Genomic DNA, 72089 nt, shown 5'->3' with positions numbered 1-72089 from the left:
CAAGGGACTCACTGTCGCTAAATGTTATTTTGTCCATTTAATGCCTATGGCGGGATTCACACGACCGGGTCCCGCCCGAGCCCGAGTGCCGGCCGGTAAAATCGGCCATTTTGCCCGGCCGGATTGCATAAAGTTTTGCATCCTTGCCGGGCCGGGCAGATTTGGACAGTGACATCAGCGGCAACTCCTGAAGGGGAATCCCCATGTGTTCAGGGATTCCGCTTCAGGAGTTTCCCCTGATGTCACTGCCCAGATATGGACAGAGACATCAAGCGCTCTGTCCAGGAGCGGAATCCCCGAAAACACGGGGATTCCGCTCCTTCAAGGAGCTAAAGTGCGGCTAGCACATAGCAGAGCGGGGAGATACCTCCCCGCTCTGCTATAGTGGCGTCGCTACAGTAGTAGCAGCAGCAGCTGCTAGCGGCGCCATGGAAAGTGTCGCCGGGCCAGGGCGCTTTTAAAACAAGCAGGGGAAGGGAGCCAGCGCAGCGCTCCCTGCCACACAGTGTACAGCGATGCCATTCGTCCGAATGGCATCAATTCCTCCTCCTCACATGCACTCTGCGCTGTGAGGAGGAGGAGATAGAGCGCAAGCGCCGGAAAACATCCCGGTGATGGCCGTGTATTACCCGGCCCCATAGACTTCTATGGGAGCCGGGCGGCCGGGTACCTGGCCGAAAATAGAGCATGTCCTATTTTTTGACGGCCGGTTTTCCCGGCCGTCAAAAAATCGGTCGTGTGAATAGCCCCATTAGGGGTCTATTATTCCTAATGCAGCCGGGTGCCGGCCGATTTATGAACGGCCGGCACCCGGCCGGGAAACCCTTCCGTGTGAATGAGGCCTATCTATGCATCTAACAAGGTTCTCTTGCAACCAAATGTTTTTACTCAGCTTTTTCATAAGATACCCATGTTTCTTGTATAAATATAATGGCTGCCACAATTATCTACCTAGCCCTATGAAAATGCGGGCTGTTTGTACCGTATTAGTTTAAGTGTCAATTATAGAACGACATAAAATTGGTTAGTGTCCAAGGATGATTATAGGGCGTGTTATCACCTGCAGCTCATGAGGCACTTAGCCTACTGATACCTTCCTCATTCCCTCCCTCTTAATGGTTTGATATACTAGGCAGCTGATTGCGACATGGTATAGGGGGAGTCTCATATGTCTCTTCTAGCCCGTATCTCTTGTATTTTTAATATGTGGTATCTGCCAGGTATACACCTGTTCCATGCAAATTTTTCAAATCCTCATAACCGCTACGAGGTTGGATTTATGTATGATATGCGGCTGTAGCAGCCCTTAATTCTTATCCGGTAGGGTGCTGCATCTCTATAGTTTGTTCATAGGCGGTCATGGCTATTGGCACAGGATTTCTATTAACCTGCCTTGGGCTATTAGAAAATGAGAGATGCACGTCGGTTCTATCAGTGTTTGTGCCTCCATCGCCCCCCTCTAGGTAGGCGATGGAAGAAATGGTTTACTGTTTGATGATTATGTTTGCGGTCCGGGGCTCCCTCCCCCCGTAGTTTTCCAGGTCCCCACAAATCTAACAACCTTCCTTTACAGGTTTTTGTACCTTCTTGTACCTTTGGGCCTCTTTCTTGTGTACCGTCTCAATCTCTTTCTTTCTTATTCTTACCTGTCCTCTTCTCGTCCCTTCCTTCTCTTTCCCCTTCCCCTCCCCCTCTATCGCACCCTAGGGCAGATATGACGCAACACATGCAAACGGACCTGATTATAGGCTCACTAAATGTCAAGGGGTTACACAGCCCTGGAAAGCGATCCATACTTTTCAATTTGCTGAAAGGCAAACATATACAGGTGGCGTTCCTTCAAGAGACTCACCTATGCCAGCAAAAACCTTTCAAACTATCTAACGCATGGTTCCCCAATGCATACCATAGTTTTTCTCCTGACACGAAATCCAGAGGGACAAGTATTTTGATCTCCAGATCTCTCCCTTGGGAATTTAAGGGGTCTCGCAGTGATGAATTGGGACGGATGCTCTTGATCAAAGGAGCTATTGACACTCAAGTATACACCTTTTGCTTCATTTTATCTACCCAACTCAGGTCAAGGCACAGCCCTTGTTGGCTTTCTGAACGCTCTGGAGGAGTTTGGGGAGGGTACCATTGTTCTGGGAGGGGACTTCAATGTAGCGTTGGATCCCACTCTAGACACTTCCGTTGGGTCTTCATCATTTTCGAGGGCACATCTGCGCCGCATTATGAAATCCTTTCATGAGCACCAATTAGTGGATACATGGAGACTCCTACATCCAACAGATAGGGACTTTTCTTTTTATTCCGCAGTACACGACAAATACTCCAGAATTTACCTTTTTTTCGTCAAACATCACTCGCTACACTCTATACGCTCTGCTGACATTGACTCGATTTCCTTTTCAGATCACGCTCTAGTCACCTTGACCCTCTCGTTACATTCCCCTCTCTACCGCCAATCTCAGTGGAAACTGAACCCAACGCTTCTTTCGGATTCAGTTGTTATTGCAGATATTAAGCGAAATTTAGCCGACTATTTCGCAACTAATGTCACTGAGACCACCAAATCTCGCATTATCTGGGAGGCTCATAAATACGTGATCAGGGGGATATTTATCAAACATGGAGCCCGCCTGAAGAGGGAAAGGGCGGTGGCCACGGTCCGCTTGCTGTCCGAGATTGAGATCTAACATAAACGTTCTCGTGACCCGGAATGTAGAATTGCCCTCCTCCGCAAAAGAGAGGAACTTCGTACCTTACTGATGGCCCGAGCCAAGGCTACGTTTTCTAAATGTAAACGTCACTACTATGAATATGGCAACAAAAGTAGTAAATCTCTGGCTAGAGACTTACGTATTCAACAAACCCAAATTATATACCCTCTATAGTATCCCCCTTACAAACACGACTTTGTTTGCCGTTGGATATAGCTTCTGCATTCCGGGACTTCTACACTGCTCTGTATAATACGGACTCTACTAATCCGTCCGTGGCATCCCGTGAATTCAGGTCTAATATCTCTACTTACATTGCAGATTCTGGTCTGCCCGCCCTATCGGAAGATAATATCACTAGCCTGGAAGAACCACTTACTACGCAAGAACTCTCATACGCTTTAAAACATTCCCGGATAGGCAAGGCACCTGGCCCAGATGGATTTACAATCCAATATTATAAAAAGTTTCTGACGGCTCTAGGACCGCATTTCTTGGCCTCCTTCAATTCCTACTCTGCCTCCTCCCCCATCCTTCCCGATGCCCTTAGGGCTCATATTGCGGTGATCCCCAAGCCTGGGAAAGACCCTACACAATGTGCTAGCTACAGACCAATATCCCTCCTCAATACGGATATCAAACTGTTTGCCAAGATTCTAGCGGTTCGTCTTGCGCCACTGATTGGAGGAGTTGTGCATACAGACCAGGCAGGGTTTATGGCAGGTAGAGAGGCACGTGACAATACAACTAGAGCCATCAATCTTATCCACAAGGCCAAAATCTCCAATGTACCCCTTATGCTTTTATCTACAGACGCGGAAAAAGCGTTTGATATAGTCAATTGGACCTTTATGGAAGAAACCCTCTCACGTCTTGGCCTTGGATACGATATGATGGGCTGGATAATGTCCCTGTACTCATGCCCATCCGCCCGAGTTCGAGTAAATGGACTGCTCTCAGAGGAATTTTCTATACATAATGGCACCAGACAGGGCTGCCCCCTATCACCCTTGATCTTTGTACTGACGCTAGAGCCCTTTCTACGCCATATACAGGCGAACCCGGATGTGACGGGACTAGAAACGAATACCTCAGCTAACAAGGTGGCTGCGTACGCGGACGATCTGCTTTTTTTTCTGACCAATCCAACCGTCTCCCTTCCTAATCTTATGCGGGAATTCCAACGCTTTTCAAGTTTATCCAATTTTAAAATTAATTTTTCTAAATCAGAAGCCCTGAATGTTTCTCTCCCACCCCATCTTACCGCGGTTCTGAAACACTCTTTCAGTTTTAAATGGACTCCCGACAGCTATGAAATATCTTGGGGTTCACTTATCAGCAGATCTGAGAGATCTCTTTCAATTGAACTTTCCTCCACTCCTTGCTGAACTTAAGGCAGACTGCGCCAGATGGTCCAAAGGCACCTTTACATGGATGGGTCGCTGTACCATCTTCAAAATCAATGCACTTCCCAGGCTATTATATCTATTCCAGACCCTTCCCATAGCTATCCCAACACAGTTCTTTAAAACGGTCAACTCTCTTCAGATCGCGTTTGTCTGGAATGGTAAAACCCCGCGACTCTTCCGCACACTATTGTGTCGATCCAGGGCATCGGGAGGGCTAGCACTCCCTGACGTCCGCACCTAGTACATTGCATCTCATCTCGCTCGGGTAGTTGATTGGTGCAGACATGCGGCCTTTAATTCTTTTGTGATTCTGGAGCAGAGCTTCCATTCTACTCCATTATCGGTTCTCCCTTGGCTACACCGTAGCCAACTCAGACATCTCCACCATCACCCTACTATAGGCCCAACACTAGTGTGCTGCTCTCTCCCTTCGGTAAGGACATCTTGCTTGCCACTCCATTCCTCAATGTATCCGATCCTGGGCAACCCATCCTTTCCCGCTAGCATGACGGACCCAATTTTCCGTATATGGCAGACCTCGGGATGGTTTCGTGCAGATCGGTTCTTGACGGACGATGAATGGCTCTCTGTTGCGGATCTGGCCCAGGTTCCTGATCTTCCTCCGTTGGGACACTGGCGGTCTTTGCAACTACGACACTTTTTAGCCTCTATCTCAGCTCCCACGTCCTACCAAGTGGTCAAGACCCCACTAGAGATCCTTTGTACAGGTTCTGAATTGGCTAGACATACATTGTCCGCAATCTACAAAATCCTTATGGATCCCCCCGATATGCCCACCCCTGCATACATTTCAAAATGGGAAGAGGATCTGGAGATATCCCTCTCTCCCACACAAGGCCAGCGTATACTCCTTATGGCCCAAAAAACCTCCATCTGCTCAAGATACCAAGAAGCAAGCTTCAAACTTCTCTCTCGCTGGTATAGGACTCCAGCCCGCCTACATAGCATCTTCCCCACAGCGTCCCCTATGTGCTGGAGATGCGGGCAAGACATTGGTACCCTCCTTCACACCTTCTGGTCATGTCCCCTTCTTACCCCATTCTGGGAAGGCATAAAACGGGTGATAATTGAAGTCACAGATACAGGTATAACATTGGATGCGGCCCTCTTCCTTCTTCATCACTGCGACATTCCAGCGAACAAATATAAGCGTTCTCTGCTCCACTTTCTAGTGATGGCAGCACGTCATTGCATCCCATTACGTTGGAAGGATCCATCTCCCCCCACGCTATCCCTCTGGGTTTCACAGGTAAATTACATCATGCATATGGAGGACTTGACATCCGTTATTCACGACTCAAGCTCCAGGTTTTGGCAAACTTAGTCTCAATGGATAGTTTTTCAGGATTCGGACTCCTATAAAGACATCATACGAGAGCCACATTCCTTTAGTCAGCCTGAATAGCACCTCTGCCTCTGGGATGCTGTGGAGGGTCCCCGCCTTCTCCTTTTCGAGTCACTTTCCTCCTTTATTCTTTAGCTTGGGAACTCCGCTCCAGCCTCACTTTGGGGATTTGAGATCCCCATTCATTATCTTCTCTTTTTCACTCAGAACAATGATGTATAACAATGTATTTATGCTTTTTGTACATTTACTGTTGGATTATGTACTTCATATGTGCAATGCTTTGTTTTTTGTACCCTTTATGTTATAAAATGGACCTCTTGGGTCAACAAAATAAAGAATTTCAAAAAAGAAACGACACACACGAGCCATTCATCAAGTGGGGCATAGTGAAAATGGCAATTTTTCAATGAATATGCCATTTCAGTTCCCAATCTATTGTGCCCAGCTTGTACCACTGTAAAAACACAGCTTTTTTTTTATTATTATACAGTGTTTCTTGGTTTTATAAACATGTGGCCTTATCTTTTGCGTGGACATACAACAAGGCTTAGTACTGAAAGAGTACCATGCGCATTTGGGACCTAGTTTGGCACTTTACATCGTATTGGTTCACAATTGCAGAGGCTCTGAGGTCAAGTAATACTAGAAACCCCTGAGATGTGACCCAATTTAAAAAAAAATACACTCCTAAAGGTATTTATCAAGGGGTGTAGTGAGCATTTAGGTCCCACAGGTGTTTTTCAGAAATTAATATGCAGCGGATGATGCAAAGTGAAAACTGCAATTTTTTTCCCACTGATATTCCATTTCAGTGCAGAGTATGTTGTGCCGAGTTTGTGCCACTGGATACTCTTAACGCAGGAATTGTTAAGCAAGCTCTCCTGGGTATGGCGATGCGATACATATGGATGTAAACTGCTTTTTAGGCGCACTGTAGGGCTTAGAAGGGAGGGAGTGCCATTTGGCTTTTGGAGCATGGATTTTTCTTGTTAGTAGTTTTGGAGTTTTACTGGTATTTCAGTTTATAATGTGGGAACATCTGTAATCTGTGCGGAGTACATCAGGGCATAATAAGAGGGTATAATAATTCTGTAAATAATAAAATTATCGATAGATAATGCGCGTGTGGTACGCTTTGTCAAAGATATTTTAATATTATATGTGTGAACCTAAATTACTTACAGAAATGCTGTAAAACAGCCTACAGAGGAGGATGGGTATTCTATTCTAAGACTTATGACATATGACCCAATGACCTTGTATTCAGCTGTTACAATGACTGGCATGACAAAACTTGATGACGTTTGTATTTCCTTTTGGTCAAAGATATATACGAGCATGGACGAGTCTGTATTTTACTATATATGGAATATATGTGTGCAAGTAAGAGGGTAACGCCAACTCTTATTTCCTTATAAATAAAGATGCATCTGCCCCCCAGGGCCGAGGTTGTTTTTGAACACCAATGCTGTATGACAAAGTCTCTCTCCGGCCGGCTTCTCTCAGACATACAATGGGAGTGATAAATAATTTGGAACTCTTAGACAAATGCAGATAGTCCTGTTTTTAATGCACAAGGAACATTTTGCAGTGACATTTCCTGGGGGCTCTTGTCCGAGATCCCAACACAAATCTAAGGAGACAATCGAAGCGTGCCCAAGGTAAAGGGCTGGCCAGCCGAGATGAAGGGGCACACCACCCAAGGTTTAGGGTGGGAGAAAAACAGCAGCAGATATTGTTAGACGGGGAAAGTTTCCGTAAAGAACCTGGAAAAAATAACTGTACGATCTAGCGGTATGTGGACCCACTAGGCTGCTCTGCAGTAGCGGAGAGGCAGCTGGCCAAGTCACAGTCTATGCAAAGTCTATATAAAAAGTTTGTAGCACAAGGGTACCTGGTTTAGTCAAGACAGTGGCAGAGGCTCTGGCACGGATGCGGCTAGATGTGGCAGATTGCGCCAGACGTGGCGGATGATACCTGGAGTGGCAGATGACACCAGATGTGGCGTATAACAGCAGGCGTGGCACGACATGACTCCAAGACTAGACAGGCTCAGTAACAAAACAGCACGGGATAGAGATAGCAGGGCATGGGAATACTGGGAGCAGGATAAGACTAAGGGACCATTTGCAATACGAACATGGGAAATCTACAACAACGCTCAGGCAAGGAGGGGGAAGGGCAGAGCCCTTTTTATCGACCAGGGTCATCTGGGGATAGGTTAGGGAAACTTTAGTGTGCACGTGGAGACGAGCGCGCGCACCTTACAGCACAGTCCAGGACGGCCGTGGCCGGAGGCGCTGGCAGACGGCCAGGAGGCTGCGGTCACTGCTGTTCGCCGAAGGTGAGCAGCGGCTGTCCGTGGCCACAGCTGTAACACTAAGAGTGGGAGTGCCCAAGCAGGGAGTCCTCCGTTATACTAGATGGGAGGATTTCTTGAGAGATGATGGGCCCTGGATTAATAGACAGAGTTGCAGAGAACAGATAGAAGTGATTGAATGTACCAGAAATAAATAATTAAAAAAAAAACACAAGGAAACACAGTTGTCATTTGTAAGTAAGAATTCACAACCATCTAGTTCTATAGAAAGAATGTGCTAAAGTATAATTCTATCTAAAGCTTTATAAACCAAAGGTTTACAGAAACAAGAGGTTTCCAGATGTGATATGCCCTCAATTATTAGCAATAAATTGAGAGAAAGGCGTCATCTGAATTCATAAAAGAAACAATTTACTCTTCATTTCCTAAAAAGGAAACATTGGGTAAAATGTTTAGAAATTATTGATAGAGAGACAGTAAGGCCTCATGCACACTTCCTTCACCATTTTATCGGCCGTTTTTGACGGATCCGTGTGCCCGTCTTGTTATCCGTGTGCACTCCGTGTTTCCGAGCGCCGAGCATGGTACTGTCCAGGGTGCTGAAAGAGTTAATGGGTTGCACTGATCTTTCAGCACCCTGGATAATGACTTGTGCTGAAAGAATGACCATGGTCGGTGCTCGCAAAATACAATTCTAATTAAATAAAAAATCAGTTCATACTTACCCAGAACTCCCTGCTTTTTCCTCCTTTCCGGCCTCCTGGGATGACATTTCATCCCATGTCACTGCTGCAGTCAATCACAGGCTGTAGTGGCGGTCACATGGGATAAAAGTCATAACAGAAGGCCAGACTGGATGAGGTCAGAAGGCCGGCCTCCTGGAATGACTCTTCATCCCATGTGACCGCCTCTGCAGCCAATCACAGGCTGCAGCGACCACATGGACTGCCGCGTCATACAGGAAGGTCGGACTGGAGGAAGAAGAGGGACTCGTCCCCAAGACAACGACCGGGGTACGTATAAACTGCTTTTTATTTTTATCAGCAGCCTCTTCTCTCTATCAGTGCTGGATAGAGAGAAGTGGCTGCCGATTAGTGTAATATCTCTAATGTACGTCTGCCCGCTCAGCCGTTGCTAGGCAACAGCTCATTTAGACACGGACGGCACACGGTTGTCTTCCGTGTGCCTTCAGTTTTTTTGACGGCCCTATTGACTTGCATGGGCCTCACGGTCACGGAATCTCGGACCAAAGTAGGACATGCTCTACTTCTGTCGGAACGGAGAAACGGGACCGTCAAAAAAACTGAAGTGTGCATGGCCCCACTGAAATGAATGGGTCAGGGTGCTAGCCGTCAGAAAAACGGCTAGCACCCTGAAGGAAAAGACTGAAGTGGGCATGAAGCCTAAGACGTGGATTAGGAATTGGCTAGAAACAGAATTAAAGCCAATATGATAATTTTAAGTGTAATGACCAAGTCTTGTAAAAAGATTCTTATATATTTCTATCCAGATATAGTTGTTGGAATATATATCATCTGTTCTAAATTTGATCACTAATGAAATTTCCTCGTTATAGAAGTTCTTCGAAGACATTTTAGACATTACTGTAAATCTTTCTCCTTTTTGGTTTATTTAACAGTCATTTTAATAATTGCATGGAATGTCTAACAAGATATATTGTTAACCTATAGTAACCATGTTAGACTAAGGCCCCATGCACACGACCGTGTTTTTGCGTCCGCGATTCCCCCGCAAATCCACGGGAGAATTGTGGACCCATTCATTTCTATGGGCCCATACACACTATCCGTGTTTTCACGGGTCTCCGCATGTCCGCACATCCGTGCCGCAGAAACTCCGGACATGTCCTATTATGGGCCGCAAATGCGGTGCGGACATGCCAATAGAAGTCAATGGGCCCGTGGAAATTGCGGATACACCTCCGTGTGTCATCCGCAGTTTTGCGGATTTGCGGAAGTGTTGCTAGGCGACGACCGGGAATGAGTTCTGTCGTCATCATGTTTTACCTAGGCTTTTTTTTTTTCATCCGCATTTTGCGGATTACATACGGATGAACTGCGGAGGACATACGGATGAACTGCGGATGACATTTCACGGAACACGGTCCTGGAATTTGCGGACCAGAAAAACACTACGGTCGTGTGCATGAGGCCTAATATAACGATAAAAGAGAATACGTTTACTTACAAATGCATGATGCCTCAGATCTGCATTGTGGAATGGGCATGTGACGATGCTTGGTCATTGATTGACAGGAGCAGGTGGTAACATTTTGATCTTGTAGCTCATACATTTTGGATAGAAAAGTGTTAATGCTACATTCTCTGTTATCTGTTGTAGTATAGGTGTGTATACAGAAAAGTGCACATTTAGTGCAAAATAAGAATTGTAACTTGAAAAAAAAAAGCCTGATAAGATCATAGGATTCAGTATTATGTCGATTGTTTATATGTGTCACGATCTAGGGGTATGTGGATCCACTAGGCCGCTTCGCCGTAGCGAAGGGGCAGCTGGCCAACTTACAGTCTATGCAAAGTCTTGCGACAGAGGTTCGTAGCACAAGGGTACCTGAGATAGTCCAGACAGCAGCAGGGCATCCGGCACAGATGGGACTAGGTGTGGCATATTGCGCCAGACATGGTGGATGGCACCGGGGATGGCAGATGACACCAGACGTGGTGTATTCAGAAGACGGCACAACGCGACTCCGATACAAGGCAGGCTCAGGAACTAAACACAGCACGGGATACAGGAGATGGGAAGCAGGGCATGGGAACGCTGTTAGCAGGAAAGCACTAAGGAACCATTTGCAATACAAACATGGGAAAAGTACAAACAATGCTCAGGCAAGTAGTGGGAGGGCGGAGACCTTTTTATAGTCCAGGGTGCACTTGGGATAGGATAGGGAACTTTTAGGGAGTGTGCGCGCTGGCGCCATAGTCCAGGAAGAGAAGGCTGCGCCAACCGGCGTCTCCCAGGAGGAGTACGCTGGCAGACGGCCAGGAAGTTGCGGCCGTTCGCCAAAGGTGGGCGGCAGTGGTCCACGACCGCAGCCATAACAATATGTTTCTATGATATATGTGTCGTCCGAAATGAAAAACTTAATTTCAATTTAATATTGCGCGCATTACTAAATGCGGATTATGGTTAAATGGATGAATAATAAAAATAATAAGAGTTCCTTTACTATTATAATTTATAACATTTCCATGTGCTGTCACTAGAGGGAGCAGTTCCCAAAATTGCAGCATGGTCAATGTGGTAAAGCATCCTCATTGCTTTATGCTGCAAATTTGGGGTAGACACACTCGCTCTAGTGTCCTCACACAATCTCCCCTCCCTTATTCTGGCTAGTGCCAGGAGAAGGAGGGGGTTGAATCTTCAAACCTCCTACACTGTGTGCCGCCATTTTCTGAGCGAATGCACAGTGTAGGAGGATTAGATACAGTGCTAATCAGGCAGTATCACTATAACATACACGAACATAATACACACATCACATACACAAACATAAATTACCTTCTGCCGTCTCCGCTCCTATTCCTTGCGTCTTCGCTTCCTTGAACATATGACTGTAAGCCGCGGCCGGAATTCGTCATCTGACTGTCCGGCAGCAGCTTCCGGTCCACATGAAAATGGCACCGGATTTTGCTCTACTAACGAGCTTAGTTTTGGTCTGTGTGGGAGCGGCGCATGCGCCGTTCCCACACAGACGGCGTACGCTGCAGTGAATGGAACTGCTCCCATTCGCATTCTCTATGGGGATGTATGTGCCGTATTCCATCTCTGTATGTGTCGCTAATACACATACAGAGATGAAAAAAAAAAAATGGCAGAACACAAATAAAATGTATTTTAATATCATACTAAAAGCAATATTATTATATAAAAAATAAAATTTCATGACACCTTCCCTTTAAGTCGTGGTGCACAAAGGGGTTAATGCGCAACATGTGGTGCAGAGTGAAAATTAAAATTTTCCACTCATATGACATTTTAGTGCACAATATGTTGTGCCCAGTTTGTGCCACTGAAGACAAATACCTTATAAAATATTAACCGGGTACTCCCGGGTATGGCGATGCCAAATCTCTGGATGTAAACTGCTGTTTGGGCACTCTGTAGGGCTCATAACAGAGGGAGCGCCATTTGGCTTTTGGAGCGCAGATTTTGCTTGGTAGTAGTTCTGTTTGGGGTTTTACTTGTATTTCAGTTTATAATGTGGGGGGCATACGTAAGCTGGGCAGAGTACATCAGGGGCATAATAAAAGGGAATAATGCGTAAATAAATAATAATTCATAGATATGTGGCTGGTGTCGCACTGATAAATGGCGCCCAATCTTATCCGCTTTTGGAACACTCTGCACATTTTGCATCACTATATTCTGAGAGCCAGAATTTTTTTATTTTTTCTCCACTGGAGCTGTGTGAGGGCTTATTTGTTGCGGGGCAATCTGTAGTTTTCATTGGTACCATTTTGGGGTACATGCAGTTTTTTTTATCACTTTTTATTCCATTTTTTGGCAAGCAAGGTGACCAAAAACCGTCAATTCTGACAGTTTTTTATTCTTTTTTTTTTTTACGCGTTAACCCTGCACTATAAATGACAATTTTACTTTATGCTGCAGGTTGATACGATTACGGCGATACCAAATGTATATAGTTTTTTTTACGTTTTGCAGCTTTTTCGCAATAAAATCATTTTTTTAATAAAATTATTTATTTTTTGTGTCCTTATATTCTGAGAGCCATAACTTTTTTATTTTTCAGTCAAAAAAGTGGTGTAAGGGCTTGTTTTTTGCAGGATGGGTTGTAATTTTTATTGGTGCTATTTTGGCGTACATGCTACTTTTTGATCACTTTTTATTGTATATTTTGGGAGGGGTGGTGACCAAAAAATAGTGATTCTGTCATTGTTTTTTACTTATTTTTTTTTTGCTGCGTTCACCGTGTGGGAAAAATTACATTATAGCTTCATAGTTTGGATCGTTGCAAACGCGGTGATACCAAATATGTTTTTTCTCCTATAATAGACTTATAGGAAAAAAAGCATTTTTTGTTTATGTAACTTATAACTTTTATTTTAAAACTTTTCTAAAACATTTTTATTATCTTTTTTTTTTTTTTTACTTGTCCCACTAGGGGACTACGAGACTTGCAGCTCTGGTCGCTGCTAGAATACATTACCCTACCTACATAGTGTAATGTGTTCTAACTGTGATTGTGATGTGAGAGTCACTCTGACAGAAAGCCTATGAGGACCAGCCGCAGGCTGGTCCTCATAGGCTTCTGTACATGGCAGCCCGGATGCCATTGTCTGGCGTTCGGTTGCCATTGGTACCATCGCCAGCCCCCGTGATTTCATGTGGGTCTGCTGATCTGCGCTAAGCACCTTAAATGCGGCAATCGACCGCCGCATCTAAGGGGTTAACTGACGAAATCAGCGGCGATGGGCCGCTGATAGGCAACAGGAAATGCAGGGCAGGCACCCTGCACAGTTAACTGCCGCTGCGGTGTAGCGCCGCGTGGCGGTTAACTGTCAAAGAACAGATGTAACTGCACGTCAAGGTGCGGGATGAGGTTAATAAGTGAAAGAAAGAAAGAAGTTTTTATTGTATTTTTTTTATAGCATACACATCATAAATGACACAAAAAAATTGTTGTGCAGGTTATTACGGCTGCACCAATACCGAATGTGTATATTTTATGTATTGAGAATTATTTTAATGTTTGTTATAAAAAATGTGTATGTGTATTGTTTTTATTTAACATTACTTTGATTTAATTATTAATTTTTAAACTTTAATGTACTGGCATATATCTATATGCCAGTACATTAGCCTGTGTACGGATAGTACACAGGCAGTTATGACATACCTCAGTATGCCCTAACAGGAAATATGGTAAGACAGCCCTGGGGTCCTTCAATGGACCCTGGGCTGTCTGCCCATATATGGTATGTCCCTCAATCGCGTCACAGGGATTCCCTGTGACGTGATCCAAGGCGCATCCCCCCTTCTCATTTTCCCGTTGAATGCTGCGGTCAGCTTTGATCGCTGCATTCATGGGAATTTTCTCTCATCTCCACCATTATAGCGGGGCTGCGGCTGTGTAATACAGCCATTGCCCTGCTCCTGACAACAAGTGCGCGCGCGGTCAGCATAAGGTGATGCGGCCGGCGTTGCACTAATGAGCGGCGGCGCCGGCACTGAAGACAGAACATGGGGGTGTTTTGCAGTGCGTCCGCCATGTTCTGTCTTCAGTGTTGCCGCTCATTAGTGCAGCGCTGGCCGCATCACCTCATGCTGACCGTGCACACTTGTCAGGACTCAGGAGCGAGGCAATGGCTGTATTACACAGCCGCAGCCCCGCTCTAACTACATGCATGTATTGCTATACTGAGCTGTGCGGCCGAACAGCTCAGTATCGAAATACATAAAATAACAGTATCGAACCATTTCAGGGTGCACGGTATCGAAACAGTATAGACGTTTCGATGCATTGTGCATCCCTAATTTAGAATATAGAGGGCTAGAAGAGGCCGCAGGACTGATCATCTCATATAGCCAGCTATAGTCTAGCCAGTTATTGCTGCATAATCTAGAATAGAGAGGGCTAGAAGAGGCCGCAGGACTGATCATCTCCTATAGCCAGCTATACTCTAGCGAGTTATTGCTGCATAATCTAGAATAGAGAGGGCTAGAAGAGGCCACAGGACTGATCATCTCCTATAGCCAGCTATAGTCTAGCCAGTTATTGCTGCATAATCTAGAATAGAGGGGGCTGGAAGAAGCAGCAGGACTGATCACCTCCTATAGCCCACTTCACTCAATCTATATGCTCCCTGTGTCACCTGTGTATTACACCTGGGACTAGCGGTCAGGAACAGCGATCACACGGTTTCTGGCCGGTTAAGGCTAAGTTCACACAGAGTTTTTTGACGCGGAAACCACGCTAAAAAGCTTGTCAAAAACGGCCCGAAAATGCCTCCCAACGATTTCAATGGGAGGCGGGAGCGGTTTTCTCCCGCGAGCGGTAAAACCGGCTCGTGGGAGAAAGAAGTGACATGACCTATCTTCGGGCATTTCCGCCTCTGACCTCCCATTGACTTCAATGGGAGGCAGAGAAAGCGTATTTCGCTGCGTTTTATGCCCGCAGCGCCCAATGGCCACGGGCGAAAAACGCAGCGAAAATTGGCACGCAGGGAGAGGAAAATCTTACTCAAACTTCCAAACTGAATTTTGAGGCAGAAATTCTGCCTGCAAAATACTCCGTGTGAACATAGCCTAACCACTTAAATGCCATTTAAGCCGGTAGAAAGAGGGGGTGTCCCCCTCTGACAGCCCATCGCTCCCCCACCCGCAACAAAATTGGTGGGGTCCGGGTGCTGAAACAAAGGTGCATTAGAACTCAGATGAGCACTTTCAGCTGTGATCAGCGCTTCTCCTCAGCCTGAAGACGGCTCACATAGACGTTTTATGAGACCCGTCTTCAGTCTGACATAGAGCGCCGGTGACAGATGAAAGTGCACCTTCGTTTCAGCACTGCTGGGGGTCTCAGCACCCGGAACCCACCGATCCAAACTTTTAATATGTGTCTACGACATATAAAAAGTTTGATGAACATCGTGGCGAACACGTCCCCCCTCTATGAAATGTACCGGCCGTGAGCAAATCACTGCTGCTTCCTGCAAGTGCGCTTTAAGCCGTTCAAGACCATGTGACTACTACGTCATCAGCTCTACCCGGAATCCCTCGATCCTAGGCGCAGCCGTCATTTTACGTTCATCTTATGTTTTAGCTTGACTCGCTCGCTATGGCTAACGTTGGCTGCGCGGCCCAGCTCAGGAAAGTCGTTACTGGCGCTAGACGGTTCCTGAAAGCATCAAGGACTCCTTTAAACAGCGGTATTCCTGCTCGTACTGCCATTACCTCAAGCACGGGCGCCATTCAGCCTAAACCGGATAAAGTAAGTTCTGTATTTTTGCTAAAGGTCTAAGTACTAACGCATAAAAAAAAATATGACTTGCATACATTATAATAGCAAGAGTGGTATAGACACAATCTTGTTATTTAGCTGAAACATAGGAAGGTTTCTGATTAAACATGCTGGTCATAGCGCCCCCTGGAGTTGGAGGGCTTCAGGATCTACATGTACATAGTGGCAGAGAAATTGAGTTCTGCCTCTTACCACAATAGGGGCTTATTGACCTAGGTCCTTACTGCTCCTTTTTTTTCTGATGACAAAACTAATCCCTTCGCTTCCTATGGGGGCGTCGGTTTTGCTGTCGGAGGTCTCCCTGAGCTGGACGAAGAAACGGTGCCTGCAATGTTTCTCTTTTCGGCTATGGATGCCGGACTGGTGCGAATATTTGTCATTAGTTGTCTGGCTCTGTCAAAACACAACTGTTGTATGTGAACAGGCCCCAAAAACTGATATTCAATGTGTTGTGTCTATAATATACTGTATTATTTATTTGTTTTATCATATTTAATTTTTGCGGGGGGAGGGGGACATATTGAAATCCAATGTTCCCAATGCTTCATTCCCTCAACATCTACCATCGGGGGAGAGTTGGGAGGCCTCCATACGGGTGCGTTCACCTATGTCCGTTGCCTCGGCATCAGGTTTTTTTCTTGTCTTAAGTGATTACAACTGATGCAAAAATTTATCGCTTGCTGTCAGGCTTTTTCACAATTATTTTACTACAAAACGGTCAGTTGTCATCAGTTTTTTCCATCAGATTTTACTGAAATGTGCCAGTTTTATCAGAATGGGGCGTAGTTTGTGATAGATTAGATACATGTTGTGTACTTGTCATTTCACAAAACTTCTGACGTGATCCTGGCATGTCAGGACTCTCCTTCTCTGCTCCGGCCTCGGCGCTACACTGAGGTCTGACACACACATTGTAATGTCCCGTGTGTCATATTCAGTGCCGCGCCGAGAGGAAGAGACCAGAAGGCCGCTGCTGTCCAGTCACATCAGATCTGAAATTCGACACAGCCTTGTGAACCTGCAAAGACGCCAAACTTCAGGGAGGAGCTAGTTTTTGGCGCCTTTACAGCTACACAATCCCACCCCGCATCTCATACCCACACCACGCTAAAATTGCTGTTTCTATTCACACAACAGGGTCCAGGTGTCGGCCATTAAAAATTGCTGTCTTGGTCCGTTTTTCACGGTCGTTTTACATCCGTTCCATGTCAGTGGTTTCGTTCTTGATGGCCGATTGTGATTAGTTTAGTATCCGTTTTTCACTGACCCCTTTAAAAACTGATACATTTCATTTGTAGGTAATGCCACAGTGGCCGCTGCAGATAGCGCCAACCACGCTATCTCCCTGTAGAAAGCGCCATTGTGGCTCTCTCTAGGAGTGGAATCCCCAGCCAGAGTGTTGCCAACACTCTCTGGCTAGGGATTCCGCTCCAGGCGGGACGCCTGACGTCACTGTCTGTATATGGATAGTGACATCCAGGAGCGGAATCCCGGCCAGAGCTTCCGGAACGCTCTTGCTGGGGATTGCGGTCCATGTGGACCCCTGACGTCACTGTCCATATATGGACAGTGATGATCAAAATCTGTGGCACTCTGCAAGTTCTTCTGTGTGCTTTGGGTAGGGTTCCCACCCTGTAAATCTTAGAGGTAAACTCAAGCACTCCTTAGGTTAATTTGCAAAAAAGTGGTTTTATTTAGAATAAGGCAATAAATAACGTTTCGGCCACAATTCAGCCTTTGTCAAACACTATTGCCTCTGGTCAATATAAAAATATGCTGGTATATGACGCTAATTATATAAGGTACCTAGTACCATGGGTATGCGTTACCTCTTTAACATATATGGACAGTGACGTCAGGGGCTCCCTCTAGGAGCGGAATCCTGGCCAGAGCGTCGGCAACCCTCTGACCAGGGATTCCAGGTCCAGGAGGACCCTTGACGTCACTGTTCTTATATGTTAAAGAGGTAAACTCAAGCACTCCTTAGGTTAATTTGTAAAAAAGTGGTTTTATATAGAATAAGGCAATAAATAACGTTTCGGCCACAATTCGGCCTTTGTCAAACACTATTGCCTCTGGTCAATATAAAAATATGCTGGTATATGACGCTAATTGTAGAAATTTTTTACTTCCCCTTTCCCATCCCTTGGTTGAACTTGATGGACATGTGTCTTTTTTCAACCGTACAAACTATGTAACTATATATTTTTTAATAAAAATGTCAGTGTGGTTGGTGCAATTTTAGAAATAATTTTTATTAAAGATTCCTTTTTACTTTGAGATACAGCTGCTCTGTATTCTCTATACAGAGCTGCTTTATCGTTCGCTAAATCCTGCTCCCGTCAGGTCCGCGTGACTCACGGGGCAGTGACAGCAGGGATCCACCTGTTATCCATCTCATCTAAGTTCATACACTAGATGTGATACATTACAGGTGGATCCTGCGTGTCATAGACACGCTGTTCCTGCTATCACTGCACCTGTCAGTCACGCGGACCTGACGGGAGCAGGATTTAGCAAACGATACAGCAGTTCTGTATAGAGAATACAGAGCAGCTGTATCTCAAAGTAAAAAAGAATTATTAACAAAATTTACAAAGTTGCACCAACCACACTGACATTTTTATTTAAAAAAATGCCATTCAACTACGCTATTGCTTCCGGCAAAATTATGGATCCGGTGCACAAAAGAGGCAAATGGAAACCACCGGCATCATTGAAATCAATGGTGATGGAAACGGAAACCTCTGGTTTCTGTCGGTGTCAGTTTGTGTCTGCTCAGGGTCCCGTTCTGACGGAAACCTCCGACGGAACATCAGAACGGGACCCCAACGCAGATGTGAACAGAGCCTAAGTGGAATTTCCTCTGCAGATTTTTGCTGGCTTTTTTTCTTTCTTTAAATGGCCGGAAAATATTTTCCAAAATGTTTACACAAAAATGCTGAATCCACAATTACCCTCCACACAATAAGGCCTCATGCACACGAACGTATTTTTTTCCTCCCGTAAATACTGGTGTAAATACGGGTCCTTGGTCACACGTATTCGACCAAAATATTGCACCAGTATTTACGGACCCGTGCCGTTGATCTATTACACGTTGATCTATATTGTGATCGGTAGTCACTGTCCAGGGTGCTGAAAGAGTTACTGCCGATCGTTTAAGGCTGGATTCACACGACCATGTTACGTCCGTGATGGACGGAACGTATTTCGGCTGGAAGTCCCGGACCGAACACAGTGCAGGGAGCCGGGCTCCTAGCATCATAGTTATTTACGATGCTAGGAGTCCCTGCCTCTCTGCAGGACAACTGTCCTGTACTGAAAACATGATTGCAGTACGGGACAGTAGTTCCACGGAGAGGCAGGGACTCCTAGCGTCGTACATAACTGACACTAGGAGCCTGGCTCCCTGCACTGTGTTCGGTCCGGGATTAGCGGCCGAAATACGTTCCGTCCATTACGGACGTAACATGGTCGTGTGAATTCAGCCTCACTCTTTCAGCACCCTGGACAGTGACTATCCCTTGACTTCGCCTAGCAACGCTCCCGTAATTACGGGTGCACACACGTAGTCACCCGTAATTACGGGAGCCCCATAGACTTCTATGGGCCTGCCCGTGCCGTTATTACGGCCTGAAATAGGACATGTTCTATATTTTTCAACGGCACGGGCATACGGTGAGGTACCCGTGGCCAATAGAAGTCTATGGGCCTGTAATTACGGGCGTTTTTACGGTCGTGTGCATGGGGCCTAAGAGAGAGAATTTGAACTGAGAGTAGGGATTGATATTAGTTAGTTATGTTGTACGGTTGTGTAGATGCTACGTAAATATGGGAAAATAATATAAAATTATTATTTTTTCTCCTCCAGGTAAGCTTTGGCTTATTAAGGGTCTTCAGTGTAGTGATCCCCTTCTTGTATGTAGGAACGCTCATCAGCAAGAACTTTGCAGCCATACTTGAAGAACATGACATTTTTGTTCCAGAGGATGACGACGACGATGATTGAGGTATGAGTGAATATGCTGTATATATGATTTGTATAGAAGACTAGATCGTTCTGTTTCCTCTATCTACTGTAAACGGCACTTTAGTCATATGCCTTTTATTAACGTCTTACAGCATTTGCTCAAACCTCAGTCCTGCCATGGCTGATAGATTGCTGCTCCGTTTATTACTGACAGCCAATAATGCTTTGTCCTACTGAGTACACCAAATGCATTTTATTATTGGGGCTAAGAAAAAAAATTAAAGTTTCGACCCCTATTACCATTATTTATACTGCATGGTGAACAATTTAAACGAAAATAAGTTATTCAATAAGTCCTATGTAATTTAATAAATGACATTAAATCTGGCACTTTTTTGATCAATTGTTTCGTTGTAATATAAAATATGTGTTGCATATGTAGTAAAAATCTATATTTTTTTGAAAGTGTGATTTGTTCGAAAAAAAAAAACAACTAAAACAGATGGTTAAGTTAGCCGAAGTAATTCAGAAGTTATGACAGTTTAAAAGAATGTATGCCAAAACTTTAAATTGAGGCATCAATGACCCTTGGTCCTGAAAGGGTTAAGGACCAAACCTTCTTTTTCGTCTTTTCCTGCCCGCCTTCCAATAGTCATAACTTTTTTATTTTTATGTTGGTATAGCCATATGAGGGCTTGTTTTTTGCGGTACGAGTTGTATTTTTCAATTGCGCAAGTTTTGGATCTATATATTATATTGCTTATCTGTTATTCATTTTTTTTTTTTAGGGAAGGAATTGAAAAAAAAAAAACCCTCTATTCCAGCACTGTCTTTCACGTTTCTAAATTTATGCCAATTACTATGCTGTGTAAATAACATGTTAACTTTATTCTATGGGTCAGTACGATTTAGTTTTTTTTCTTTGTTTTACTACTTTTGCACAATAAAAACACTTTTAAACAAAAATTATTTGTTTTTGCATCGCCGCATTTCAAGAGCCATAATTATTTTTTTTATGTCGATTTCACCATGTGAGGACCTGTTTTTTGCGGCACGAGATGTAGTTTTCATTGGTGTTGTTTTGAGGTACATGAGACTTATTGATTAACTTGTATTTAATTTTTTGTTGGGGGAATGTAAAAAGAATTTTCGCAGTTTTTTTAATGTACTGCGTTCATGTGGCAGTTTAATGAGTAAACTTTATTACTCGGGTGGTTACGATCGCAGCGATACCATCTGTGTGTATTTTGTGTTTTTTGCACATCTAGTAAATAAAACCACTTTTTATGGAATAAAAAGTGGTTTTATTTTATTTTTTACTGTAGTATTTTTATTTAACTTTTTTTATACTTTGTATACCAAAGCATAACTGACAGGCAATCTGTTAGGCATACTCTCAGGGCAGGCCTGGGGGCTTTTGTTATGCCCCAGTCTGCCATGGCAATACGTCGGCTCCCTCCCTCTGTCAAACTACTTTAAATGTCGCTGTCACTATTGACCACGGCATTTAAGGTGTTAAACGGCCGGAATTGGAGGTTTCTTCAATCCTAGCAGTTGCAGCGGGAGCCCGAATGTCAGTCACAGCCTGGGTCCCGCGGCGATCGTGTGGGCACAAATTCTGTGCCTGCACAATCGCTATGTACATGCACGGCGGAATGCGCTAATGGCTGCATTCTGTGCCGTGCATGTACATGCTTATGCGCCAAAGGCATAATGCCAAAATAGTTTTGGTCCTTAAGGGGTTAATCATTCTAGTATCAAAACCTAGTGATCTGGCTGTTTATGTAGCTTTTTCCTGCCATGTCTGTTTTCATAAGTATGCCCATAAAATACAAATTCTGGAGCATCTTTTCTTAGAACAGAGTTGTGCCTTTCCTCGGTTATACTTCCTCGTAATGTATAAACATATAATTCGGTGTTTCCGTTGTCAATGGGGTGTGTCCCTACGCACTGTCCCATCAGTGCTGAAAATGATTGTGTTGGGACACACCCTATTGACATGGGGAATTGTAAAGCTAAGTTTTCAATTTATTCAACCATTTCCAGGAGAAATAACAGTTAGTGGACCTGTGATGACCAATACTCATAGCGTAATAACCAACGCAAATACCGCCCCCTGTAGATTGTGCCACACACTGCCCCCTAAAGAGGTATGGCACGATGCAGAAAAGGTGCTTTAGCATAGTCCATTCTTTCACAGGGCTTGCTGAAATAAGTGACTTGTGAACACGTGGAGTTAAATGCCTGAGTTGTTGGTGCGGAGTGTGATTCTGTGGACTGGTTGAGTGGCTGCATATAAAACATATTAAGGTTCCTTATTTGTGCAGCTTGTGTCCTAACTACAGACACCAATTTAAAAAAAAATTATTATATTTTGCTGCGCAACTAATTAACCCCTAGGCGCACCAGGACGCAACTGTACGTCCTTGTGGCCAGTGGGGACGTACAGTTACTGCGTGGTTCCCGGTGCACACTGTCGGCGACAGTGTGCACCGGGAGGCCAGCTGTCCCTGACAGCTGACACTCCACTGTATGCCGATCAGCGGCTTATTTCCGCTGATTCCGGCAATTAACCCCTTGATTGCGGTGATCGATTGCAATCACCGCATTCAGGGGTTTCTAGCTCATCGGCAGACCTCACGATGAAATCGTGAGGTTTGCAGAGGACTAGCATGGCGATCGGAGGCCAAGTAATGGCCTCCGTGTCTGCCATGTACGGAAGCCTATAAGGATCAGCCTCCTGATAGACTTCCTGTCAGAGTGACAGGACGTCACTGCCGTTCGCGATGCACACTGTCGATGACCGTGTCTGTGACAGTGTCGGCGACAGTGTGCATCGAGAACCGGGAGGTCAGCTGTCCCTGACAGCTGACACTCCACTAGTTGCCGATCAGCGGCTCATTGCCGCTGATTTAGGCAATTAACCCATTACATGCGGGGCTCGATTACGATCTCCGCATGTAGGGGGTTTGTAGCACATCAGCAGCCCCCATGTAATTGTGGGGGCTGCTGATGCTTGTGATGGCAGCCGGGGGCCAGACAACGGCCCCCGGGTCTGCCATGTATGCAAGCCTATGAGGATCAGCCTCTGGCTGGTCCTCGTAGACTAACTGTCAGAGTGACTGTGACGTCACACTGACAGTTGGAATACGTTACACTACCTAGGTAGTGTAATGTATTCTAGCAGCGATCAGAGCTGCAGGTAAAAAAAAAGTGTAAAAAAGTAAATAAAAAAATAAAAACAGTTAATAAAAATGTTTTACAAAAGTGTTAAAATAAAATTATTTTTTTTTTCCTATAATAAGTCTATTAATGAAACCGTTAAAAAACAGTACACATATTTGGTATCACCGCGTTCGTAACGACCCAATCGATAAAACTATAATGTTGTTCTTACCGCACGGTGAACGCCGCAAAAAAAATAAACTAAAAACAATGCCAGAATCACTATTTTTTGGTCACCACCCCTGCCAAAATATAGAATAACAAGTGATCAAAAAGTCGCATGTACCCCAAAATAGTACCAATAAAAACTACAACCCGTCCCGCAAAAAACAAGCCCTTACACAGCTTTTTTGACTGAAAAATAAAAAAATTACGGATCTCAGAATATGGTGACACAGAAAATAAATTATTTTATAAAGAAGTGATTTTATTGTGCAAACGCTACAAAACATAAAAAAACCTATATACATACGCCGTAATCGTACCGACCCGCAGAATAAAGTAAAATTGTCATTTATAGCTCATTATGAACGCCGTAAGAAATAAAGAATTTAAAACGCCAAAATCACTGTTTTTGGCCATCAAAGCTCTAAATAAAATGTAATAAAAAGTGATCAAAAATTTGCATCTACCAAAAATGGTACCAATAGAAACTACAGCTCGTCCTGCCAAAAATAAGCTCTCCCACCGCTCAAATCATGGAAAAATAAAAAAGTTATGGCGTTTGGAAGGCGGGGAGTGAAAAACTAGTCCTGCAAAGGTTAATTAATTTCTATAAAAAAAATAAATTGCCACCAAATGTGGGGTATTGTCGTGCTAGGGAGGAGAGTGCGTTAAAAATTTAGGGTGACTTTTTCTCGTTTATCCCTTGTGAAAATGAAAAAATGCAACATTTTAGTGGACAAAAATGTTTATATTGATTTTCACGGCCTAAGGCCTGATTTACACGAGCGTGTGCGTTTTGCGCGCGCAAAAAACGCTGCGTTTTGCGTGCGCAAAAGGCACTTGACAGCTCCGTGTGTCATCCGTGTATGATGCGCGGCTGCGTGATTTTCGCGCAGCCGCCATCATAGAGATGAGGCTAGTCGACGCCCGTCACTGTCCAAGGTGCTGAAAGAGCTAACTGATCGACAGTAACTCTTTCAGCACCCTCGACAGTGAGTTCCGAACACAATATACACCAACCTGTGAATAAAAAACAAGACGTTCACACTTACCATGAACTGCCTGCTTCCTCCAGTCCGGTCTCCCGGCCGTTGCCTTGGTGACGCGTCCCTCTCGTCATCCGGCCCCACCTCCCAGGATGACGCGGCAGTCCATGAGACCGCTGCAGCCTGTGATTGGCTGCAGCCTGTGCTTGGCCTGTAATTGGCTGCAGCTGTCACTTGGACTGAATTGTCATCCCGGGAGGTCGGACTGGAGGAAGGAGCCGGGAGTTATCGGTAAGTCCGAACTTCTGTTTTTTTTTTTACACGTACATGTATATTGTGATAGGAAGTCACTGTCCAGGGTGCTGAACCAGTTTAACTCTTTCAGCACCGTGGGCAGTGGGCTGTCTCCTGACGCCGCGTACCCGAACATTTTTTGCCGGGTTCGGTCAAAACGAGTTCGGCCAAACCCGGTGAAGTTCGGTGCGCCCATCTCTAATTTGACACTCCGTTTGGATGTTTGTAAACAGAAAAGCACGTGGTGCTTTTCTGTTTACATTCATCCTTTTGACAGCTCTTGCGCGAATCACGCAGTTCGCACGGAAGTGCTTCCATGCGGCATGCGTGGTTTTCACGCACCCATTGACTTCAATGGGTGCGTGATGCGCGAAAAACGCACGATTATAGAACATGTCGTGAGTTTTACGCAACGCACTCGCGCTGCGCAAAATTCACGCATCGTCTGCACTGCCCCATAGAGTAATATAGGTGCGTACGACACGCGTGAAAAGCACGCGCGTTGCACGCGCGTATATTACGCTCGTGTAAATGAGGCCTAATTCTACTAAATTCTGCAAAAGACCTGTGTGGTATAAATGCTTACTAAACCCCTAGAAAAATTCCTTGAGGGGTCTAGTTTCCAAAATGGGGTCACTTTTGGGGCGTTTCCACTATTTTGTTCCCTCCAGGGGGTTGCAATCGCGACATGGCACTAAAAACCAATCCAGCAAAATCTGTGCTCCAAAATCCAAATGGCGCTCCCTCCCTTCTGAGCGCTGCTGTGGGTCCAAACATCTGTTTATTACCACATATGGGGTATTTCCGTAATCGGGAGAAGATGGTTTACAAATGTTGGGGTGAATTTTCTTCTTTATTCCTTGTAAATATAAAAAATGTCTGTTCTTTCAGAAAAAAAGTAGATTTTCATTTTCACAGACTACAATAAATATAGCAAAATACCTGTTGGGTTAAAGTGCTAACTATACCCCTAGATAAATTCCTTGAAGGGTCTAGTTTCCAAAATGGGGTCACTTTTGGGGAGTTTCCACTGTTTTGGCACCACAAGACCTCTTCAAACTCGACATGTTGCCTAAAATATAATCTCAAAATAAGCAGGCCCCAAAATCCACTAGGTGCTCCTTTGCTTCTGAGGCCGGTGTTTCGGTCCATTACCGCACTAGGGCCACATGTGGGATATTCATAAAAACTGCAGGACCTGGGCAATAAATATTGAGTTGTATTTCACTGGTAAAACCTTCTGTGTTGCACAATTTTTTTTTATTACAAATGAATTTGGGCAAAAAAAATGAGAAATTTGTACATTTCCCCTCTACTTTGCTTTATTTCCTGTGAAACACCTAAAGGGTTAAAATACTTTCTCAATGCTGTTTTGAATACTTTGAGGGGTGCAGTTTTTAAAATGGGGTGATTTATTGGGGTATTATAATATATAAGGCCCTCAAAACCACTTCAGAACTGAACTGGCCCCTGTAAAAATAGCCTTTTGAAATTTTCTTGGAAATGTGAGAAATTGCTGCTAATGTTCTAAGCCTTGTAAGGTCCTAGAAAAATAAAAGGCTGTTCAAAAAACGATGCAAATATAAAGTACACATATGGGAAATGGTAACTAGTGACTATTTTGTGTGGTATTACTATCGATTTTACAAGCAGATACATTTAAATTTAGAAAAATGCACATTTTTGCAAATTTTCTCTAAATTTGTGTTTTTCACAAATAAATATTGAATTTATCGACCAAATTTTTCCACTATCATAAAGTACAATATGTCACGAGAAAACAGCCTCCGAATCGCTTGGATAGGTCAAAGCATTCCGGAGTTATTACCACATAAAGTGACACATGTCAGATTTTTAAAAAATCGGCTGTGCCACAAGGCCAAAACAGGCTGCGTCCTAAAGGGGTTAAGAGAAGGGGATAAAGAGGTATTTCCATCATAGACATTTCGGCATATCTCCTGCTGCTTGCTGACGGACAGGTGGCTTTGCACATGCAGAGAACTCTCTGTTCATTTGAATGGAGTTATTGAAAGTGCAATAATCTATATGTACGCCAACATGGAGTTTAACAGAGGGAAAGAGGCTCCCTATGTTTCCCAACCAGCACCCCTGCAACGTGATTGTGGGGTGCCATGTCGGCATTGTCCGTTTTACATTGACAGGCAATAATGCTTTGGAATACAATGTATACCAAAGCATTAGAGAAGCAATCAAAAGCCCGCATTTTGAAGTCCCCTATTTCGACTTCAAAGTTAATTAAGTTTCAGTTTTAAAAAGTTAATTAAGAAAAAATAAACAGTGAAACATTTTTCCATACAAAAACAGTTAAAAAAAAAAAAGTTTATAAAAATAGACATCTATGGTATCGCCGCGATCGTAGCGACACATATAATAAAGTAAACATATTATTTTAACTGCACATTTAACGGCATTAAAAAAAAATAAACCTGCAAGAATAACAATGGAATTGTTTTTTTTTTTTTTGTTTTTTTTTATCATTCCTCCTCCCACAATAGAAGAAGAATAAAAGTTATTTAATACTATGGTTCTATAAAAAAATGTCTCGTCTCGCAAAAACAAGTCCTGATAGGGTACACTACCGTTCAAAAGTTTGGGGTCACCGAGACAATTTTGTGTTTTCCATGAAAACTCACACTTATATTTATCAAATGAATTGCAAAATGACTAGAAAATATAGTCAAGACATTGACAAGGTTAGAAATAATGATTTTTATTTCAAATAAACTTTGCTTTTGTCAAAGATTGCTCCATTTGCAGCAATTATAGCATTGCAGACCTTTGGCATTCTAGCTGTTAATTTGCTGAGGTAATCGGGAGAAATTCCCCCCCATGCTTCCAGAAGGCCCTCCCACAAGTTGGATTGGCTTCATGGGCACTTCTTGCGTACCATACGGTCAAGCTGCTTCCACAACAGCTCTATGGGGTTGAGATCTGGTGACTGCGCTGGCCGCCCCATTACAGATAGAATACCAGCTGCCTGCTTCTTCCCTAAATAGTTCTTGCATAATTTGGAGGTGTGTTTTGGGTCATTGTCCTGTTGTAGGATGAAATTGGCTCCAATCAAGCGCTGTCCACAGGGTATGGCATGGCGTTGCAAAATGGAGTGATAGCCTTCCTTATTCAAAATCCCTTTTACCTTGTACAAATCTCCCACTTTACCAGCACCAAAGCAACCCCAGACCATCACATTACCTCCACCATGCTTGACTGATGGCGTCAGGCACTCTTCCAGCATCTTTTCAGTTGTTCTGCGTCTCACAAATGTTCTTCTGTGTGATCCAAACACCTCAAACTTCGATTCGTCTGTCCATAACACTTTTTTACAATCTTCCTCTGTCCAATGTCTGTGTGCTTTTGCCCATATTAATCTTTTCCTTTTTATTAGCCAGTCTAAGATACGGCTTTTTCTTTGCCGCTCTGCCCTGAAGGCCAGCATCCCGAAGTCGCCTCTTCACTGTAGACGTTGACACAGGCGTTCTGCGGGTACTATTTAATAAATCTGCCAGTTGAGGACCTGTGAGGCGTCCATTTCTCAAACTAGAGAATCTAATGTACTTGTCTTGTTGCTCAGTTGTGCAGCGGGGCCTCCCACTTCTCTTTCTACTCTGGTTAGAGCCTGTTTGTGCTGTCCTCTGAAGGGAGTAGTACACACCGTTGTAGGAAATCTTCAGTTTCTTGGCAATTTCTCGCATGGAATAGCCTTCATTTCTAAGAACAAGAATAGTGTTAAGGATCTGCCAGGCACAGCTTCTGTGTCTACGCCCATAGGTAATCAGTCTGCACCTGCTTCTATGTCTGTGAGACTGACTCCATCTTCCACCACTCAGGATGGCAGGCTTAGGAGTGGGAGAGCCTATCATAGCCTGGCCAGACGGAGCTAGCTCCTGCCCTCTGTCTATTTATACCTGCCTTTCCTGTTCCTCCTTGCTTGTGATTCTTCTCGTTTTGGTTTCCTGGCCCTGCTGCAGCTTCTTGAACTAGTTGACCCTGCTTCATATTGACCCTGGCTTACTGACTACTCTTCTGCTTTGTGTTTGGTACCTCGTACACTCCTGGTTTGACTTGGCTTGTTCACTACTCTCCTGCTCTGCGTTTGGTACCTCGTACACTCCTGGTTTGACTCGGCTCGTTCACCACTCTTGTTTCTCACGGTTTTGCCGTGGGCAACTGCCCCTTTTCCCTTGCTTCTGTGTACCCTTGTCTGTTTGTCTGTCGTGCACTTATTGAGCATAGGGACAGTCGCCCAGTTGTACCCCGTCGCCTAGGGCGGGTCGTTGCAAGTACGCAGGGACTGAGTGGCGGGTAGATTAGGGTTCACTTGTCTGTTTCCCTACCCCCATCATTACAAATAGACTGTCGAGTTTCACATGAAAGCTCTCTTTTTCTAGCCATTTTGAGAGTTTAATCGAACCCACAAATGTAATGCTCCAGATTCTCAACTAGCTGAAAGGAAGGTCAGTTTTTTAGCTCCTCTAAACAGCAAAACTGTTTACAGCGGTGCTAACATAATTGCACAAGGGTTTTCAAGGGTTTTCTAATCATCCATTAGCCTTCTAACACAGTTAGCAAACACAATGTACCATTAGAACACTGGAGTGATGGTTGCTGGAAATGGGCCTCTATACACCTATGTAGATATTGCATTAAAAACCAGACGTTTGCAGCTAGAATAGTCTTTTAGCACATTAACAATGTATAGAGTGTATGTCTGATTAAATTAATGTCATCTTCATTGAAAAAAACTGTGCTTTTCTTGCAAAAATAAGGAAATTTCTAAGTGACCCTAAACTTTTGAACGGTAGTGTATGTTCACGGCAGGTACACTGTATTCGCCCTGGACACCGCAGGGAATTCCGGTCAAATAATTGCAACAAATTGTAGTGAATTTTTTTTCTGCCAAAATAAGGATGGAAGTAGGAGTGCAGCAAAGTTCAGACAGATGCTGGTGGTAGGGGATTCTATTAGGCGAACAGATAGGGTCACCTGTCGCCAAGACAATGAGTGCTGAACAAGGTGTTGTATGCCGGGTGCTCGGGTTCAGCATATTACAGATCGAAAAGACAGATTGCTATGTGGAGCTGGGGAAGACCCGGCGGTCATGGTGCATATCGGTACCAATGACAAAGTCAGTGGAAGATGGAAAGTCATTTTAAAAATGATTTTAGGGAACTTGGAGAGCCGCTCCAGTCCAGAACCTCCAAGGTAGTCTTTTCAGAAGTACTAGCAGTGCCACGAGCGTCACTAGTAAGACAACGGGAGATTAAGGCATTTAATAACTTGTTTAGAAATAGGTGCAGGAAGGAAGGGTTTGGGTTCATGGAGAACTGGGCTGACTTCTCTGTCGGCTGCAGGCTCTATGGTAGGGACGGGCTGCATCTAAATGGGGAGGGTGCAGCTGTGCTGGGGGAAAGAATGGTTAGGGGAGCTTTTAAACTAGAATCTTGGGAGAGGAAGGGTGGGTTAGAGTAGATATGTAGAGGGATACAGCAAGGGGGAATTTAGCGAGGACTGGGGATAGCAAGCCGAGTAGGGAGGTGACTAGGAATAAATATGGACCCTAGGAAAAAGAAAGGTGATGGTAAGATGATAAGTATGCTGGCGAATGCAGGAAATCTCGCAAGGAAAATGGACGAGTTGGAGATTAGAATGACTGACCTGGATTATGATGTGGTGGGAATAACAGAAACCTGGCTGGATGAGAGCCATGACTGGGTAACAAATGTGTGGGCTACACAGTATTTAGAAGGGATAAAAAAAAGGTGGAGGGGCTTGTTTATAAAATCCAGCCTAAGACCAGTCCTGAATGAAGACATTGGGGGAGACTGTGACAGTGTGGAGTCTTTATGAGTAAATATTCTTGGAGTGGGCAATAAACGGTAAACTACTAATTGGAGTTTGTTATAAGCCAACGAACAAAGCGGAACAGACTGAGGATGAAATGCTGCAACAAATACAAAAGGCAGCAAATAATAATGGGGTCCTTATTATGGGGGATTTTAACTATCCTGACATTAATTGGGACATAGAGGCTGCTGGATGTGCTAAAAGCTGGAAGTTTTTATACACCATTCAAGACAATTATTTAAAGAGGCTCTGTCACCAGATTTTGCAACCCCTATCTCCTATTGCAGCAGATCGGCGCTGCAATGTAGATAAGAGTAACGTTTTTTGTTTTTTTTTTAAAACGAGCATTTTTGGCCAAGTTATGACCATTTTTATATTTATGCAAATGAGGCTTTCTAAAGTACAACTGGGCGTATATTATGTGCGTACATCTGAGCGTTTTTACTTCTTTTACTAGCTGGGCGTTGTGAATGGGAGTGTATGATGCTGACGAATCACCATCATCCACTTCTCCTCGTTAACACCCAGCTTCTGGCAGTGCACAGACACAGCGTGTTCTCGAGAGATCACGCTGTGACGTCACTCACTTCCTGCCCCAGGTCCTGCATCGTGTTGAACGAGCGAGGACACATCGGCACCAGAGGCTACAGTTGATTCTGCAGCAGCATCAGCGTTTGCAGGTAAGTAGCTACATCGACTTACCTGCAAACGCCGATGCTGCTGCAGAATCAAATGTAGCCTCTGGTGCCGATGTGTCCTCGCTCGTCCGACACGATGCAGGACCTGGGGCAGGAAGTGAGTGACGTCACAGCGTGATCTCTCGAGAACACGCTGTGTCTGTGCACTGCCAGAAGCTGGGTGTTAACGAGGAGAAGTGGATGATGGTGATTCGTCAGCATCATACACTCCCATTCACAACGCCCAGCTAGTAAAATAAGTAAAAACGCCCAGATGTACGCACATAATACACGCCCAGTTGTACTTTTACTTTAAACACGCCCAGTTGTACTTTAGAAAGCCTCATTTGCATAAATATAAAAATGGTCATAACTTGGCCAAAAATGCTCGTTTTAAAAAAACAAAAACGTTACTCTTATCTACATTGCCGCGCCGATCTGCTGCAATAGGAGATAGGGGTTGCAAAGTCTGGTGACAGAGCCTCTTTAATTCAGTTGGTTAATAAACCAACCAGAGGGGATAATGTGCTGGATATGGTCTTATCTAATAGACCAGACACAATATCAGATGTGGAGGTCCGGGAACACTTGGGCAATAGTGACCACAATATGGTAAGTTTTCATATAATTTACAATAAAACAATACGAAGGGGAGCAACAAAAAACCTGGAAGTTTAGGAAAGCAAAATTCAGTTCTCTGAGGGAAACACTTCGTCTTGTTGACTGGGATCTTGTAATGGTAAATAGGGATACTGCTGCAAAATGGGGAGCTTTTAAAGATATATTACATGAATCCTGTAGTAAGTTTATACCCTCTGGTAACAAAATGTCTAGGAATAAAAGGAGACCAATGTGGATAAATAGGGACTTACTGAATATAATAAGAGAAATACAAAAAGCATTTAAAACATTAAAGGCTTAGGGCTCAGCAGAAGCATTCCAGACTTATACAGATCTCAATAGAAAATGTAAGAATTAAATCAAGTTAGCAAAGTTTACAGAAAAACAAATCACTAACAATATTAGAATGAATCCCAAAAATATTTATAAATATTAATGCCCCCCCCCCAAAAAAAAAAACCTGATAATATAGGCCCTCTTAACCCCTTACCGAAATTAGTCGTAAGTACGTCATGGAAAGCTAGTGCTACCTACAAAATGCTGTATACAAAGTGCTACCTACAAAATTCACAGTAAGGCCCCATGCACGTAAAAACGGCCGTAATTAAGGGCCCATAGACTTCTATTGGCCACGGTTACCTTCCCGTTTGCTTACGGGAAGGTGCCCGGGCCGTTGAAAAATATGTAACATGTCCTATTTCAGGCCGTAATTACGGCACGGGCAGGCCCATAGAAGTCGAGGAAAAAAATACTTTTGTGTGCATGAGGCCTTACAGATTAAAGAGGGCTGCTGACCCTGACAGCAGGCCATATTTTCTTGTCGCCAAGATGGTTATCATGCCACCCCTCAGTCGGTGATCGCCAAAATTGGCCAGTCAATTTAGACCGGCCAATCGTGAGATTTTGCAGCTTAATCCAAACGATGTGCCACAGGGCACAGTGAAATGGTGGCGACTGGAGCTGTCTAAAAATATAATCTTCTTACACTATCAATGTTTAGACACCTGATGCACATTTTGCTGGCATTTCCAGCTTCTTCTAGGGACGAAGAAATGTTATAGGTCAAATGTTGATTGACAGATATTATGGCCAATCGCATTCATTAGGGAGTGTAACCTAGTAGAAAGGACAAATATTGACTTGTATTTATACAATGTAGCTCCCTACGAACTTTTGGAAGCTACCACCAGGAGAGAACTGTTCCATTGTGCACTGAAAGTTCATATTAATTAAACAAACCACAAGCATAATGATATGTATAATTAAACCGTTTCTCACAGTGAGACTATAGAATAAAGAACACACATCTGTAGATTGTTGGTTAAAGGGGTTGTCTGGTCATGGGGCGCTTTTTTTTTCTTCTACTGATGACCTATCCACAGGATCGGTCATAAGTATATGATCGCTGGGGGTCCGAACCCCGCACCGATGAGCTGCCTATTCCAGTAAATAAGCCATTTCACCCCACAAATAATTTTTCTCCCAGTATATTATATGATACATTAAATGGTGCGACTAAATACTACAGCTATTCCCACAAAAAAAACAAGCCCTCATGTGGCTATGTTGACGAAAAAATAATAGTCATGGCTTTTGGAACGTGGGGAGGAAAAAGCGATAATGAAAATATGAAAATTGGCCATTAAGGGGTTAAATTCAAAATCTATATGTTGTAACTGACAAATTGTGTATCACTAACAAAAAAAACCCAGGGTAGTTACTGGAACTGAATTTCTTTTCTAGCTACTAGAATTAGTGATGCGCCAATACATGTGATATGTTTACATCCTAACCATTTATTTACTCTTAAATCTGGGGCTTCCCGCTGCAGCCAGTTTGGACCTTCCTGACAGAGGCTCATTTTTCAAATCTTGCATGTCTCACTTCATTTAGTAACAACATTGTAGTGCTTTTAGTTATCCAAGTGATTCTGAGAATGTTTTGTCTTGACATATTGTACTTTGTTAGTGGTAAAATTTGGTCAATAGTTGTCAAAAACGTCAACATTTTGAAAAGTTATAATATTTCTAAATTTCAAATTATCTGCTTGTAAGAGATAGTTATATCATACAAAATAGTTACTAACATTTTCGATATGTCTACTTTATGTTGGCTTTGCTTTTTGTTTAGCCTTTTTTTTTTTTTTTTTTTTAGTCCATTACAAGGCTTGTAACTTTAGTAGCAATTTTTCACATTTTTCAAGAACATTTCCAAAACTTATTTTGTTTTTTTTACTGAACTATTCTGTTCTGAAGTGGCGTTTGGGGTCTATGTCAAAATACCCTTGTAAATCATCCCATTTAAAAAAAAAAAAAAAAAAACAATTTTGGAAGTTTCTTAGCCCTTTAGGCGTGAAGTTATTTTAAAATGTCATTATTCTTATTTTTTTTGCAGATATAGAATTTGAGTCCTCCTTTTTTTATTTTTCTGTAACGCAGCACGTGTTAACAGAGAAACACAGCTTAATATTTATTACCCTGACTCTGCAGTTTTAAAAAATATCCCATATGTGGCCCTAGTGTGCTACTTGACTGAAACACAGGCCTCCGAAATGGAGCACCTTGTGGATTTTGGCGTCTCTTTTTTATTAGAATATATTTTGGGTGCCAAAACATAAACACCCCCCAAAAAGACCATTTCAAAAACTACACCTTTTAACCCCTTAAGGACGCAGCCTAGTTTTGGCCTTAAGGCTCAGAGCCCATTTTTCAAATCTGACATATTTCACTTTATGTGGTAATAACGTCGGAATGCTTAAACCTACCCAAGCGATTATGAGATTGTTTTCTCGTGACACATTGGGCTTCATGTTCGTGGTAAAATTTGGTCGATATATTCAGTGTTTATTGGTGAAAAATTGCAAAATTTAGAGAAAATTTTGAAAAAATTGCATTTTTCAGAATTTAAATGCATCTGCTTGTAAAACAGACGGTTATACCACCCAAAATAGTTACTAGTTCACATTTCCCATATGTCTACTTTAGATTGGCATTGTTTTTTGAACATTCTTTTATTTTTCTTGGACGTTACAAGGCTTAGAACATAACCAGCAATTTCTCATATTTTTAAGAAAATTTCAAAAGCCTTTTTTTTAAGGTACCTGTTCAGTTCTGAAGTGGCTTTGAGGGGCCTATGTATTAGAAACCCTGATAAAACACCCCATTTTAAAAACTAGACCCCTCAAAGTATTCCAAACCGCATTTAGAAAGTTTTTTAACCCTTCAGGCATTTCACAGGAATTAAAGCAAAGTGGAGGTGAAATTTGCAAATTTCATTTTTCTTGCTGAATTTCAATTTTATTCATTTTTTTTCCTGTAACACAGAAGGTTTTACCAGAGAAACACCACACCAGCAGTGACTAGCAAGGAGGGAGGTTGTGTGTTTGGGAGCTGCTGTGTGTGTGCTGTGAGTGTGGACCACACCCGGAATCCAGGGAGTTTCCTTTCTTTCACCAGCCCAGGTTTCTATCACCTGCCTGGGCTAAGGAAGCTTCCCTGAAGGAGGCTCCATTCATACATGGAGCCTCAGACCTCTACCCCCTGGAGCATGCAGGCGGGGGGTAGGGGGTCTTCCCAACCTGCTGGGAGCGTGCAGCCAGCATCAGGGGTGAGAAGGTCATCCCGTGGAAAGATCTGTGCGGCCCCCCCTGATGCTGGGGCTCTGGAAGGAGCCAGGAGGAGAGACATGGCGGATCATCCAGGTGGAGGACCAGAAGGCCCAGCAAGGCCAGATGCCAGACCTGAGGACCAGAGCACGGTAGAGGAATGGGGGCTACTGCGGTCGGGAGAGTCGGTGGAAACCTTCAGCTCCCGCCTAGCTGCCCGGCTGGAAGAATACCGGGACCTCGGTAAGTCCCTGCGGCGGCTGCGGGAAGATCTGGCGGCCGTAAGGGGACGAGCAGCTAAAACATCAGGCGCCAAGAGGTCCCGGTATAATCTACAGGTAAAGGAAATACTGGAAGAAATTAATATGGTGGAGGAGAGAAAGATGGAGATTGTGGTCGGTGGGGGAGCCTTCGGGGAGAAATTGGAGAATGATGAAAGGTTTTCCCTGATGGCGTCCCCCACGCAAAGTAATGAAACCCCCTGCAAAAGGGGAGTAAAAGTATTGGCTGCTAAAGGTGCAGTGGAAGCTGCAGAGAAGGAGGCCGCTAAATTGGAGGCCGCTAAATTGGAGGCCGCTAAATTGGAGGCCGCTAAATTGGAGGCCGCTAAATTGGAGGCCGCAAAAATGGAGGCCGCAAAAATGGAGGCCGCAAAAATGGAGGCCGCAAAAATGGAGGCCGCAAAAATGGAGGCCGCAAAAATGGAGGCCGCAAAAATGGAGGCCGCAAAAATGGAGGCCGCAAAAATGGAGGCCGCAAAAATGGAGGCCGCAAAAATGGAGGCCGCAAAAATGGAGGCCGCAAAAATGGAGGCCGCAAAAATGGAGGCCGAAAAAATGGAGGCCGCAAAATTGGAGGCCACTGAAATGGACGAAAGTGTGGAGAGGACGCCAACCCGGGAGGAGACGGGCTCGGAGGACCCCTGGGAAGGCAGTAACGGAGGGGCAAGTGGGGAACTTACCTGCAGCCAAGGTGTGCATGACATTGAATCGGGCAGTGGGCACCCCCCGGGGTTGCTCACGCAAATACGGCTGCAGGAGTCCCCAGTGTCCCTCCAGAACTTTACTTTTGGAGCGGAGTTGCCACCAGAGGAGGACAAAGTGCAGAAGAAAAAGTTATGGAAGTTAAGGCGGAAGAAAACAAAGGCGAAGACAGGTGGGGTATCCTATAAATATTCCTACCTGTCTTCCTTGCGTTCCGGACCGGGTGAGAGCTCGGTTCGGGACGCAAACCCCGCAAATCCCCCAGCTCCGGCCTCTGCAGTGGGGTCGTGGCGGGTATGTGGGCAGAAAGATATGGTGCTGGTTTTGAGCAATGTGGCCAAGATGGCGCCAGACGCCGTCTCCTGTAAAGGAGGTGGTGTCGATGGCCACGTGGCGCTAGGGGGCGTGTCCCCGTGTCCGGCGGATGGGGAACCTCAGAAGCCGGTCTCTGGCGCAAGCCGGAGGCCGGGGGACGGGGGGAACTGGAAACCGGATGTGGCGCCGGAAAACCGGAAGTCTGCTGGTCATGTGACTCGGCCAGCAGACGCACCAGAAAGTGTTGCGGCAGCGAGTGGTGGCGGTAGGAGAGGCTTCGGCACTGCTGGCCACCCCCCGACGGGAGGGGGGGGTGGTTTGGTGCCGGGAGTGGCTCTAGCTGTGCCTGCGGCCCCTCCATCTGCATCGCCGCAAGGCGGTGGGAGGGGTTTAGCGGGCACGGGGGGTGACGGCACCCCTCCTCCCGAACATTGCATTGGTGGCGCAGCAGAAATGGAGGTCGGTGAAGCGGAGGGTGCTGAGGGATTGCCGCCTGAGATATCCGGCGGCGCCCCAGAAGTAGCGGCACCTGATGATGTGGAGACCCCAAAAACAACATATAAAAAGCCAGTGGACAAAAGGAAGAACTCCGTAACCAGCCTGGCCGGTATGAAAGTTGTGGAGAGGAATGTAAGTGGAAATGTAAATATTGATGGTAATGTTAGTAGTGTTGGTAATATTGTTGGTGGTGGTAATGTTGTGGATATTAATGTGGGTTGTAATATTGTGGGGGGAGTGTCAACCAGTGGCGGGCCGGATGCTCCTTCTGCCAGAGCGCCCGGCAGGTCGTATGCGGGCGTTGTGGTGGGGGGACCGTCGGCCCACCCATCCTCATCTTCTGGGCCCGGGGACGGCAGTTTGCAACAGCGCCTCCTAGAAGCCTTAAGGGAGGGGAAGCAGACGATAACAGTAGGGGGAGTGCAGAAGGACCTATCCTTTTGGATAAATAGGTATGGTCTGGATGCCTTCCGAGAGAGACGGGGAGATCAGTGGTCGCTCCCAACAACCGGGCCGGCCGTGGCCAGGAGGAATGTGGTCCGTCTCCAGTGGCGTGGCAATGATGCGTGCCCTCCTCGTAAGAGGGTGGTGGAGCTGCTGCTGGAGATGGGCTTCAAGGCGAGTGACATCTACGCCTTGATACATCCTCATGGTACGGCTGAGTTTGACATCAGCTTTGTTCAGCCGGGGGGCCTTGAGGTCTTCTGGGGGAACTATGAGCTGGTGAAAAGCGAGCCCGGCTGGCGAGGGTTTGCTGCGCAAGCAATCTCTCGCCAGAATGGTCTCAGGAAAGTGACCGTTCTTACCCGTAACGAGTCGCTTTCCTGTGTGGACATCATGACCTGGTTGGGAAGATACGGTGAGGTAGCAGAGATGCCACGGAAGAACTGCGATGAGTTTGGCATCTGGTCGGGAGCCTGGACGTTTATGGTCAAACTTAAGCGTCTGGGGCAGACGGTGTCCCACATACCATCATCTGCTTTCTTGGGAAGAGATCGAATCCTTGTCTTCTACCAGGGGCAGCCGAAGCTGTGTCACCGGTGTGGCGACCCCTCACACTTGAGCGCAAGCTGCACTGTGCAGAAGTGCGCTCATTGTGGGGGGGTAGGCCATCTGGCCGCATCGTGTGAGCAGATTAGGTGTAACCTGTGTGGTGACCTAGGTCACCCTTTCAGTCGGTGTCCGCGCTCAGTCGTCAATGTCTGTTCCAACCCTACGGAGAATGTAAGGAGGGAGGTCTCCGTGGGCGAGGGGGTGGACAGAGACGATAGAGCCCAAGAGCAAAGGATGAATGCCAGGAGGGGACCCCCTTCTCGTCAGAGAAGGGCGGAAAAACGCAGAAGGGAACGAGAGCTGAGGAGGACCCAGGAAACTGGGGACTCCTCTGGCTCGGACCTGGATGCCCCCCAGGATACTGATGCTCTTGGGGGGGCCGTACTGGACGAGGAGATAAGGAGGATAGAGAGAGAGCAGAGGGCTGAGGACTCCCAGTCCTCCCACTATGAAAGTGTGGAAGAGGAAGGGAGGTCACAGCCTAAAACAAAACAGGGGACACCGGGTAACATCAAAACAGGGCTAAAAACATCTGGCCCTGCCCCGGCCAAGGAAGGCAAAACCTGCACCCCCCTGGTGTGCTCCCCCAACCGATACCGTGTTCTCATGGATATTCCAGACCCCCAGGCCGGGGGGGAGAGCACGGTAGGGAGTCTAGGTGTCGTTGAGCCTCCTCTTCTGCGGGGGCCACTGTCCCCGGGGGAGGGGGTCGGCCCGGACCCAGGAGATGAGAATGGGAGGGGGGTGGTGGAGGTTATGGACTCCTCAAAAACAAAAAAAAGAGGTAAAGAGGGTGAGGGGTCCTCCTCAGAGGAGAAAGCAAGGGGTGGGAAGAAGAAAACCGTCTAACTCAATCATTTATGATGGCGGCACCCACTCCGTTGACGCTGGCATCGATTAACGTTGCCAGCATTAAGTCGAATATGGCTAGATTTGCAGCCTTTGATTTTCTCGGCCGGGTTGAAGCTGACATTTTGTTTTTGCAGGAGACCAGACTGTCACTTTTGGCAAAGGTCGTGAAAGCTAGGAGGGAGTGGCGACGTGGGCCCTCCTACTGGTCTCTTGCGGCTGAGCCATATAGCGGGGTGGCGGTACTTTTTACCGCACCGGTCACATGCCGGCGGATGATCGAGTTAGAAATGGGGCGGTGCTTGATCTTAGATGTTCTCATGAGGGGACAAGAACTAAGACTTATCAACATCTACGGTCCCCAGACAAAGTGGGACCGGAAAAGTCTCTTCATGAGGATTAAGCCCTTCCTTTTTACAGGCCGACAAGTCATTTTTGGAGGGGACTTTAACACTGTCGTTAGGCCCCAAGACAGAGGAGGTTCCAGAAAGGTACTGGCCTATGATAGTGTCGAGTTGAATAGAATAGCTAGTGATGCTCGCCTGGAGGACATCCACATTCGGTATACCCCAGGCCACTCGGGGTTCACCTATCATAGTGGTAGTCGTAGGTCCAGGATAGACAGGTTTTTTTTAAAGGAGGACGCCATCTCTTCGGCAGTGTCCGTCGTTGAGGTGGAGTTCTCCGATCACTGTATGATTATTTTTTCTTTGAATGTTGCAGAGTCCCTCCAGATGGGAAGAGGTATATGGAGGCTGAATTCTACTCTCCTGGAAGAAGCAGAGATAAGACAGGCCTTCGAGGATTTTCTTCAGAGCCAGGTACCTTTATTGGATCTAGGTGGTACTAAGTCTGAGTGGTGGGAGGTGTTCAAAGAACGGGTGGCTGAGTTTTTCCGTCAGATCTCGTGCCTCAGGTCTATGAGCAGGTATCGCCTGTATCAAGACATGAGGAGGAAACTCGAACATCTAGTCTCAACCGGAGGTAGCCGTGAGGAAATCTCCGTGGTGAAAGCTCTGCTCAAAAGATGCCAATATGATAGGCACACGTCTTTGGTTCTTGAACGGGATTTCGGGAGGTACCGCTCGCCCGACCCTTACAAGAACTGCAAGATGTCAGTGAGTCGTAAGGTGGTGACAGGACTGGTAGATAGTACAGGCTCCCTGATGAGATCCAAATCAGGGATCCTGGAGGTCATCAGATCCTTTTATTCGCAGCTTTTGGGTGAGCAGGATCTAAACCGAGACGAAATGTCGGCTTTCCTGGCTGAAACCATCCCTGAGCCAGGAGCAGACCCCTCGCTTGGTGTTTTGACAGAGTCGATCAAGGAAGAGGAAGTGATGCTGGCGATTGATGGGTTGGCCATCAAAAAGTCGCCAGGCCCAGATGGCTTAACATCTGAGTTTTATAAGGCTTTTAAGGGAACCTTAGTTCCCCTCTTGACTGCGGTTTTTAATGAGTGCCTCTCCTCGGGCGCTCTGCCAAAGTCAATGGGCAAGTCGGCCTTGATCATTCTGTCAAAGGGTAAGGATTCGACCCGTATTGAGAACTGGCGTCCCATAGCGCTCCTCAATACGGACAGAAAGGTTCTCGCAAAAGTACTGTTTAATCGGCTGGTGAAGTTTGCACCCCGGCTCCTTTCGTCGGCCCAGCATTGCTCTGTTCCAGGCCGCAGCACCTTTAGTGCTGTCCTCAGTGTCAGAGAGGCAGTGGAGCAGGGACATTCTGGCCGATGGGAGGGGTACATGCTGTCCTTGGATCAGGCCAAAGCTTTTGACCGGGTGAATCACAAGTACCTATGGTCAGTCCTTCTGAGGTATGGCCTACCGGGTGAGTTCGTTAATTGGCTCCAGACCCTATACGCTGGGGCTGAGTCTTTTGCACTGGTGAACGGTTGGACTGGAACCCCCTTTGAGGTTGGGTCTGGTGTCCGCCAGGGTTGTCCCTTAAGCCCCTTGCTGTATGTTTTCGCGATCGACCCCTTTCTTAGGCGGCTCGATCGTGGGCCATTGGCGGGGGTGGGGATGGACTTGGAGGAGCCGGAAGCCACTCAGAGGGTGGTTGCGTACGCGGATGACGTCACTATCTTTGTCTCCTCGAGAGGGGAGGCAGAGTGGGTGATGTCAGAAGTTGAGCGCTACTCACGGGCATCTGGGTCCAGGATCAACCGGGACAAGTGTGAAAGTCTCTGGCTGGGGGGAGGGGATCCTAGTTTTGATCTCCCGGACACCCTCCCAGAGCCCAAAGGGTCTGCTAAAATCTTAGGCATTGAATTTGGCCCGGGTGATTACCCCAAGAAAAACTGGGAAGGTAGGCTATCAATAGCTGCCCAGAAGGTTGGCCAATGGAAGGGATGGTCTTTGTCCCTTAGGGAAAGGGTTCACCTGGCCAAGGCTTACCTGATGCCCATGTTGCTCTACCTTGGCAGCGTGTGCATGTTGCCAGAGCCTCTCTGGACTCGGGTCTATAGCCTGTTCTTCCAACTGTTATGGGGAAACAGGCTTAACCTAATCAAGAGGGAGGTTACTTACCTACCGAGGAAACTAGGTGGGTTAGGTATGGTTAACCCAGTGGTGTTTCTAGTAAACACCTTCATTAAAATTAATTTGGCGAACCTCTTTGAAAGAGAAAGGGCTCCTCTGTGGATATCCTCCTGCAGGGGATGGTTTCGGCCTTTCTTCCAGGAATGGGAGACAGGAGGCCAAGCGAAAGACCTGCGTGTACCCCATGGGCACCTCCCGGCTTATGCCGCCCCGGTTCTGAAGGTTGTTCGTCGGTGGGGTCTGGAGGCGAGGGAGATCAAGACCATGTCGAGAAAATTTCTTGACAGAAAGGTCTTGTTGACCTGCTTCCAGAAGCCCCTGGCGCTCAGGGACTGCCCAAGTAGCGACCTCGGGGTGGGATTAAAACTTTTAAACTCTGTGAGGATTCCCCAGAAGTTTTGGGATCTGGCTTGGCGCTGCTTCCATGGGAGGCTGTATGTAAGGGGCAATCTGAAGTTTAGAAACTCCGATGAAAGAGGTTGTCCTCGGGAGGAGTGCGATGACACGCTGGAAAGCATGGACCATTTCTTGCTTCAGTGTCCCTTCAATGCAGAGGTTTACAAACGGGTGGGTGCCTCCATCGGTTGGCCCGGTCTGACCAACCTCTCCTACGCTGGTTGGGCCTATGGGGCATTCGGAGACCTGGGTGGAAGGGATCATTGCACTTCTTTTTTAGTTAGTTTAGTGATCAGGTATTTCACGTGGAACGCACGGTGCTTAGTATCGACTCAGTGTAAAATCCTCCTGGAGGACGAGGTGTGTAGGAATATCATGGGTGACCTGGTGAAGGTCCGGTCTCTGGAGGTTGAGAAACTGGGTGCATCCAAGGCCTCTCGACTTTGGAGGGGCTTCAATTTTAGGGTGCCCTAGGTGGAACCAACCTTCAGGGGGAGGGGAGGGAGTGCCCCTGGGTATTAGACTGGAGGTGGGGGTCTGCACCTGGCCATGACACCGGGAAATAGCGATAGGGACAGAATGAGAGACAGCAGGAGGGACAGATTAGTTTATAAAGTAATAAGGGATAGAGATAGGGCAAGCAGGATAGGTTTAGCGATAGGGACCGGGGTGGTGGTTGGGGGTTGGCTTTGGCCTCTGGTCTGGTGCTCTAGGGGGGCTTTCCTCTCTCTCTCCTCTGGTGATGGGCTGAGTAAGCACAAGTAGGTTTTTGTTTTGAGCTTTTTGGAGACAGAAAAAGGGCTTACAAGCAGCCAAACTTAGGTTTTCGGGTTTATGTATATAGTATGGTATTTGGTTATAGTTATGTGTCGATATGGTGTATAGGTCTATGCATGGGTTTGTGTGAATGTTTAGGTAAGATGGGCAGTAGATAGGTGGGGTGGGGGGCCTGGGGGTGTGCCCAGCCTGATTCTGGACTACGTGGACGTGAGGAGGACATGAGACGTGGGATCGGGCTGGTTGGGTGATGTGTTGGGTGGTGGGGGCCAGCATCTGAACTATGCGGACATGGAAGGACATGAGGCGTGATGCTGGTTGGGGGAGGTGATGGGTGGTGATGGATAAGGTAGTATGTACAGGGTTAGGTATGAATGTGGATAAGTTAATAAAAAGAAAAAAAAAAAAAAATAAAATATTAAAAAAAAATGTAAAAAAAAATAAAAATAAATTTAAAAAAAAAAAAAGAAAAAAAAAATTAAAAAAAAAAAATCTTTGTTTTTTGGGGTTTGTTTTGTTGTTTTTTATGTTTTGTTCTTTTCTTTTCATTTACATGGTGCACTGAAGTAAGTGCACCATGAGATGGTAACTTTTATTTTTAGAGTTTATTATTATTATTATTATTTTGTTTATTTTTATTATGATTATTATTTATTTTGTTTTATATATGTGGTGGTTTTTTTTTTAGGGGGCCATTGGTTGGCACATGGTTTTTAAGAGTATGTTGTATATAGTGTTATAGTTATGTTTTCTTGGGGTTGGGGGGGTTTAGGTGTGTGTATGAATGAGTATGGGATTATAGTTATGTATGCATGGGGATTTATGTAAGAAGGGTCAGGCTGGATAAATTGTACAGAAATGTACATAAGTTTTGTTTTGTTGTGTTTGTTTTGTAAAAACCGTTTATTTTGTAATGTTTTATATTTTTCTATTAAAAGAGTACCAGAGAAACACTACTAAATATGTATTGTCCAGATTCTGCAGTTTTTAGAAATGTCCCACATGTGGCCCTACTGCGCTCGTGGACTAAAACACAAGCCCTAGAAGCAAAGAAGCACCTAGTGCATTTTGAGTCCTCTTTTTTTATTAGAATATATTTTAGGCAGCATGCCAGGTTTGAAGAGGTGTTGAGGTGTCAAAACAGTAGGAATCCCCCAATAGTGACCCGATTTTGGAAACTACACCCCTCAAGGAATTCATTTAGGGTTGTTGTTACCATTTTGACCGCACAGTTTTTTCACAGCACGTATTTGAATTGGGCTGTGAAATGAAAAAAATGTCATTTTTTCCAATAAAATGTCATTTGTGATCAAAATTTCTTATTTTCACAGGGAACAAAATACCCCATTTTGTTGCCCAATTTGTCCTTAGTGTGGCAATACCCCATTTGTGGTGATAAACTGCCGTTTGGGCCCATGGGAGGGCTCAGAAGGAAAGGAGCGCTATATGTTTGTTGGAGTCCAGATTTTGTTGGATTGGTTTTCGGGTGCCATGTCGCATTTGCAGAGCCTCAGAGGTATCAAAGCAATGGAAACCCACCAAAAGTGACCCCATTTTGGAAACTACACCCCTCAAGGAATTCATTTATTGTTGTTGTTAGCATTTTGACCACACAGTTTTTTCACAGCACCTATTTCAATTGGGCTGTGACATTAAAAAAATGACATTTTTTCCAATAAGATGTAATTTTTTACCAAAATTTCTTATTTTCACAGGGAACAAAATACTCAATTTTGTTGCCCAATTTCTCCTGAGTGCATCAATACCCCATTTGTGGCAATAAACTGCCGTTTGGGCCCATGGGAGGCCTCAGAAGGGAAGGAGCGCTGTGTGTTCTTTGGAGTACAGATTTTTCTGGTTTGGTTTTCGGGTGCCATGTCGCATTTGCAGAGCCCCAGAGGTATCAAAGCAATGGAAATCCACCAGAAGTGACCCCATTTTGGAAACTACACCCCTCAAGGAATTCATTTATGGGTAATGTGACCATTTAGACTCCATAGTTTCTTCACAGAACTTATTTGAATTGGGCTGGGAATTAAAAAAATATATATTTTTTCCAATAATATGTCATTTTAGCTCAAAAAATTCTTATTTTCACAAGAAACAAAATACCCCATTCTGTTGCGCAATTTGTTCTGAGTGCCGCAATACCCCATTTGTTGTGATAAACTGCCGTTTGGGCCCATGGGAGGGCTCAGAAGGAAAGGACCACCATTTTGGCCTACTGGGGATTTTCTAGTGCGAAGTCATGTATGCAGAAGCCCCTGAGGTACCAGTACAGTTGAAACCTGCAAGAAGTGACCCCGTTTTAAAAACTACACCCTTAAGGCATTCATCTAGAGGTGTAGTGAGCATTTTGACTGGAGACCTACACCCCATAAACTGTAATGTGGGTTCTCCCGGGTATGGCAATACCCTACATGTGGCTGTTATCAGCTGCCTGGACACACAGCAGGGCTCAGAGGGGAAAGACTAGGGGGGATAAGCTGTGTGGAGTGCATCAGGGTAAGTAAAATTGGGGTAAATTATAAACCAAGGGATGTATGATAAATTTTAAAACACTCTTTCATACAGAGCTCTGGTTATTCGGGACACGTATCACATTGATATATTGTGTCCTCCCTTACCCCCTCTTATAGCAGACTTTGCACCTCTTTTGACTTTTTCCCTTCTTGCCAGTTTGGGGAACTTCTCCTGGAAAGTGTTGCCCTGGTACGATGCGTGTGGCCTCGCTTCCAGAAGTACTGGGTGCCCCCCCTTCTTGGTCCCTAAAGATTAGGTTCTTGATAATCACCTCTTGAAATTCCAGGAAAGTTCCCGTCTGGCCTGCACATCGACGTAGCACGTACGCATTGTACAAAGCCATCTGTATGATGTGCACGGTCTGCTTCTTATACCACACCGCATGGCGCTGTAGGACTTCAGGGCTTGATCTTACAAGTCCATCCCTCCCATGTACCTATTGTAGTCCAGGATGCAGTCTGGTTTGGGGGTGGCCTTTCCTTCATATATCCTAAACCTGTAGGTATACCCTGATGCACTCTCACAGCTTATACATCTTCACGCCATACCTTGCCCTCTTACCCGGCAGGTACTTGCGGAATTGAACCCTCCCTTTAAAATGTACCAGGGACTCATCAATAGAAATACACTTCTCGGGGGTGTATGCTTGGGAAAACCGGGCACTGGAACGGTCTAATAGGGGTCTCCGTTTATACAAACGGTCAAAACTGGGGTCATCTCGGGGTGGGCACGGCTCATTATCAGTATAATGTAAGAAGCGAGTATTGCCTCATTTATTTATTTTTTTAGGTTCCAGTTCAGTTCTGAAGTTGCTTTGAGGGGCCCATATATTAGAAACCCCTATCAAACACCCCATTTTAGAAACTAGACCCCTCAAAGTATTCACAACAGCATTTAGAAAGTTTATGAACCCTTTAGGTGTTTCACAAAAATTTAGAGCAAAGTAGAGGTGAAATTTACATTTTTTTTTGGTCAGAAAATCCTCTTTATACCATTTTTTTAATAACACAAAAGGATTTATCAGAGAAACGCAACTTAATACGTATTGCCCAGATTCTGCCGTTTTTAGAAATATCCCACATGTGGCCCTAGTGCGGTAATGGACTGAAGCACCGGCCTCCGAAGCAAAGGAGCACCTAGTGGATTTTGAGGCCTCTTTTTTATTAGGCACCATGTCCAGTTTGAAGAGGTCTTGTGGTGCCAAAACATTGGGAACCCCCCAAAAGTGACCCCAATTTGGAAACTAGACCCCTTGAAGAATCCATTGTAGTTTTCTTGGGGTGCATGCGGCTTTTTGATCAGTTTTTATTCTATTTTTAGGTGGCGTGGTCACTAAAAAACAGCAATTCTACTATTGTTTTTTTATTCTATTTTTGTTACAGCGTTCACCGTGCGCTATAACTGACATATTCACTTTATTCTGCGTGGCGATACGATTACGGCGATACCAGATGTTTATAGTTTTTTTTATGTCTTATGGCGTTTGCACAATAAAATACGTTTTGTAAACAATCATTCACTTTTTGTGTTACCGTATTCTAAGAGCCAGAACGTTTTTATTTTTCAATCAATAAAGCCGTGCGAGGACTTATTTTTTGCGTAACGAACTGTAGTTTCGATCAGTACCATTTTTAGGTACATGCGACTTTTTGATCTCTTTTTATTCCATTTTTTGGGAGGTGAAGTGACCAAAGAATTGTGATTGTGGTACGGTTTATTATTATTTTATTTTACGGCATTCACCGTGCGGGTTAAATAATGAAATAATTTTGTAGTTCAGGCCGTTACGGACGCGGCGATACCAATTATGTATAGTTTATTTGTTTGTTTATATATTTTTATTAATAATAAAGGACTGATAAGGGAAAAGGGGGGATTTTTACTTTTATTACTTTTAAATCTTTTATTTTCTTATTTTTACACCTTTTTTTAACTTTTTTTTAACTTTATTACTTTGTCCCACTAGGGGACTTGAGGACAGGAGGCCCTGATCGCTATTCTAATACACTGCACTACATGCGTAGTGCAGTGTATTAGAACTGTCAGCTACTCACTGACAGCAAGCATAGTGGGTCCTGACGTTGTCAGGACCCACTAGGCTTCCGTCTATGGCATAGCCGGACGCCATTGTTTGGTGTCCGGTTGCCATAGTCACCATCGCCGGCCGCTATCGCGTAGCAGGCCGGCGATGGCAGCTTAACCCCTAAAAAGCCGCGATCTCTATGGAACGCGGCTTTTAAGGGGTTAACCAGCGGGGACACAGCGATCGGTCCCCGCTGTAGGAGCTGTGACAGCTGCTGAACAAGACAGCAGCTGTCACAGCTCCTGTATGTGTCGGGAGGACGGCCGAAACGGCCGTTACTCCCGAGACGTACTATTACGGCATGGAGCGCGAACGATACAGCTGCCATGACGTAATAGTACGTCAAGGAGCGGGAAGGGGTTAAGGAATTCACCTAGGAGTGCAGTGAGCATTTTTATCCCACAGGTTTTTCATAGATTTTATTAAAATTGGGCCGTGAAAAGGAAAAATTACATATTTTATTTTTTTCCAATAAGATGTAGGTTTAACTCAAAATTTTTAAATTCCACAAGGAATAAAGGTGAAAAAACAAAATATGTAGAGCAATTTCTCCCGAGTACAGCAATACAATATGTGTGTACATCAACTGCTGTTTGGGCACATGGCAGGGCTCCGAAGGGAAGGAGCACCATTTGGCTTAAGGAGCGCAGAGTTTGCTGGATTTTGTTTTTAGGTGCCATGTCACATTTTTAGAGCCCCTGAGGTACCAGTAAAGTGAACACCCCTGAAATGACTCCATTTGGGAAATTGCACCCCTTGAGGAATTCATGTAGGGGTTTCGTAAGCATTTTGACCCCACGTTTTTTTTTTCTGAATTGATTAGCATTGGGCAGTGAAAATTAAAAATTTAATTTTTTCCAATTTGATGTAGTTTTTAGCTCAAAATGCTTCATTTTTAGAAGGAATAATGGGGGGAAAAAAGCCCCTAAAGGTTTGTAAAGCAATTTCTCCCAAGTGCAACAAACTCCCATATTTGGTCATAAACTGCGGTTTGGGCACACGGCAGGGCTCAGAAGAGGAAGAGCGCCATTTGGCTTTTGGAATTCCGATTTTGCTGGATTGGTTTCTGAAAGCCATGTCTCATTTGCAAAGCCCCTAAGGTACCAGTACAGTGGAAATCCATAAGAAGTGACTCCATTTGGGAAACTATACCCCTTGAGGAATTAATCTAGCGGTGTAGTGAGCACGTTGACCTTTACAGGGGTAAATTAGTGTACAGTGAAAATGGCAATTTTTCAATAGAGATGTAATTTCAGTGCCCAATTTGTGTGCCACTATGAAGAGACAGCCCTTTAATTATTATACAGTGCTTCCTGGTGTTAGAAACACCCTACATGTGGCCCTACTCTTTTGCCTGGACACACGACAGTGCTCAGTAGTGAAAAAGATCCATGTGCATTTGAGGCCTAATTTGGCAATTTACTCAGCATTGGTTTATAATAGCAGGGGCTCTGATGCGAAATAATAAAAGTAACCCCTAAGAAGCGACCCCCATCGTGGAAACTACACCCCTCAAGGCATTTATCAAGGGGTGTTAACTGAAGGAATGTTCCCCTCTGGTCTAAACATCAGGATGTTTTTTCATTATTCATCCCCGCCTTACTTGAGCAATAACTTTTTTTTTATTTTCCCACTTACATAGCCGTATCCAGGCTTTTTTGCGCGATAAGCTGTAGTTTTTATTGCTACCATGTTTGGGACATGTGAGTTTTTCATTACATTTTTTTGGGAGGCAAGATGACCAAAAAACAACAATTCTGGCATAAGTTTTTACGATGTTAACCGAGCAGGATAAAGGACATGTTAACTTTATTTGGTGGGTCAGTACGATTACGGCTATACCAAATTTATAAAGATTTTGTTGTTTTACTACAGGATGAAATGTTCCCCTGTGGCCTACACATCAGGATGATTTTTTAATGCTCGCCTTACTAGAGCGATTTCCTTTTTTGCGTTTTGATTTTTCAGTCTGTGTAGCTGTATGAGGGCTTGTTTTTTTTGCGGCACAAGCTGTGGATTTTATTGGTATTGTTTTGGGTTACATATATATACATAATACCGCTCTAACGATTAAAAAAATGGCAACCTAGTGAAAGATCCTTAGCAGATATCCCTTTTCCCAGCACATACACAAATAGGAAATAAATAAAGTCCAAAAAGGATGCAAAAGGTGGACAACTTCTCCTGAGACCTGTAGTTCTACGGAGGCTAATCCAGATTTTTCAATGTTGGTTGCCACTACACATAGATCCAACAGGTTACAGATTTTGTATTTCTAGATGAAAAAAGAGAAATATAGTGCAACACTGTTTGGAGATTTATCAAAGTACACATTTTATTTCCATACTCACAAGGATTAGGATATTTCAAACATATAATAAAATGTTTAAAAGCGTGGCACGTCAAACAAATCCAGCCCGACCCTGGGTTTCGCCCCCTTCTGGCTTCTTCCGCGGCTTGTAAGGCGTATACCATAGTGCACAGTTTAAATAGTCGCCGACTAAACACACACACACACCTTAAAATGATCACGTTGTTACAATGCTGGCTTCTATGCAAGCCTTACATCTCATAGGAAATATTGAAATCATATATATGATAAAAACCTATAAAAACATGTCAATTCATCATGACCGGACTGGTGCACTCTTGGGCCGGCACAGTCCAGTCACCTAACCTCACGTCCCTGACTGAGGTCAGGTGACCGGACTGATACACTCTTGGGCCGGCACACGCCAACCTCACTCAAACCGCTGCTGATGGAGCCAAGTAGCGAATGACGTGGCGGCAGCGCGGTCTGAGTGAGGCCGGCCCGGACCAAATGATCCCGGGGGCCGGACTTTCCCCACCCCTAATATAGACGATGGAAATAATAGCACTGTTTCTGTTTATGCAGATAACACCAAGCTATGTAGTATAGTTCAGTCTATGGAAGATGTTCAGAAATTACAAGCCAATTTGGACACACTGAGTGTTTGGGCATCCACTTGGCAAATCAGGTTTAATGTAGATAAATGTAAAGTTATGCATCTGGGTACCAACAATCTGCATGCTGCATATGTCCTAGGGGGAACTACACTGTGGGAGTCACTTGTTAAAAAGGATCTGGGTGTACTTGTAGATCATAAACTAAACCACAGCATGCAGTGTCAATCAGCTGCTTCAAAGGCCAGCAAGATATTGTCGTGTATTAAGAGGCATGGACTCGCGGGACAGGGATGTAATATTACCAGTTTGCAAAAGCATTAGTGCGGCCTCATCTAGAATATGCAGTTCAGTTCTGGGCTCCAGTTCATAGAAAGGATGCCCTGGAGTTGGAAAAAATACAAATTAGAGCAACGAAGCTAATAAGGGGCCTGGAAAATCTAAGTTATGGGAAAGATTAATAGAATTTAACCTATTTAGTCTTGAAAAAAGACGACTAAGGGGGGACATGATTAACTTATATAAATATATGAATGGCACATACAAAATTATTGTGAAATCCTGTTCCATGTAAAAACCCCCTCAAAAAACAAGGGGGCACTCACTCCGTCTGGAAAAAGAAAGGGTCAATCTGCAGAGGCGACAAGCCTTCTTTTCTGAGAGAACTGTGGATCTATGGAATAGTCTACCGCAGGAGCTGGTCACAGCACGGACAGTAGATGGCTTTAAAAAAAGCTTGGATAATTTCCTAGAACAAAAAAAATATTAGCTCCTATGTCAATGTGTAGAATTTTTGTTTCATCCCTTCCCTTTTCCCATCCCTTGGTTGAACTTGATGGACAAATGTGTTTTTTTTTCAACCGTACTAAGTAAGATTACGAATCTATATAAGTTGCCCAAGCATTTTCAATATTTTTGGTTCTTTATAGGTAACCCGCGTTTCTTGGGAGATGGAGTAAACAGACACCAGTTAATGTCTTGTCTGCTCAAGGATGTAACCTATTGGTTGATTTGCTTGACTCTAGGAATCTTATTCTTTCTTACACGGCATCCTTTAACAAATTTCCAATTTTATATAACCAGCTATTCATTAATCTTCAACTACTTGACTATATTATATTATCCCAGATGTCTTCCAATTTGGGAGATCCTAAATTTTTTCAAAAGAACGTGTTCATGCTAGACAACAATGAGCATGATTTATAGAGACCTTAGGCAATGTATTGAATGGTCACAAACACCTGCAGGACCTGCAAGTAGAAAGCCGCTGCTCTCCAAAAAGAAAATTTCTGCCTGTCTGCAGTTTGGTAAAGATTGCATGGACAAGCCAGAAGGCTATTGAAACATTGTTTTGTGGATGGATCAGACCAAAATAAAGCTTGGTTTAAATGTTTGGAGAAGGGAAATCCCTGCATTCCAGCAAAAAAAAACAACTCATGCTATCTGTGAAACATGGTGGTGTTCGTATCATGTTTTGGCCGTTTTGCTGTATCTAGCCCAGGACTACTTGCCATCATTGATGGAACAATGAATTCTGAATTATACCAGAAAATTCTAAAGGAAAATGTCAGGACATCTGTCCGTGAGCTGAATCTCAAGAGAACGTGGGTCATTCAGCAAGACAACGACCCTAAGCACACAAATCGTTCTACCAAAGAATGGTTAAAGAAGAATAAAGTTTTGGAATGGCCAAGTCAAAGTCCTGACCTTAATCCAATAGAAATGTTGTGGAAGGACCTGGAGCGAATAGTTCATAGGAGGAAACCCACCAACATAAGAGTTGAAGCTGTTTTGTACAGAGGAATACGCTAAAATTCCTCGACACCGACGTGCAGAACTTATCAACAATTACCGAAAAAGTTTACATGCAGTTATTGCTGCACAAGGGGTAGCATCACACTAGATACTGAAAGCAAAGGTTCACATACTTTTGCCATTCACAGATATGTGATATTGGATAATGTTCCTCAATAAATTAATAAAATGGGCAAGCCTAGTATTTTCGATATACAGCTTGGTATGCTTTTGGAGATTGTGGGGTCGACCAATTTCTTTATCTTGATCTGGTTCTGTGTCAGAGCAGGTGGCGAAATGGGGGGGGGGGGGGGTTCTTCCCCAAAAAAAAGTTTGTCTTTATTAAATGTAAGTTATACTGTGTGTACTTTACAATGGTGCCTTTCAAATACAAAACTTGTCCCGCAAAATACTAAACAATCATACATCCACATCAGGAAAATGTAAAAAAAAAAATGGCTTTTGGAATGCGGAAAAAAAATTAAACCTCCCTTATGTTCCCTGTCCTTAAGTAGATAAATAAGTACTAAAAAATATACGCCTTTGCTAGCGACATAACTTAAACTGTATGGGTTGTTATGATTATAAGTATCACAAAATAATAGCATTAAAAGGAAAAGAAATTGAAATGTGATAAAACAAGACCTCACGCAGCAACGTCAATGAAAAAGTTAGGACTCTCTCAATGCAGTGAGGCGAAAACTAATGAATTTGCATGCCAGGAAGGCCAAGATTTTCCACTTAAAGGGGTTGTCACAAGAATGCACGTTATCCTCTAACCACAGGATATGTGATAACTTGCCGATCGGTGGGTGTCTGACTGCTGGCACCCACACCCATCACGAGAAGGGAGGTCTCGTTCCTCCTAATCAATGGATCAGCAGGTTTTCGCATGCACCTTGCTGCTTCATTCATTCTCTGTGGCGCTGCTGGAGATAGCCGAACACCGTACACGGCTATCTCCGGTAGTCCCATATACAGTGAATGGAGTGGCAGTGCCTGCCGAGCCATTCATTTGAAGGAACGGGAACCCTGTCCTCGTGATCGGTGGGGGTCCCAGCAGTCGGACCCCCACTGATCAGCATTTTATCACCTATCATATGGTTAGGGGATAACATCTAATTTTGGGACAATCCCTTTAAGGGGTTACGTCAAGCTCAAAGCGTTCAGCAAGCTGAAATCTATAATGCAGAGTAATGTGGTGTTAGAGTAGTCATTAGTAATTTTTTATTTATTTTTTTCCTTGCCAAACGGAATACTGACCCTGCAGTATTTGACTCCATAGACCTCTGACAATGTCATTTAGCATTTTTGCATAGGGAGAGCTAAAGCAGCCTTTTAGTGCAAGGAAACGTCAACATTTTTCTTATTCTCTTCTGAATATGAAATGAAAGGATAGTGTGAAATTAGCTTTAAGAGCAGTTAAACAGAAACACCGCACAAAATATGAGAAAATGAAGAGTTGTTTCCAAATTAACATTTATCACCTATCCACAGACACCCCCACCGATCACTAGAGCGGGGATCCCAAACTCCTCGTTCCTCCTCGCTGCACAGCCGCAGGGAGGAGAATTTTAAATGGAGCGGAGGGCGCTCCTTGGCTCCATCCAAGCTGCTCCTTACTGTGAGGGTTTCAGTAAAGAGGAGTGTGTTCTAGTAATCTGTGAGAGTCCTATTGCCGGGGCCAAAGTAGACATTTATCAATTATGCACAAGAGTATTAAGCTTGGAACAACCCCTTTTAGTGCTATTTCAAATTTGTTTGGTTTTTATGATGCGAGATGATCTCTAAGACTTTTGTTCAACCAGTAATATTTACAACAAAATTAATCAAATGAATTATTGTGTACTTGGTTTGTTTTTACTTTAATAATGAAGTATTCAATTGAGCACCATGTATAGTAGCACAGAACTGATATTTGGAGCTCAATTTGAGATCAAGGTGAAGACAAATATGTTACACAAAGCATACTCTTTGCTTAGTTAAATTTACGTGCTACGGTCCTGAAGTGGTTAATAATTTTCTTTTTTTTTATTTACAGATACTACATGAGGCAGCCGCATCATATGAGAATACGCCATCAAATACCTTGTTATGAAGCTGTAATGATAATTTCATGTATGCTCTGGAAAGTCCGTCATGTATTCCTGTGATGCAATGTTGTGGTATTACCATGTATAGTGCATAATAAATTCTGTTTTAAATTATAACATTGTCTACATTTGATTAGATGCATGAAGCAATAAATTTTTGCATTATAATCCGTTTTATTTCGCATTGCAAATAAATCGGAAGTTTTTTGCTAACTAGTGTAGATATAGAAAAAAAATAAAGGAACAAGGGTTTGTTGTAATGACATTAGCTGAAATTTCCTTCTAATGTAAATACGGCATCAACAAAGCAAAATGAAGTAACTGTTAACGGGATCGATCACATCTACGTTATGAACTTAGATGTGATCGGTAACAGCTTGATCCTTCGTGTTAGCGACGTGCAGGACCAGCTGACATTGAACCAGTCAGTGCCGCTGACCTGATGGATACAGGTTTCAACACTTGATATAGCTGCTCTGTATACAGGATACAATGCAGCTGTATCTCAAAAAGTTGTTGTTTTTTTTCAATAAGATGTAATTAGAAAGTTGCACCAAGCACACTGATAGACATTTTTATTTTTTTTAAATGACTTTTTCCAAAGTTGTACAGTGTACACAGCCTGTAAATTCAACCCAAATGTGAAATTCAAAACCGTAAAAACTTGAGTCCAGTAAAGGTGTATTTACGGACAGCGCCAAGCCAATTGAACACGGTCTGTATCAGAGGCATTGCACCTCAAACACAAGGAAGAGGCATGGCTTCCCAGAACACAGATTTAGGTGAAAAATCAGCTTTATTATATAGGAGAGAGAAATATCGATGATTCAGTAAAATTGTATTTCCTCATATGCATATGGCCAATGGAGATTCACACCATTTCACTCCTTTAAATTGACGTTTAAGTGTCCCAAAAGACCCAGATCTAAGAAACTTTTACAGAGTTTTGAAGTTCTTCCCTTCCTCTCGTTGCTGCACAACAGCAATTCAACAATCCAAAAGGGCCTAATTATAAACCTCCATTAGCGGCCTAAGCATGTGTAGGTTGAAAATAAAATAAAGTGTTGCAGTCCCACCTCAAACTCCTGCTGAATCAAAACTTTTAAGCTCACCAGCTTGAAAGAGTTAGCGACCAATGCAATACCCCTGCTTGACCAAAAGGACCTGCTTAATTTTAAAAAATATATATATTTTTTTGCCCCTTCCAGATCCATTTATTAAGATTGGACTCCAGGGAGGAAAACCATTTTTGGCATCCACACTGAGGAGTTCCCTATAACATGTAAAACTGTATGGTGAACTACCATTTTATTAAAGCAATTCTACCAGCTCTAGAAAAAGGCAGTTTTTTCCACCCGCTGCTTCTCAAGGCAAAACATTAATCTGAACAAAATCTTTAGGATTTTTAGGAAACATAATCCCCAAGTACCGAAAGGTTCCTTATCTCTTCCAATTCTCCAACAATCTCCAAATTAATTTCATCCCCAAGTGGAAGAAGGAAGATTTCGTCAAATTAATGTAAAGACCCTTCTAGCCAAAGATTCAATAATAATTGAAGATAAATGGGGAGAAAGACGGCATCCTTTTTTTTTTTTTTTAAATATCCTTTTTATTGTCAGTTTTCACATTTTCTTACATTTCACGTAAGCGTTACATCATGAGTGCGCAGCACTCAACTGTCATGGGATTAACTTTTGAATTAAATTCAACATAACATATAAACACACCAACATAGAAACATGGCATAATTGTCGATCTTCAGATGGACCAAACAAACATGACTCCCCCAAATCCAACACCACCTAGATCATCAATGAGTTTCCACTCATCCTTTCTCCCCCAGCTGGTTCACAGCTGCATCCTCCCTAAAACGCCTGCCAAGAGCTGTGTACAATACCACTTTGTGTACTGGAAAGGCCTAACAATTTCCGCTATTTCGGCTGCTGTACATTGCGTTTCTATAAATACTTGCCACTTATCAAATAGCTTCTTGGTTCCCGTTTCCTTCCGCCTTTCCACCTCCACCCTCTCAAAAACCAATAACTGTTTCAGCCGTGACACAATCAATTCTAACCCCGGCGTGTCTGCCTCTAACCATTGACTCAGGAGGCATCTCAAAGCTACCAGTAAAATCGTGTGCACCAACACGGGAGGTGATCTTACTTCTCGAGCACCCTCTTCCTCCGGCGGCCGCGCCTGATGGAATAGTAGCGCTTGGGGCGTCATTGGGAGATTCGTTTTCCAATGGTCCTTAATATATTTCTGTACCATCCCCCAAAATCGTTTCGTATGCACACACCCCCATACTCCATGCCACAAATTCGTCAGCGGTGTATTGCACTTGGGACAACTTGTAATGCGATCAGGGAAAGATTGTGAGGGCAAGATATTAAAGCCATATATAGCTGCATGCATCAACTTGAAATAGGTTTCCCTCCAGCTCTCATTTATCACACTCTTCCGTACCGTCTCCCAACCTCCCAGTATGGTCTCTCCTATATCTGGGTCCTGAGTCCACCGTTCCCAGCTTTTAAAACTAATCCTTAATTGCGGACGAACAAAACCCTCTCTCAATGCTCTATACATTCCTGAAATGGTCGCCCGCCTAGTTGTTGGACCTATGACCTCATCCAGAGTGTGCGTAGTCGCTTCCTTGCTCAAATCTCTGAGCCTGGAGGTACAAAATGTTCGTACCTGAAGTACTTGCAAAAAATTGACTCTACCTACTATGGGTCTGAGTTTAGCGGTGATTTCCTCCCCAGTTAACCACCTCTTTTCCTCTGTATGCATAAGATCCCCTGTGCTACCAATGCCTACCCTCCCCCATGAGGCAATTCCGTCCCCCTTGTCCATTCCCGGTAAAAACTCTGGATGGCCGCTCAACGGCATATATTTCGATACCAGGTGGGGTAACCCAAACTGCTTACGTACCACTTTCCAAGCTAGAACTGTATCTCTCAACACAATGGAGGCTTTGAGACGGCACGGAAGAGAAGCGATTCTACAATGTAACAAAGCTTTCAGTTTCCAGGGTGAAGCATACTCCCCTTCCAGATCTAAATTGGAATAATTGCTTGTTTCATGAAGCCAATCTACTACATGACGCAAAAGACAGACCACGTTATAACCCCTGACATTCTGAAAGTTCACACCCCCTTCTTGTTTACCCATCATGAACTTGGTGAGTGCTATGCGTGGCCTTTTTCCTGCCCATATAAATTTAGTGAATGAAGACGTCAATTTCGAGACATCCACATGCTTCAATAAGAGAGGTAGCGTTTGAAAGGGGTATAGCAATCTAGGAAAACTAACCATCTTGATCAGATGGCATCTTCCCAAGAGGGACAACGGCAATTGGCCCCATCTAGTGAGTTCCGCTTGTATTTTTTTAATTAACGGGGGATAATTTAAGCCATACAGAGTGTCTGGTACCCTCCCTATTTTGATACCCAGATAGGTAATGCAGTGTTCCACCGGTGATATCCAGCAACCCAATGATTGCCAAAAGGTCTTCGGCAATGGCCTGCCCAACTCCAGCAGTTCGCTCTTAGCTATATTGACTTTGTATCCCGAGCATTGCCCAAATTCCTGCAAAAATTGAAAAACCTTCACTAAATGCTCCTGAGGGTTTGACATAAAAAGTATGACATCATCAGCGAACAGGGCTAATTTCACTGCACAAGATCCCACTTGAATGCCTCTGAACATATCCGATTCCTCCAGGAATCTAGCCATAGGTTCCAGTGCTAGATTGAATAGCAGGGGCGACAAGGGGCAACCCTGTCATGTTCCTTTATGTAATTGGAAGGGATCTGATAGGAACCCCGAGGAGTGAACACGCGCTTGCGGGTTATTGTAGACTCCCTTCAGGAAGACCCGGAAATCTCCCTGAATGTTCATTTTGTCTAGCACCATCCCCAGCCATTCCCATTGTATGTTATCAAAGGCTTTCTCTGCGTCTAAGGCTAAAAGTGCCGGCCTGGTACCTGGCTGGGGATCGTGCCTGACAGTTTCTAGCACCGTCAATACCTTGCGTAGATTTGTCACTGCTGCCCTGCCCTTTACAAATCCTACCTGAGATTTTCCCACCAGTATGGGTAGATACATAGCCAGTCGATTGGCCAAAATTTTTGTGAGCAATTTCTGATCTTAGTCTATCAGCGAGATGGGGCGGTACAACCCCGGGTCAAGAGGATTCTTCCCCTTCTTGGGTAACACCTTTATATGCGCTACCTTGGCCTCTGCTGGTAAAGCTCCCGTTCCTAGTAAAGTATTATAATATGCCACCAAGGTAGGGCTGATTTCTTCTCTCAGAGATTTGAAAAACTCCCCTGTGAATCCATCTGGACCCGGGGCCTTTCCGTTAGATAATGTTTTAATGGCGCTCCAAACTTCCTCTAGTGTAATCTCCGCGCTCAAATGACCATTCTGCTCCTGGGTGAGCCCTGGCAGCTTGACCTTCTCCAAAAATTCCCTCCCTTTTTGGAGATCTATTGGTGTTTCTGAGTAAATGGCTTGGTAATATTTACTTAATATGGTGTTGATTTTTTTGGGTCCGAGGTAGGAGTTCCGTTTGATTCTTTAAGTGTTGAAATATGTGCCGGTGCATACCTCCACTTTGCTAACCGCGCTAATAATTTGCCCGCCTTATTGCCGAAACGCATTAAATCCGCATCAAATTGGAACCGGTAAATACTCTCTCTTTTGTCTAACCATTGATCAAATTGTCGCTTGGCTTCCTTCCATTCCTCCCCCAATAGCATTGATGGAGAATGTAGGAATGCTGTGTACGCACGCCGCAATCTGTCGCTCGCTGCCTTGTATCCTTCGGTCGTCTTACGTTTAAGATTAGACCTATACTGCATGATTTTCCCTCTTATTACCGCCTTGGCTGTACGCCAATACAATGATGGTTCCGAGCGATGCGCTACATTATCCCCATCAAATTCCATCCACCACCCCTTAAGCTTCTGTGTAAAGCCCTCATCCTTTGCCAGAAAGGCGGGAAACCTCCAGATAAAATCCGTTCCTCTAGCTACTGTGTCGGCCAATGTAATGGTAACCGGAGCATGGTCCGAAATAACTAGATCTTCAATTGCCGCTTCACGTAAACGTCGCGACATTGCGTCACTAACTAACAAATAATCAATACGCGACCATGACTGATGAACATGAGAGAAATGTGTATATTCCCGCGCATCTGGGTGTAAACTCCTCCACGCATCTATTAGGGCCGTGTGTCTTAAAAAGTCGGGCAGGATCCGATCTCTGCTTCTCTGCGAACTAGTCCCTGCGCTCCTATCCTCCTTTGAAGACCTTACAGTGTTAAGGTCTCCCCCTAAAATCAAAAACCTAGTGCGATCCTGCTGGAGTTGGGTTTCCAAGTGACCAAAAAAACCAGTGTTAACCGTATTTGGGCCATACACATTATAAATACTGATGGTTTCCCCTCCATGCTCCATCACTAGATGGATCCAACGGCCCTCGTCATCCCGCTCCTGGGACACCAGTGTAAACGCAAAATTTTTATGTACCAGAATTATAACTCCCGCCTTACCCTCCCTTGCCGACGAGCCAAAAACCTGACCCACCCAGAACTTTTGCAAATACTTAAACTCTGGCTCGGTAAGGTGAGTTTCCTGCAATAGGGCCACATCAGGATGCAATCGTTTCATGTGCCTTAAAAGTTTGGTCCGTTTCTGTGGGGATCTCAGCCCTTTAACGTTCCAAGAAACTATTTTCATGTTATTGGGCCGTGTTTAAGATGAGCTAAAGTGCCTAAAAGTCGTGTGGAGTCCGGGGAGTCAGATCCGTCTTTTTCCAAGAGCCATGTACAAACATTAACATCATAACCAAACCCTGGCTTGTAAGCCAGAACCAGCAAGGCCATCCATCCCTTACCTAATAAAATCACCTGCGGCAAGGGTTAGCAGTCCCTTAATACCCACTGGTGTATGTGACTTCACTTTTTTCTGTTATGCCAGAACGCGCCCCTCCCTCCCCCTCCCCCCCAGCCTGCCTATATGGCTCCTTCCATGAGGAAGTAACACCTGCCCTTGCCCCCTCAGTACCTCTTTGTCGCCTGCGCACCCTTTTGTACATTCCCTTATCATTACTTTAACAGCCTAGAGTCCGTTAGGATTGCATCCTCACATTTCCCTATGAACCTTGCTTCGCTTCAAGGTTTCCCTACCTCCGTGTCCCATATCTCCTACCACAATTTCCCTCAGTCTGCCATTGTAACAGATAACACTAATCCCTTGCGTGGGGGAGGCATTGTATCACTCCCGGTCGATCCCGCCCACCAGGGACAATCTCAGATCCTGATGCATATACTTCAACCTTGATAACATTGTAACATTGTAACAATAGGTCAACTGTTGACCGGTACATAGTGCTGTATAAGACCGCAAAATATCTCCCTCAATAACTTTCAGATTATCTGTAAACTTATCTGTAGCTGGTCGGAATCTGCAATTGGTCTACAGCGTCCACAAAATCATCATCACATCAGCTTAAATAAAATGCGCCAAAAAAAAGGACTTCGTCCGTCAATCAGGAGACGTGGATCGGGTGCGGTCCCGTGTTCGCCTCTGCGGCTTCGGAGAGTCCCCTCCATTTCCGGCTCGACCCCCCCCCCCCCGGGATCTTCCAGGTGTGGACATTAAGGCTTCTGCCCAGGTTCGCTCCATATTTAGCCGGTTCCTTTTGGCTTCTCTCGACTTGCGATGCGGACTATGTACTGGACTGTGACGCTCCTCTTGCTGTGATCTGTTCCCACAAAGCTCCGCAAGTGCGTCCTCTGCTTCCTGTGGAGTGGTGAAAACCTTATTCCGCCCGTTCTCTTGAAACACCCGCAGGATGGCTGGGTACTGCAGGCTAAAGCGTATTCTCGCTTGGAACAGCGCGGTGCAGATCTTGCTGAAAGCCCGCCTTCGTTTTGCAACCTCCGCCGAGAAATCCTCAAATAGTAGCACTTTCATGCCCATTATTTCCAAAGGACGCAATCTGCTGCGGAAAGCTTTCATGAGTGCCACCTTGTCATTGTAATCCAACAGTTTGAAGATCACTTGTCTGGGACGATGTGAATTGTGGTCGTCTGTTGCTGGGAGGTTTCTGGGGTCCGGCCCCACTCTATGCGCCCTCTCCATCCGGCATGGACGGGGAAGACCTAAGGCTTCCGGCAATGTCCTCTCACACACTCGTTGCAAATCAGCAGATATCACCGCTTCTTTCAGCCCCACCAGTCGCAGGTTGCTCCTCCTGGAGCGATTTTCCAGATCCTCCACCTTGTTCCCCAACTGCGTAGTAACAGACAGCACCCCTCTAAGTTTGGATTGCAGGCGTTCATTTTCATCCTCCAGCAGCGTCATACGCTGTTCTAGCTCATCAGCTCTGATAGTGACTTGTGCCAGCTCCGCATGCACGCGGTTTAGAGAATCTTGCACCGTTTTTTCCAGCGCCTTTTGCAGGTCTGGCGCTATCTGTTTGGCTACTTCACGGGCCAGGGTTACATAGTCAATGGCTACTGGAAGAGCGGACATTACATGCTCTGCCGGGCTTGAAAGCTGGGACTGATGGTGCTGCAGCTCATCTTCCTGTGTATATAGCAGGGTCGCAGTGGTGGGAAGCACCGCCATCTTACCTCCCTTTACCACGGCCGCGTCTGATTCCTCCATGGCTGGCTTCTGCGCGCTTCTGAGGAGGTACCTGTCCATACAGGCACCACCGATGATGTTGCCGTGTGCAGGGCTGGTGACTTCACCGCTGATTATCGTCGCCGTAGCGACTATTGCGAGCTTACAGGCTGGACGGGAGCGGGAGCTCAGTCACTCGCGTCCTGCATCCCCAGCGCCGGAACCGGAAGTCTCAAGACGGCATCCTTGATGCTCGACCTTTAGCTTGATGAGGAGAGACCACCCCATTCAGTCCGACCTGAGCTCTCGGTTTATACTATAGAAATGTAACCCATGAAATAAATATTGGGCCCAAACTTCTCCAAAATTGTCCATAAAAAAAAACCATTCCACAGAGTCAAATGCCCTTGTCACGTCAAAGAACAAAAACACCCCCTCCCCGAAATGATCATCTGCATAATTTAGATTCGTGAAACGTTTGCGGATGTTTTACAATATTGATTTCCCTGAAATAAATCCGGTTTGATCCTTGTCTATTATTAATGAAATAATGGAGGACAAGCATCTTTTATTTTTCTTTAAGATCACCACAATGAGAACATCTCGCATAGAAGTGGGAAAGTGACCCTCAGAAAGGGAAAAATTGAATACCTCCAAAAATTTGTCCTGAAATATATTACGATGGCGATGAAAAAGTTCAAAAGGTATTACGTCTAGACCTGAGAATTCATTGCAGGGAAGATTTAAAATTACTTCAAGAAGCTCCTCCCTACTGAAGGGAGCATCCAGAGAAGACCTCTGATCATCAGACAGGGTAGGGAACTTTATAGAATTCAAATATTCCTGTAAACTCCTCAGAATAAGTGATTTTAGACACACAGATTTTTATAAAAGTAAGCAAAGGTCGCAGCAATCGCAACCGAATCGTTGCGAACCTCACCAGATTCTCTTTTAATCGCCACAATTGAAGAGTTCTGTTCCTGATTTACAATAGCAGACAAAAAATTACCAGCCTTGCCACCTTCAAAAAAATAAAAAATAAATCCCAATTTTTAATAAAACTGCTATGCAGCGCTTCTTGATTCAGGTTTTTCCAAATGCGTTTTATTCGTCAGATTAGGGAAAGTGGTATAAATCAGTAGAGTTGTCCCTTTATTAGCCTTCCTCCTACGATAAATGTTTTTTTTAGTTTTTTTTTAGAGATTTTTAAAAATGCTATCCTCTCCCCTTCTTCCCAGATTTAGGAGGCATAATCAGACTTAGACAGAAAAATTCCAGGGAGAGAAGGCACATGAACACAAAAAAAAAAAGGGAAATCTCTTACCACGACCCCGCATGATGCTTTTCAGCCCCAGCAAATGGATGCGCTACACAGTGCATGGTCAGATGGTCCAAAGACTGGCAGTACAAACAGTCCGCCAAAGAGCCATGTGGACCCCGTATTAGAAGTGAGGGGGGTCGGCTCCATTTCCTTTAAGCCGGGAACGAGTGCAATAATCAGAAACCCGGACATCACAGACTGCTCACACGCTCATTCTTTCTTTTGTTCCAAGGGATCACAGGCAGCAGCAGTCAACACAGCACAGTCCGCATGGAGAGGGTGGAGTTCTGGGAGGGGGAGGAGCTCAAAGCTTTAAATTAAAGGGGTATTACCAGAAAAAAAAGTTATCACCTATCCACAGTATAGGAGATCATTTTCTGATTTCTAAGGGCCCCACACCAATTGTTAGAACGTTGCTCAACCGCAGTGAGGAGGACATTGAAATTCAATTGGTTTTTATTTTTCAAAAAGTACAATACAGAGGTATACAACATCCCAATTATACAGTCTCACAGTATTGTATAGAGAACACAGAAAAATCTTGCACATTTTGATATCAGAAACGTGTCTCGGACGTTGGGTGAGGAGAACATTGAATGGAGTGGCGCACAGCATGCGCTCTTCCGCTCTCTTTAAAGTCTTTGGGAATGAAGGAAACAGTCGAGTACAGTGCTAGGCTGTGTAAGTCATTCTCATAGACCTTGAAGAGAGCGGCAGTATGCATGCTAACCGCCATTAAAAACGCCATGAAAAATGCAGCAAAATGCTGTGTGCGAATCCAGCCTTAAGCTTATAGCCTGAGACAATGAAGGAGATTTATCAAAGTGGTCTAGTAGGAAAACTGTCCATCAGAACTCCGCTTATATTTCTGAAACTGCTCTAGAAAAATGAAAGCTGCACTTTGATGTGCTTCAAGGCCGGTCTTTCTATTAAGAACCGCAACAATGCCCCATAGTGTAATCTATATGAGAATCAACAATATTGCCAGTAATGTATAAGTTTGCACTTACATTTGGTTAGAGAAAAGCAGTCATATCAAATGCTGGTGGTGATCTCTGGAAATCCTCTTCGTCTAGTTCCTGCACTTGCTAATGGTTATCTGAAAACCGAGACACTGCAAATGGTGATGATTAATAGTAATTATATATATATATATATATATATATATATATATATATACACGTTCGGTATATAAAATAGTAAAATCAAGTTAAAAAAGGGCTTAACGTTTTGCGGTTCTCCCGCTTAATCCAGAGTTTCAAGCAGGATAAAACACTTTGTCCTGCTTTGTTTGTATTACTACAGAGAGTTGGAATATGTGATAGGGGTTAGAGTTCCTAGGTGACAGGAAGGGATGGTTCCTTTCACAAGGGACATGTATTCAAAATGTTAATATTACAATGCTAACATGTTCAAAAATATGATGAAATAGACAATAGTATAGTATGATACGTTTGGACATGCATACGATAAAAGTATTGTTACAACAATGTGTGTGTGTTCATATTGTTGCCAAAAGCTAAAAAAGTGTTTGTTTTATCCGTGTCTTGGATGCTGGTAAACTTGGTGGGTGATTGTAGGACATCGCAAGTTCACTAGTATCATATGAACTTGAAAATACTGAATGGTGAGCTCGAGGATGGAAGAAGGGAAAATGACGGGACTCTATTTTGGAGGGGATAAGATTACTATCTAAATCGAGGATCAACTAGAGAAAGGAAGGAAGGGAGAAGTGTGTGGGGAAACAATGTTCGGTACTTCTATGGAAACTGCAATCTTAATGAGGGAGTGATGGTAGATGAGGATGTGGTAGTCAAGAGATGGATAAATGTAATCCGAGGATAATATGACAGATGGGCAATAGTGTCCTGTTAGGTCAATGTTGGCATTGAGGCCCACTGGTTTGAGGGTACTTAATTTGAGACCATCATCAGCATTTGATATGCCTGCTTTTCTCTAACCAAATGTGAGTGCAAATGTGTACGTACATTAATGTCGATATTGGTGATTCCCAAATATACTACACTATCGAGCGGTGTTGTTGTGTTTAATACTTTATAGATTTTGATTCTTGGAATAACACAGGCCCAGTACCCATACGTACACTGCACCTAATTTGTGCAACTCTACTACCCACAATTAGGCACAGAACCACCTAACGTCTCCAAATACTATAGTTTCTCTATTAGACAGTTTTGATAAATAAGGTTCATTGTACTCTGAAGTAAAAAAATAAATATATAGGGATAGATACATTGTATTCTTTCTAAAAAATATTAAGAGTTTAAAAAAAAAAAAGAGCAAACCAATGTTTTATTTGTTGCTTATATAGTGCCAACATATTCTCCAGCGCTGTACAGATATTGCCATTGCTCACATCAGTCCCTGTTTCCAATGGGACTCACATTTTGAACTCTCTTACACACACCAATTTCATAGGTAGCCAATTAATTATCAGTATGTTTTTAAAGTGTGGGAGGATAACCAAGCAAATATGAGGGGGATATCTCCATGCAGATGTTGCACTTGGTTGAATTCCAATCCAGGACACCAGTGCTGCAAGTCAACCGTACTAACCACCGAGCCACTGTGCTGCTACATTACCAGGAGAGAATTTGGAGAGGTATAAATTTCTTTTTTCTAGGTTATCATAGTTTAGACTTTCTAAGTAAAGGCTTTGCTTTTTGCACTGTTTTTCAAGCTCTGTTATTATTCTGTTTTAGGCTCCACGTTGTACATAGGATACAATAGATTATTAAGGGTATGTGCACACACACTAATTACGTCCGTAATTGACGGACGTATTTCGGCCGCAAGTTGTGGACCGAACACACTGCAGGGAGCCGGGCTCCTAGCATCATACTTATATACGATGCTAGGAGTCCCTGCCTCGCTGCAGGACAACTGTCCCGTACTCTAATCATGTTTTCAGTACGGGACAGTTGTCCTGCAGCGAGGCAGGGACTCCTAGCATCGTACATAAGTATGATGCTAGGAGCCCGGCTCCCTGCAGTGTGTTCGGTCCACTACTTGCGGCCGAAATACGTCCGTCAATTACGGACGTAATTAGTGTGTGTGCACATACCCTTAATGGGATGGAAGCAGCGTTAGACTGGCGCATAAGGAGATCCTCCAGTGGGTCCTCCCCTCCTAGTGTAACTACTTCCACTTAAGCCCCTGTCAGCGCTGTACTAGCCAAAAAAGAAGAATTAATTGATGCTCAGCCCCATGTCTTCTCCATAGGGAAAGTAAAAGAAATACCTAATATCGAGAGTCAAACCCTAAAGCTACATTCACACGACCGTGAAAAACGGCCGTTTTCATAATGAAGTTCTATGGGTGTATTCACATGGCCGTTTTTTTAATGGCCCATGAATATTGGCCATCAAAAAATAGGACATGTCCTATTTTTGGCTGTTTTCACGGCTAGGCGGCTCCCATAGAAGTCAATGGATCTGTTTTTACCGGCAGTTTTTTAGGAAACAATCCTTGTAAGAGCCGGTAAAAACTGATCCTGGCCGAGGACTCCCCACACAGTGTTACTTTGAGCGCTGGGCCCGGGGAAGCCCTTGACGTTACTGTCCATAGAAGGGCAGTGATGTCGGGTTTTCAACAATTGAATCCCCGGCCAGAGCAACGCAAGATCTCTGGCCGGGGACTTCAGTCTTGTAGATAGCGCCCCTCCATGTAGATAGCACCCCCTCCCTAAAGATAGAAAGCCCCCCGCCCATCCCCCATAGATAGCGTGCCACTGTAGCTCCCTGTAGGTGTGGAATCCCCAGCGGCCAGACCCCGCTCTGGCAGGGGTTTCCGCTCCTGGAGAAGCCCCCGACATCGCTATCCATATATGGAAATTTGCAAAAAATAGCATTTTTCTAAATTTAAATGTATTTGCTTGTAAGACAGATAATAATACCACACAAAATAGAAACTAGTTAAAACTTCCCATATGTCTACTTTATGTTTAAATCGTTTTTTAAAAGTCCTTTTATTTTTCTAGGACGTTACAAGGCTTAGAACTTTAGCAGCAATTTCTCTTATTTTCAAGAAAATGTGAAAAGGCTATTTTTTCAGAGATGAGTTTAGTTCTGAGGTGGCTTTGAGGGCCTTATATGTTAGAAAGTCCCCATAAATCACCCCAATTAAAAAACTAGACCCCTCAAAGTATTCAAAACAGCATTCAGAAAGTTTCTTAACCCCTTAGGCATTTCACAGGAATGTAGAGGTGAAATTTACAATTTTCATTTTTTTTTTGGCAAAATTAATTTCTAATACATTTTTTTCTGTAACACAGAAGGTTTTACCAGAGAAACTCAACTCAATATTTATTGCCCAGATTCTGCAGTTTTTAGAAATATCCCACATGTGGCCCTTTTGTGGTAGTGGACTGAAACACAGGCCTTAGAAGCAAAGGAGCACCTAGATGATTTTGGGGCCTTCTTGTTTTTTTTAGAATGTGTTCTAGGCACCATGTCGGGTTTGAAGAGGTCTTCTGGTGCCAAAACAATGGAGACCCCTCAAAAGTGACCCCATTTTGGAAACTACACCCCTCAAGACATTTATCTAGTGCTATAGTTAGCATTTTGGCCCCACAATTTTTTTTGCTAAACTTATTGCAATTTGTCTGTAAAAATGAAAATCAACTTTTTTCTGAAAAAAATTAGAAATTTTTAATTTTTACAAGGCATAAATTATAAAAAGCACCTGAACATTTGTAAAGCATCTTCTCCTGATTACGGTAATGCCCCACATGTGGTAATTAACTGCTGTTTGGAGCCACGGCAGGGCTCACAAGGGAAGGAGTAACATTTGGATTTTGGAGAGCAGGTTTTGCTGGATTGGCTTTCAGTGCCATGTCGTGTTTGCAACGCCCTGGAGAGACCAAAACAGTGGAAACCCCCCAAAAGTGACCGCATTTTACAAACTACACCACTCAAGGAATATTTCTAGGAGTATAGTTAGCATTTTCACCCCACACGTGTTTTGCAGAATTTATTGGAATTACGCAGTGAAATTGAAAATCTAATTTTTTTCTAATAAAATTTAGATTTAGCTCATATTTCTTCATTTTCATAATAGATAAAGGAGAAAAAGCACCTCAACGTTTGTGCAGCAACCTCTTCTGAGCACAGCAATACCCCATATGTGGTAATAAACTGCTGTGTGGACACATGGAAGGACTTAGAAGGGGAGGAGCACCATTTGACTTTTAGGGTATGTTCGCACGGCCAAATTTCAGACGTATACGAGGCGTATTATGCCTCGTTTTACGTCTGAAAATAGGGCTGCAATACGTCGGCAAACATCTGCCCATTCATTTGAATGGGTTTGCCGACGTACTGTGCAGACGACCTGTAATTTACGCGTCGTTGTTTGACAGCTGTCAAACGACGACGCGTAAAAATACAGCCTCGTCAAAAGAAGTGCAGGACAATTCTTTCAGACGTAATTTGAGCCGTTCTTCATTGAACTCAATGAAGCACAGCTCAAAATTTACGGCTGTCAGAGAAGCCTCGCAAAATGCGAGGAGGAGCATTTACGTCTGAAACGAGGCAATTTACTGCCTCGGCAAAGAAGTGCAGGGCACTTCTTTGCCACGTAATTTGAGCTGTTCTTCATTGAAATCAATGAAGCACGGCTCAAGGTTTACGAGCGTCTCAGACGCCTCGTAAATTACGAGGAGGAGCTTTTACGTGTGAAACGAGGCAGCTGTTAACAGTCTGTCTTTTCACACGTAACTGCCTCTCAGCGTGTGAACATACCCTTAGAGCTCAAGTTTTGCTGGAATGGTTTGCGGCGCCATGTCACATTTGCAAAGCCCCTGAGAGACCAAAATAGTGGAAACCTCCCAAAAGTGACCCCATTTGGGAAACTACACCTCTCATGGAATTTATCTAGCGGTATAGTGGGCATTTTGACCCCACAGTTTTTTTGCTGAATTGATTGGAATTTGGCAGTGAAAATTAAAATCCACATTCTTTACACTAAAATGTTGAATTTTTTTCATTTTCACAAGGAATAAAGGAGAAAAAGCGCCAATGTCTCCCGAATATGGCAATATTCCATATGTGGTCATAAACTGCTGTTTGGATACACCGCAGGGTTCAGAATGACAGGAGCACTACTTGGCATGCAGGTTTTGCTTGATTGTTTTTTAGGCGCCATGTCGTATTTGCAGAGCACCTGAGGTACCAGTACAGTAGAAACCCCTGAGAATTGACTCCATTTTGGAAACGATACCACTTAGGGCATTCATCAGGGGGTGTAGTGAGTGTTTTGATCCCAGAGGTGTTTCATAGATTTTATTAGGATTAGGAAGTAAAGGTAACAAAAAAAAATTTTTGCCAAAAAATGTCGTTTTGCTCCCAATTTTTTATTTTCACAAGGTGTAATAGGAGAAAAAACAACACACAATTTAATATCCAATTTCTCCCGAGTTCGGCAATATCCCATGTGTGGCCATAAACTTCTGTTTAGGCACATGTCAGGGTTCAAAATGAAAGCACCATTTGGCTTTTAGAGAGCAGATTTTGCTGGATTGGTGAACAGGCGCCATGTCACATTTGCAGAGCTCCCTTAGGTACCAGAGTAGAGTGGGAAAAGCCTGAGTCGTGACCCCATTTTGTAAACTACACCCGTTAAGACATTTATCATTTGCCTGGACATATGACAGGGCTTAGGAGTGAAAGAGCAAATGCGCATTTAAGGCCCATTTTGGTGATTTTCACAGCATTGGCCCACAATGGCAGGGCTCTGGGGTCAAATAGTAAAACAAACCCCCAAGTAGTGAGCCCCAGTTTGGAAAACTGCACCTCTTAAGGCAGTTTTTAAGGGGTGTAGTGAGCATTTTGAACCCACAGGGTTTATTTTTATTTATTAGAAATGACCTCTTAGTGGATGGTGCAAAGTGAAAATTGCCATTTTCCACTGATATGCCATTTTAGTGCACAATATTTTGTGCCCAGTTCGTTCCACTGATGACAAATACCTCAAACTGTTAAGCGGGTTCTCCCGGGTATGGTGATGTCCTATATGTGGACGTAAACTGCTGTTTGGATACGCTGTAGGGTTCAGATTTTGCTTGGTAGTTGTTTTGTTTGGGGTTTTGCTGGTATTTCAGTTTATAATGTGGGGGTATATGTAAGCTGTGCGGAGTACATTGGGGCATAATAAGAGGGTATAATAGTGGGGTAAATAAATAATAATTCATAGATATTTGGCCAGTGTCGCACTGGTAAATGGTGCCCAATCTTATCCGCTTTTGGAACACTGCACATTTTGCATCGCTATATTCTGAGAGCCAGGACATTTTTATTTTTTCTCCACTGGAGCTGTGTGACAGCTTATTTGTTGCGGGGCAATCTGTAGTTTTCATTGATACCATTTTGGGGTACATGCGATTTTTTTATTTCATGTTTTGGCAAGCAAGGTGATGAAAAACCAGCAATTGGGACAATGTTTTTTGTTCTTTTTTTACGGCGTTCTCCGTGCGCTATAAATGCCAATTTTACTTTATTCTGCGGGTCGATACGAGTACGGCAATACCATATGTATATCTTTTTTTATGTCTTGCAGCGTCTGCACAATACAATCACTTTTGTTTCAAATAATATTTTTTTTGTGTCACCATATTCTGAGAGCCATAACTTTTTAATTTTTCCGTCAAAAAAAGCTGTGGGAGGGTTTGCTTTTTGCGGGACATGTTGTAGTTTTTAACGGTGTAATTATGGGGTACATGCGACTTTTAGATCACTTTATTTATTCTGTTTTTCAAGTGACCAAAAAACAGCGATTCTGGAATGGTCTGTATTAAATTTTTTCACTGTGTTTACCGTACGGGTAAAATAGCATGATATTTTTATCGTTTGGGTCGTTACGGACGCGGTGATACCACTTATGTGTACTTTTTTAATGTTTTTTCATGTTTTTCCTGTAATAAAAGACTTGTGGGAAAAAACTTTATATTTTTACTTTTTGACAACATTTAAATTAAGTTTTTTAAACTTTTTTTTTGTCCCACTATGAGACTTGAAGGTATGAAGCCCTCATCGCTATTCTAATACACTGCACTACCTACATAGTGCAGTGTATTAGAGCTGTCAGCTATTCACTGACAGCAAACATATTAGGCTTTGCCTCCCAGCGGGGCCTAGTGGGCCTCCGTGCTAGGAAGCCCAGCAACCATCGGCATCCCCTCGGGTGCCGATCGTTGCCATTAGCAACCATCGGGTGAAATCTAACCACCTAGATGCAGCGATCTTTATCGCTGCATCTAAGGGAATTTATTGGCCGGATCGGAGCCTAGCTCCAGTCCTGGCCGTTACAGCAGGATGTCAGCTAAGACAAACAGCTTACAAACGCGGCTAAGCCTTCTGAGCTAGCGCCATTTTCTTGGCCGTGATAGCAATCCTTTTAGGCCCCGCCTCAAATTAATCTAATAGTCTCAATAGATCTCTAAAATATGGGACAGGAGTATTACCAAGTCCAGGTATATCTCCTGTCACCCTTCACATCTGAAGACATCAGCGAGGAAGATCAAAACCTTTACATAGGATCAAAGTTAGGAACACGTTAGATGGTGTAGAGTAATTTCCCTCTGTTATATTCCCTCACAGCATAGGGAGATATAGTATCACAGGAGTAAAGAGATTAGAGTCCCTGACATTCTAACCAAGCAAAGACGTTTTCCGACTTGTTGAGGAATATTGCAGAGCCGTTGCGCACCAATCTGAGTTTGGCACGGTATACCATACAATAGAATATTTGTTTCTCCCTCAAACATTTCTTGGTCTCCGAAAATCGTCGACTCTTTTTGTACCTCCAACGAATAGTCGGAAAAGACTCTCACATCTTGGTTGGTGTGTTTCAATGGCCCCTGTTTCCTTGCAAGTTCCAGCAATTTATACTTGTCTTTGAAATTCAGAAATGTGACAATAAATGTATGTGGAGGCGCCCCAGGTGGGGGAGCTCTAGTCGGGACTCTCCACATAGAAAATAGGAGAAAAAGACAATTTTCCAGCCAGGTTCGCGCATGCACATCCGCAACCT

General features: G+C 44.2%; 1 protein-coding gene across 1 annotated transcript; it reads left to right on the top strand.

Annotated features, from left to right (window-relative positions):
- Positions 1-15565: 15565 nt before the first annotated feature.
- Positions 15566-54200, top strand: SMDT1 (single-pass membrane protein with aspartate rich tail 1). The gene is made up of 3 exons (XM_075832278.1): positions 15566-15811; positions 19716-19854; positions 54032-54200. Exons 1-2 carry the CDS (start codon positions 15659-15661, stop codon positions 19851-19853), a joined length of 291 nt encoding a protein of 96 aa, XP_075688393.1. The 5' UTR covers positions 15566-15658; the 3' UTR covers position 19854; positions 54032-54200.
- Positions 54201-72089: the final 17889 nt, after the last annotated feature.

This window comes from Rhinoderma darwinii, chromosome 7 (genome assembly GCF_050947455.1).
Source record: "Rhinoderma darwinii isolate aRhiDar2 chromosome 7, aRhiDar2.hap1, whole genome shotgun sequence".
Classification (NCBI taxonomy): Eukaryota; Metazoa; Chordata; class Amphibia; order Anura; family Rhinodermatidae; genus Rhinoderma; species Rhinoderma darwinii.
Note: the sequence above shows the minus strand (reverse complement) of the source record. Positions and strands in the feature narration are given on the sequence as shown.

Excerpts from the sequence above, each read along its gene's own strand:
- SMDT1 (XM_075832278.1), top strand. The coding sequence starts at position 15,659 with ATGGCTAACGTTGGCTGCGCGGCCCAGCTCAGGAAAGTCGTTACTGGC. Across the intron at positions 15,812-19,715 it reads TTCAGCCTAAACCGGATAAA|GTAAGCTTTGGCTTATTAAG; the intron begins GTAAGTTCTGTA and ends TTTCTCCTCCAG.